Source organism: Ceratotherium simum, chromosome 3 (assembly GCF_057802395.1).
Source record: "Ceratotherium simum simum isolate JZ-2026a chromosome 3, ASM5780239v1, whole genome shotgun sequence".
Taxonomy (NCBI): Eukaryota; Metazoa; Chordata; class Mammalia; order Perissodactyla; family Rhinocerotidae; genus Ceratotherium; species Ceratotherium simum.
Genome location: NC_141902.1, coordinates 62,329,797 through 62,400,663, shown reverse-complemented (window position 1 = coordinate 62,400,663; position 70,867 = coordinate 62,329,797). Strand labels below are relative to the sequence as shown.

General features: G+C 48.1%; 1 protein-coding gene across 4 annotated transcripts; it reads right to left on the bottom strand.

Moving 5' to 3' along the window:
* Positions 1-12,063: 12,063 nt before the first annotated feature.
* Positions 12,064-48,642, bottom strand: NOX5 (NADPH oxidase 5). Of its 4 annotated transcripts, none has more exons than XM_087429133.1 (17): positions 48,593-48,642; positions 42,445-42,568; positions 40,615-40,765; positions 36,582-36,792; positions 34,712-34,958; positions 33,244-33,397; positions 32,842-33,020; positions 31,612-31,794; positions 29,849-29,981; positions 26,613-26,755; positions 24,597-24,791; positions 22,623-22,667; positions 22,099-22,223; positions 21,728-21,812; positions 20,922-21,021; positions 13,263-13,429; positions 12,064-12,195 (listed from the first exon to the last, which is right to left on the bottom strand). In XM_087429133.1, exons 1-17 carry the CDS (start codon positions 48,640-48,642, stop codon positions 12,064-12,066), a joined length of 2,424 nt encoding a protein of 807 aa, XP_087285259.1. The 4 variants fall into 4 exon arrangements, with proteins under 4 accessions (XP_087285259.1, XP_087285260.1, XP_004421805.1 ...); XM_087429134.1 differs by having other exon boundaries at positions 24,597-24,782; XM_004421748.3 differs by lacking the exon at positions 24,597-24,791.
* Between the last annotated feature and the right edge of the window lie 22,225 nt (positions 48,643-70,867).

Here is a 70,867-nt window from a genome sequence, read left to right as displayed (position 1 = left end):
GGCTGGGGGGTTGTCAGGGCCCCTCCTCATACCTGAGGAGCCCAGACTTGAAAGACTGGAGCAGCAGCGCCACCCGAGCTAATTGGCTGGTAATTAGCAAGTTAAGGGCTCACATCAGGGATAGTGCAAAGCTGGAGCCCTGGGGCAGGAAATTCCAAAGTCCCCCCTCTTTGCTTCCCTTCCCTCCAGGTTAGGTGGGGCTTTGACCTCTCCCACCTGGGAAGATGTGGGTCCTGTTTGCCTCCTCAGCTCCAGGAGTCAGGGCCAGCCCAGAAGGTGATGGCTAAACCCAAGAAACATTAACTGCTAAGAAAATGAGCGATTCCGCCCTTCCCTTGAGGAACAGGGAGGGGGCAAGTGGTCCCCACTCTAGGCAGAGAAGGGCTGAGGGTCAGGGGGCCAGGTGACTCATCACAGCATCTCTGTTCAAATTTTAGGGTGGCACCTGAGTTTGTGGGTCCACCCAGTTTACTCCATTTATAAACTTAGCATACATTGTTATCAATTTTTATAGCTACTGGGTAGATCAGTTAGGAATATGCTTAGTTTAAGTAACAACTTCCGACTTACAGTGGCCTAAGCAATAAAGACATTCCCTCAATTCACAAAGAACTATTGAGAGGTAACCACGTGCCAGGCACTGTTCTACGAGCTGGGGATACAGCAGAGAAAAGCAAACTTCCTGTCCTTGTAGAGCCAGAGGCAGCCCAGGTGAGGGCAGGGGCTTGACACTGCTCTGTGCCCGGGGCTCTCTATCTCCCCCCTCCATTCACCCCTTGCATTGTCACTGGGGCATTGGGTTCTTATTGTCCCCCAGGATAGAAATCAAGAGAGACAACAAACAGGAGTAGAAAAGTAAAAGTGTATTAGCTTGCGCACAGGAGAGGCACAAGGGAGCCAGTGCGGAAAGGAAAGGGGCGGGTGACAGGCTTGTTAGGGAGCGGGCTGGTAGGGCTTTTATTAGGCAAAGGCTGGGGAGGAGCGCCTTGTCATGGCGTGTAGAGTTGTGCTTGCGCCTGCACTGTCGTGTAGCCTGCTACTACATGCAACGCATGTATCATTAGTGTGCTAGCTCTCCACTCCTGGGTGTGATTTTTACTATGCTAATGGGGCTAGGGTCACCTTCAGTGGACTCCTGGATGCCGGGGCGCATGCGTAAACCCGGGAAAGTCCTGAAACAGAGGAATGGGGATCTTGGTGGTCTCTCTCTGATTCTCCTAGCTTGCGGATGGTTAGGGGCCTTACCTTGTGAGGCCAGGGGACTTGCAGATGGCCCTGTCTCATTAGGCTGGTTCCTGTCTCAGTATTGGCTTCTGCCTCATGGTGGTAGGATGGCTCAGGAAGTTCAGGAATGTCAGTCAAGACAGGAAGCAGGAGACAGAAGTGGCACCAGCCTCTCTTGTTCCTTTCACCAGGAGAACAAAAGCTTTCCCAGAACTCCCAGCAGATTCTCCCTTACCATCCCTGGGACAACCGGCAGGTGGCTCCTTCAGAATATTCAAGACTCGTTAATCTGGTCGTTATTTATCACCTGGGGTTGCCCAGAACAAAGTCAGGGTTCAGTTTGCAGGGGAGAAGGGGGAAGGATATTGGGGTCCGGTTGTCTTGCTCCCTCACTGTTGACGGAGTGAGGCAGACTCTGACAAAGATAAACCCTCCGTGGGCAAATATGCTGTTGTGAATCTTAAGTAAATAGTGAAAAAATTTAAAAATAACATTAGATACAATCCAAGATCAGGTAAAAATTCTTTATTTATTTACTGCTGTTTGCTAAGCTCTTTTCCAAGTGCTCAGCAGGAAACGTGAGGGGGATGAAAGGATCCAGCCTCAGGGAACTTGCAGACCAGCTGGAGATCTCACACACACACACATACACACACACACACACACACACACACACACACACACACGAAACAACCTGTGGCCGTGAGAGAGTGGACAAGGCTTTGGGAGGAACTGAATGCACAGGCGTTGAATAGAGGCACAGGTCAAGGCAGCCATTGTACGAGGCACTGTCACTGCCTGCCCTGCCCACACCCCCTCTGCAGAATGTCACATGTCACAGCTCCTAAAGGGGCAGTCCTATGACGTCCAGGCCCCTCCCCTCCCCAGCCATGGCTGGTGGGATTAGACATGGACCCCAGGCAAAGGCAGCCGTTCCACTGGCTGGCAGCGCGGAGGTGAGGCGAGCCTCTCTGATGCTCTCTCTTGACAATCTGAAGGAAGAGACGCAGAGACTCCTCCGCCCCCAGCGTGAGAGGTCCTGACACCAGGTCGGCCGTGTCAGGAGGCCACACAGGTCCTCAAGAAGGAAAGGGCAGCCTCACTCCTGACGGGTCCATCCTGTCCTGGGGTTTGGGGTTGCCTGTTAAATCCTGACCATCAACTTTCCTTTTACTAGAGCTGGTTTGAATAGGTTTTGTGACTCAGCTTAAATAGTCTTGGTGTGGGAAAGCCTGGTCCTCACCCCTTACCCCTTCATCCACCTTTTACCCATCCCCAATCTGTCCCTGCCTCAGCCTCAGTCCAGCTCCTCTTCCCCTAGCTGCTCTCCCTGCATTTGCTCCCTGCTCTGTTGCATTTTCCATGTTGTAGACAGTGATCTTTCTTTTTTTTTTTTTTTTGAGGCAGATCAGCCCTGAGCTAACATCCATGCTAATCCTCCTCTTTTTTTGCTGAGGAAGACCGGCTCTGAGCTAACATCTATTGCCAATCCTCCTCCTTTTTCTCCCCAAAGCCCCAGTAGATAGTTGTATGCCATAGCTGCACATCCTTCTAGTTGCTGTATGTGGGACGCGGCCTCAGCATGGCCAGACAAGCGGTGTGTCGGTGCGCGCCCGGGATCCGCACCCGGGCCACCAGCAGCGGAGCGCACGCACTTAACCACTAAGCCACGGGGCCGGCCCGACAGTGATCTTTCTAACATGACCCTGTCATGCCCTTGCTTTAAACCTTTAAGTGGCTCCTCATACCTCGGCCTCCAGGCCCCTCTCCACCCCTGCACTCCTCTCCTCCGGCCACCCCGAGGTACGCAGTCACAGCTCTGTGCCTGTGCACATGCAGGACTCGTGTGCACAAATACACCCCCCACCACCCGTTTCCCAGTCTATTCCTGCTTTTCCTAAAAGAACAAGGTCAGGGGTCTTCTCATACCCCCTGCCCCCTCGACCTTGATCTCTTCCTCCTTTGGCTACCACAGCACTTCACGAGGCCCTGTGCTGGCATCTGCCTCTTTGGATTGGCACCGTTGTCGGCCCGTGTGCTTCTCTCTCACTGTGCAGCAAGGGCTGTGTCTCATCTTGGTGTCCTCGTCGTCTGGCACCGTGCCTGGCACAAGGGAGGCATTCAAAGAACGCTTGTGGGGTGAGTGAATGAATGAATGAGTGAGGGATTCTCTAATGGGAAATAGGCCTCCGCTGATTTGATGGAGTTTTGTTGGGGAGAGTGGGACATGCGGAGGGGCTTTCCTTCCCGGGAGATTAGCCTCCGTCCAGCCTGGGTGGGGGGGGTCAGGTGCTTTTTCAGGCCCTCCTGCCCCTAAAGCCCCCTGCATCTCCCTGCTCTCATGGGGATGCCAGGATGGGCTCATTGAAACTGGCCTTCCCATCCTCACCACCAGAATGGAAATCCCCCAGGAGAATTCCCCTGTTTTCCTCTTCTAGAGAAGAGGAGCGAAGAGCCAGAGAGCAGAGGGCGGGGAAGTGTGGTTCAGATTTGATAAACAGGCAGGAGATTTCAGAAGCAATCAGGAGAGAAAAGAACATACATTATCCTCGGAATTCACAATGCAGCGCTAATGAGCTGGGGAGCTGTGATTTGATCTCCTCCTGCCTCCTGCAGCCCAGGATTAGCCGGTTGGGGAAGGGACTCCGGGAGGGGCTCTGTCTGCTGCAGGGGTGTCCCACAGCCTGGCTGGGGCTTCCCCCAGGGAGGCATGTGAGGGGTCTTTGCTGACTCCTGGGGGCCTGGTGGTCCTCCCTGTGAGGCGAGGGCGTTTATTAGGCCCCCAAATGTGGCTCAGTCATAAAGGACAAGCGGCTGCAGACACCTCCTGGCGGCAGGGGGGCCACCGGGACGAGGGTCCCCACCAGAACCTGACCATGCTACACCCAGATCTCAGACTCCAGCCTCCAGAACTGTGAGAAATACATTCTGTTGTCTATAAGCCACCCAGGCCCAGTCTATGGCACTTAGTTATGGCAGTCCAAATGGACTAAGACAGAAAGAACCAACATTTATTGAAACTTACTGCATGCCAAGCACTGTTTTAGGCACCTCATGCCCATTAACTCATTGAATCCTTGTCATTACTCTATCTAATAGGTACCACTATTACTATTGCACCCATTTTACAGATAAGTAAACTGAAAGCAGGGACCTTGACTCTTCTGTCCACAGTTCAACTCTGGCACTAGAACAGTAGGAATTCAACAAACCCACCTGTTTGGAATTCTACTTAACAGCACCACAAGGTGCTCTGATGTGGAGCCTGGGGGTCAACAATCTCCCAGACGATAGCGTAGTGGGCCCTGGGAGATGGACTGAGGCTCTGATGCCATTCAAGAGGCTTTGCCCCTCCCTCCCTCTTTGCTTCCAAACTTATTTTTTGAGGGCCTCCTATAAACAAGAACTTGTGCACAGAGAAATCAGATTTAGTCCCTGCCCCCAAGTAGATTATAATTATAATTTAACAAGCAGGGATAACCTATGCATAAAAATTACGGTAAAGTATGGGGCCGGGCCAGCCGGGTGGAGTAGTGGTTAAGTTCGCGTGCTCTGCTTTGGTGGCCCGGGGTTTGCAGGTTTGGATCCTGGGTGTGGACCGACGCACCACTTGTCAAGCCATGCTGTGGAGGCATTGCATATAAAGTGGAGGAAGATGGGCACGAATGTTAGCCCAATTTTCCTCAGCAAAATGAGGAGGATTGGCAACAGATGTTAGCTCAGGGCTGATCCTCCTCACACACACACACAAAATTACGGTAAAGCAATAAGCACAAAGAGAAGCAGACAATGTGCTGTAATAATTTTGTCATCCACCCATTCATTCATTCACTCATTCAGGGAGCATCCACTGGACTATGCTGGGGATGCAGGGATGAGCCACCTCGGCGCCCCCTCTGGAGGGATGAGGCAGTGGCTGCCTCCTCAGGGTAGCAAAGGCACGGGGAAAGCAGCCCAGGAGAGCAAGCTCCAGGCTGGAGTGTCTGCCCACTACAGCCCTTTCCTCTCTGCTCTGAGGGGTGCTTTCCCCAGAGCTGGCCCAGCCCAGACTATGGCCTCCAGGGCTCCGGCCTGTCGAGAAAAGCAGGTCAGTGAGCCTTCTCCCAGGCCTTTGGACTGACTATCCCCTTCTGGTATCCCTCTGGCCTCCCTCCCTCTGTGGTGGCTGGCAGAGGGCCCCATGCTCCTCACTGGCTGCTCACGCACAGAGCGTTCAGAGACAGTGCCTGGCCCCTTTCCCCCGCCTGCCCGCGGAGCTCCGTGGGGTGATTGATGGGGCTGCTCTCGCTCTGGGCCCAGAGAGCTCCACTGAATAATAACGTGGCAAAATTACTCTCTTTTTTTGCTCTCCCTAGTTCTGATTCATTTGCTCTTTCTAAGTCATTCATCTCCTTTGAGTTAGAGGAAGAAAGAGGAAGAAGAATGAGAAAGAGGAGGAGGAGGTGTCAGAGGTACAAGGGACCGGGAGCCCCATCTCTTCATTTCACAGAGGGAGCTGGAGACGGAGCGCACCTCTGCCTCTAGGGTTTCTATATTAACCCTGGCCTCTGCTCGGAGAAGAAAAGCAAGTGGGGGAGGTGGGTGGAGGGCACGAATCTTGCTAGGGCCCCGAGGTCGCACCCTGAAGCAGCTGCCTACTCTATCCATGTGGAAGGCTGGCCCAGTCTGCCTGCAGGGATTTGGGGTTTTCTCACCCTTGAAGGGGAGCAGCAGAGAAGGGAGGGAAAGAAGGGCAGAAGGGGGTTCAAGTGAGTCACGTCAGCTCACCGCTCTCATTGATCATCTACTACGTATGTGCCAGGCACTGGGGAGACAAAGACGAAGAGACACCTGTTCCTTTCCTCAGAGAGCTCACAGACACGTAATAGGTAAATACAACACCCGCCATGGATCTTCTAGCAGAAGTAGGGCCGATACACTCATATGGACGGAGGAGGCTGTTTATTCTGCGGCCAGAGGGACCGGCAAGGAAGTCTTCACAGACCGGCTGATGATAAAATGTTTTGAAACTTCCATCTGAAGGTGGGGAAGTGTGCTCCAAATGTCAGGCACTGCAGAGGCAAAGGCTTGAAGGTGTGAAACTGCATGGTGTTTGGGGGGAACTCTAAGTTATATGGCATTTTAGAGCTTGAAGAGTGAGACATGGGAGGCAGGGAAGGACCAGTAATAATACCGGTCATAGGTCTTAATAGAGTGCTTATGATGGGGAGGTCTGTGCGACAGTCTCAGGAGTTTGACGACAGCTGTCTAGCAGGAAGTTGTGATCAGATCCTCAACAGTCTGGAGGATGGGCTGGAGCTGGGAGAGGCTGGAGGAAGGAAGACCAGTCCAGAGGCTACCGAAATCGTCCAGGCAAAAGGCAATTTAAGGACTGAACCAAGGCAGGGCCAACGGGGAAGGGAATGGATTTGAGAAACATGTAGAATGTCATGTTGACAGGGCTTGGTGATTGGCTGAGGGAGGAGGATGGGAGAGACAGAGGAGTCAAGGGTACCTCCTGGTGCCACCAGCTGAAACAGGGATCATAGCAGCAGAAACATTCATGAAACACTGCCAAGTGCCTACTAGGTGGCAGCTCTATTCCAGTCACAGAGATGCAGAACCAAATAATTCATTTCCCTTGGATGTTCTTAGAGTTATTTAAAGACAAGCTTAATCTGTATATATGAACTCACATCCAGCCAAATTTGGGTGAATCTCAGAACTTTTTTCTTTTACAAAAAAAAATGCCCCCTCTTCTGCCCTGCCACATTGGCATGATTCAAGATGGTCCCATTTGTCTGTGGGAAGGATCAGGGCGACCTGTTTGGGGCCATTGCAGCATGCCTAAGGTTGGGAGGCTGGAAGCTTCCTTCAGAGTCAAGTCTCCTTCCAGCCATCTCTGCCATTCGGCTTGAGTATTTTTTCCCCTGGGATGGATTTCTCCATAAAATAAATGTCTTGTCTGAATTAATTTTATTTTTAAAAGGAGAGAGTCATCATATTGTAAAGACAGATCATAAAAAGATGCATCAATCTGTCAGGAAGGCTGGTTAACGTGAGTATTTGTTTAGCAGAGACAGTGTGCCCTGAGGCATCTGGACCGTGAGGCTGGGCTGGTGCCAGGCACAGCCCCATGGACACAATTTCACCTGGATGCCCATGGCCTCTGCAGTCTTTCTGGACCTGCCCGGGCCTGGAAGGGGCGTTTTATTTTAATACTTAGACCATTGAGGGTCGGCAGCTTTGCATATTGAATATTGGCGCTGTGGCAGCCGCACTTTTCAGAAGAGGCCAGAGAGCGCCCCCAGCTCGAGGGGCCAGTCCCACAGTCCTAGCGATGTCTGAAACACTTTCATTTGAGAACTAATCAATATGAGGGTCTTAGACACTTCAGACAATCTCTCCATTTTTTTAATTCTTTTAGAGAAATTATATAGGCCATAACATAAGTACATAGATAAAAAAGTAAAATATCATTGTAATACAAGAAGTACTTGGTGTAAAAATTATACACCGTGAAACATTACATGGGTAATTCATAGACACATGAAATGGAAAAGAGAAAAATGCTAAAGTCCTCCTTTACCTCCTCCATGGTGGACCACTGAGAATTGTTTGGTGTGTCGCTTTCTAACCCTCTTCCAACGCATTTCTATCTATTTATCCCATGCACAATACACATACACTGTTTATTTTCTGTTACATGAATAGGATCATATCACAACTTGATTTGTTTTTTGTTTTTTTACTTATTCTATTTTGGGTTTCTTTTTAATATAAAACTAATAAGCTTTTATCATAAAAACTTAAAACCTCATAGAGGGGTAGAAAACAAAAAGTACCCCAAAAACCAAAATCCTTTCCTTCCTGTCCCTTTATTCCCACTCTTCAGAGAAAACAGATCACATAAATATATTTTTGTGTATCTTTTAAGAAGTGATTATGCATAAACGAGTGTTTAAACATATACCTCCTTCATCCGTCCGTTTTATAGGTGAGGAAGTGAGAGCTCAGAGAGGCCACAGGACATATCTATGGTCACACAGCTGACAGGGGCTGAGGCACATGCAGAGCCCAGTGCCCTGACTTCAGAGGGCAAAGGCCTTTCCACCGCACGTCTCCGAGGTGATTGTCCAGAGCCAGTCTTGGCGGCTTGTGTCTCTAATCCGTCCCTAACCCGGCCCTGTCTGCAAGGCGGTGACACTTCTCAATATGGCCCATGTCACCGTCCCCTCCCAGGAACGCCCGTTGGCTCTCAGTGTATTAATAGACTGCATTTGTGCCGCTCACGGCGGGGGGAGGCGGCTGCCTCATCGTTTGTTCCTCTAATGCCTGCTATCTCTGTCAGAGCTGTCGTCACAGCAGAGCAGCCTGGCAAACTGATTCAGTGGGCTTGTGTGCGTGCTTTTGTTCCCTAGACTACAATGACAGTTATATGCAGAGCACCCTTCCCAAGGATAATTCCATTTAAGTAACTCCTTGCCCTGGTGGGAACTGACACCCAGATTAGGCCTATTGCCCCTCCCTCTGTGCTAGATTCTGGGGCCACCGGCCTGACCTTGGGGAGCTCACAGGTTGACGGAGGAGGACAGCACACACTCATATACTGCACCCTTTTCCTGCAGCTAGCCTGTGTTCTCTCTCTGTTCTCTTTGTGTGTGTTGGCCTCAGCCATCTTCGGCCCAGATGTGTCTACAGCATTGCCAACATCTGGGTGAAAGCAAAGTCAGCCAGCCAGAGGCATTTGTTTCTTGTTGACAGCAGGATGACCCCATCTGGACATCTGGGAAACATCCAGATGAACACAGCAAGTGATCTGTACCCCCACACATTTGATCCTGCTACCCAGGATGATACGAGGTGACAGAGCCTGGACCTACGAACTCTCCCCCAGGCTGGCCTGATCTGATCTTGCAGATGGAAAAGAGGCAAGCCCAGAACCTGGACACTGGGTATGGGGAAGGGAGGGGTGTATGTGTGTAGGGTGGTGATGGGGTTGTGTGTGCATTTGTGTGTTGGAGTTGGGTCCTGGCAGCTAGAGAAACTCGGATCTTGAAAATGAACTCTCTTGAAATCACAGTTCCGCCTAAGACTGGGCCTGGACGTGTTGCCATGAGCCGGGAGCTTTGGAGTGGGGTGCGGTCTTCTCTGGCCTGTCTGATTCACTGCCACTCAAGAACCAGTCTCCTTCTCAGCAACAAACCCACGCGAGATCCCTGATTCTGCAGCGCCCTCCAGTGGGCAATGGGAGTATGTCTGGAGGGAAAGCCTTAGGATCCACGTGGTCACCAGTCAAACAGGTGGGCCCTTAATAGATTTTAGAATCTATGTTGAAGTTCTGCCACCTGCTGCTATCCCCTGCGTAATATAAATTCTAAATGAACAGTGGCTGTTTGTTTATAGGAGTGGGAGACTGGTGGAAATCTGTTATGAGAGAGCAAAGGACTGCAGACTGGGGCTTCAGTGTTTTAGGGCAGAATGGACAGAGACTGGACAAAAGGTAAACTGAGTGTGTGTGTGTGTGTGTGTGTGTGTGTGTGTGTGTGTGTGTGTGTGTGTGAAGTCCTGTGCTAAACAGACTCTACTCTGCCAAGTTCCCAAGTGACTTTGGTACATCTTCTACATACCCCAGGCCTGTCAGGACACCTTCTTAGCTTACTTCTATGCTCCAGATAAACCTTCCCAAGTCTGATGAAGAGGAAAACACAGACTCAACAGCAGGAAATGAGTTCCAACACTGTGTGACCCTCAGGCTGGTAACTTAACGTCTCTAGGTTTGAGTTTCTCCATGTGTGTTGTGTGCCTGCCGCAGGCTTGTTGGAAATTAAACGCGATCACACATGGAAGGCCCCCGGCACAAGGCCTCCCAGATACGCTGTCTCCCAGCCCCAAGAGAGGCTCAGTGAGGCCTAGTTCCCTCCTTTCTCCCACCCCTACAGAATGTGGTTACCTCCTTTGCCGCAGGGCTGACAGCTGGGTCCCCCTTTTCCTCTTGTACTCTCCTCCTGCTCCTCCTGCATCTTGAATAAGATGGCCCGTGTCCCATCTTTTGTCTGTCCCAGGCCCCACGATGTGTTTTGCCTTCTCCCCCAAGGTGCACTTCAACTTCTTCATCCACCACGCCATTTTCTTGCTGCTTCTTTTTGAAGAGAACTTTTCCCACTTTGCTTCATTGTTATCTGCAGGATTTTTCATCGGTCCTCTCCGCTCATCCTCTGCACGTGACCCCTCTCATCTGCTGCATCCCAGCTCCCGTCTTAGCTGCCCAGCCTTTTATAAGGGGTGTCATCATCGTGGTTCTCACCCAGCTTCCTTACCTATTCTCCCCCACAGACTTCCAACCCACGGAAAAGAAACGAACAAACTACAATCCCACTGGGAAGTGTCTGATTCCAACCCCACAGGGGCAGCTTTGGGGAGGAGTGTTTAGACTGTTAGAGAAGAGACAGAACCTAGCAAGACCGGCTGCAAGGTGGAGGATGCCCAGGAACTGTGGGGTTCACAGGGGCTCGCTGCGTGGGGCAGATGGAAAACACCCAGCTCAGAGCCGAGGGGGCGAGGCCAGCTCTCCCACCCCTGCCCTCAGCCCAGCGCCTCTCCTGCCCAAAGTGTCTCCTCGGAGAGCTTGTGCACCTGCTGGCTCTGCCATCCACTCCCACCCAGACAGTGACAGATGCAAACAGAAGCTGGGACACAGAGATAGAGGGAGCCACGATGTAGAGAAGATACAGAGACACGAATGTCTGGAGCGATAAAGAGCCACACAGGGATGAGAGATGAATGCCCTGAGCACTTAAGTGATGTCTCAATGCACTCTCGTAACGACTGTGACCAGGGATGGCACCAGTCCCACTTTTCAGATGAAGAAACAGACTCGGAGACGTTGCCAGCGCCACACTGATGGGCCAGGGCTGAGCTGAACTTCAAGTAACAAACCGCTTGATTTCCAGGTGCATGGGCTTTCTGTGACTTCCACGGAGAGACACACACTGACACTGTCTCCACCCTATTTCTCCAGAGACTCAGTGCACGGACAGAAGGGAGAAACTGACACACAGAACAATGGAGGGACACTGAGGGACACAAAGGGGAGAGGGACAGAGAGAGACACAGAGAGAGAGAGAGAAAGGAGAAGGGACACAGATAAATAGAGAGATAGGAAGACAAAGAGAGAGGTGGGAGAATACGCTGCTCATCTCTCCCTATGGGAATAGGTTTTGGATAAAATATGCATTCCAGGTCTTATCCCCAGATCTTCAGAATCAGAATTTCTGGGAGTGGGACCCAGGAATCTGCATTTAAAGAAGGCTCCTTTGAGTGGCAAAGTGTGCTTTGAAATGCATCAGAAAAATAAGATACATTGATGAATGGATAGAGGAAGGGATAGATGGATAATATGCAATAAAGCACATACAGCAAAATGTTAACTGAGGAGTCTAGAAAGTGGCTAACATTGATCACTGTACAATTCTTTTAACTTTCTGTATGTTTGAAAATTTTCATAATAAAATGTTGGGAGTGGGGGCGAGTTCCCAAATGATTGTGATGAATAGGCAGGTCTGTGACCACCTTTGTAGGGGGAAGGCTCCCTCAGAGGACTTTTGGAGAAGCAGTTGCCCTAGAAATGACCCCAGCCCCACCCCAGCTGCCAGCCTGATCAGTTCCACAGCAATCCCGGAATGCACAGCAGCACTGCGCAAGGCACTGCTCTCTTCCTCGGGTTCTGAAGGAAGTCCATCTGCCCCTGGGGCCTCCTGTTCTGTGCGTGGAGCAGGATTAGCTGGGTCTTCTGAGGCTGGTCCCCATGGGGCACTGGAAGCAATGCCATCAAGCTGGGCAGAGCGTGGAGGGGTGGGGCTAAAAGTTCTCTTGGAAGAATCTGAAGCTGAACTGATCACAATGGCCCTTGAGCACCTTGGCCAGAGCTGGGGAGCCACAGAAGAAGACCTGCACCTTGCCCTTCCTCTCAGCAGCCACTTTCTGGAACACCTGGAGTCCACAGGATTGGGCGAGAGCAGAAGGAGGAGAGGGGGGCTGCTGACCCGCCCAGGGACACACCCCCCCCCTGCGGCTGACAACATAGTGGGTCAGCAGCGATGGCTGTCCCTCCCCGTGAGGAACTCCAAGGCGCAGCTGTTTGGCTTCAGAGCAGAGAGTCCAACATGCAGCCGTTCATTTAGGAGCCAATTGCTCAACACATAAGCTGATCCAGACCCCAAGGAGGGACTGGGCCGGAAAGAAAGAAGACCCAGGCCCTCTGCTCAAGGAGCTGCATCTGTGGGGCAGACACACACTACACCAGCTGCAGTGTTGGAGGCAACGACACCCCAGCGGGCGTGCTGAACCCCCACTGCCCAAACCCCAGGCTAGTCGTCTGGCTGGGCATGTGCCTCCACTGAAATGTCTCTTTCCTGAAGTCAGGCTTTTTCCCCCACTGAGGAGCCTTTTCCACCCCAAATTCTGCTTAAGAACTGCCTTTGCTGAGAGTCCTCCTTGGTGCCCAAGTACCACGGGCATCCTGTTCCCCCTCAGCTCTCACTATCCAGGCATGGATTATCCACAGCAGTTTGAAAAGCAGTACTTCTGGTCACTTCATGCACACTCTCCACCCTGACTGGTAAGTGCTCAGGGAAGATAAAATAATCATAAAACCAATCTGAGAAATAAAATAGAAAGACTGCAAACTATTCTGTGTCTCTGGGCCTCAGTTTCCCCATTTGTACCAGGAAGGGATAAGAGTTGATGTTTCCTCCAACCACTCAGGCCTTCTGACTCTGGTTCATAGGAGTCAGGGCTAGGAGAGGCCTTGGAGGTCATATAGGCTCTCTTCCTCTCTGAACCGATGGGGAAACTGAGGCTAATGAGGGAACAAAGGGAGCTGGTGATGGAGCCAGGTAGTAGGGCCCCTGCCTCCCCTTCCAGCCCTGAGATCCTGGTTGGACCCTGGATGCGGCCTCATGCTTTGCCCCAGCTGCCTGGCCCTGATCTCGCCAGCCACCGCCTCAGGCTCTCAGCCCGCCGGTCCCGCAGGCTGCGGGGGCCCGGCTGGCCTTTACCTTGCTCCAGTCGGGCCGCCCAGGCTGGGTGCGCGTCTGGAGGCCTGTGATGGAGTCCTTCTTCTCCTTTTTGGCCAGGAGGTCGAGGGCCATCTGCAGGCCAATGGCCTTCATGTCATTCTTGCCAAGTGCGGAGGTCATGTACATGTGCAGCTCCAGGAAGCAGCCTATGTGGTGGGAGGAGAGGGTGGCACTGAGGGGCCAGCTCCTGTGGTGGGGACAGGGCAGGATGCCAGCCGCCTCACCGCGGGGCTTGCAGGGAGACCAAGAGGGCTTGGAGCTCACATCCTCAGGCAACCGTGCCCCCCTAGGACCTCCGTGTGACCAGGGCCATAGAGAGGAAAGACAGCCCACCGCTTGTGCTGGGTCTATTCTGTGCACGGCTTACACGAGTTATTTTATATCCAATGTCTAATGTGAGCCTCACAGCCTCCCCAGGAATTATATTTACAGAAGGAGGAATGAATCCCAGGGCAGCATGGCAGTCCTTGGGTTCCAAAGCTCATGCCCTGCCATGCCCCACGGTGTCTGCTCAGTCTGCTTGGGGACACAAGCCACGCACACATGAAAAGGTAACTTAGACCGAAGGGTCAAGGGTTGAGTGAGTGGATCAGATGGCAAATGCTACCGACTTACAGGGAAGGGCTGGAGCAGACGGAGCTGCTTCCTGGGACGGTGGCGATTGGGCTAGGTCTTGGAAGAGGGGCAAGATTCAAGGGGGAGGTGAAAGGACGGCATCCTAAGGAGGGGGAACAGCATGAGCCACGGCGAGAGGCTGGAACAAACAGTGTTTGTGGGGCATGGTGTGACTGCCCAGCTGGAGCAGAGGATCCTTGAATGGGAGCAACAGGAGATGGGACTGGACACACACTGAGGCCAAGATGCAAAGGTCTTGAAAGCTCAGCTATGAAATGGGGGCAGGTAGAGGGTACTGGAGCAGGGCAAGACTGGATGAAAACAGTGTTTCAGGAAGGTGAGTCAGAGGACTGAAGGGACAGGGCAGAGACTGGCATCACGGAGACCCCTTAGGCCCAAGCACCCACAGTTCTGTGCCTCCCATGGGCCAGGTTAGCTAAGATGTTGATCCTTTCAGCTCTCAGTGCAATTGGAGCTCCCAGGTGGGCACCTCCATGCTCAAGCAGCTTCCTCTGTTTTCCCAGATGAGGAACACAAATGTTATCATTTTCCATATGTGCCATGGCGGGGGAAAGACTGTCGAGTGCTGCCCTAGACCTGGGCATCGGTCCAAGCCAGAACTGGCGGGGCCTGATCTAGGATGTTGGATTCATGAGCTGATGATCCCTTCATCCTTCTCCTCTCCCTAAACTAAAGGATTTACGCCATCCCAACTTGCTCTCTATTGTTGCATATGCCACCATGAGCACACTTTTCCTTTGGCTTAAGGTCTCAGCCACTGTTACAATGCAAATGGCCCTAGAAGGGATACCACATTTTATTTCACATGTCACTTAAGTAGTGCTGGGTGATGTGGGAGGGAGGAAGATGTACTATAAGGGGTGCCCACCTGAGAGAGCCCTGACCCTTCTTCCGCCTCCTCAGAGTCACCATACCCCAGACAGGGGTAAGAGAAGAGAGGAGGAGACACCGTGGTGGCAGGCAGGAGCTGAGGAGGATGACCTGGCATGGTTTTCACCCTCTCCAAAACAGTTGTGGTTGAGAGAGTCATCCCATTTCTGGGACATTCTCCTAAGGAAATCATCCAAAGGAAGGAAAAATCTATGTGTACGTACATATTACATGCAGCTTTATTTATGATAGTGGAGAATTAGGAATAAACAAAATGTCCAGTAGGGGGAGCTTGGTTAAATAACGTATGGCAAACCACCAACTGTTTCCTTCATTATGTAGCCATTAAATACCACTTCTGCTGTTAAATATACTGAGCAGTTACTAAGCTCCAGTCCCCGTTCTAAGCGCTGTACAGATGACATCTCATTTAATCCTCATGACAATCCTATGAGGTAGGCAATGGTCATATCCATTTTTTTCAGAAGAGGAAATTGAAGTAAAGTAGTTAAATAACGTGCCCAACTTTCTACAGCCATTATGGGATAGAGTAAAGATTCAAACTCAGACAGAATGACTGAAGCTTAAGCCATAAAAATTAAAAACTATAAACCACAAATTCTTTGACTCAAACCTTGGTATACAATTCAAGTTGAAATCAGAAGCCCCAAGTTTCACTGTGATTAATGAGAGAGCTTGGAAGAAATTTGCGGTAATAAAGTTGTTGACTCAAGTGACTTTGGGAATGCAAAGCATTGGGTTAGCTGTTACCCTTTGTTCACACATATTAGGAAGAAACAAATAGCAAATATTTATATACCAGAAACTAAAAAATTTAAATTAAATCTAAACTTTTCCCCTAGCTTGTCATCATAAAATCAAGTTTCTAATGAATTAATATACGTAAAAGCATTCAGAACAAAGTCGATGCTATATAAATATTTGCTATAATTGTTATTTACAAGAAAGGGCAAGGAGCTTTGCTGCAACATTCTAAGGTTTAATAGTTCTCTTCCAAAGACTGTTGATTTATGCCTTAAGGCTTCGAATGTTTGTTATAGTAAACTACATCTGTTTGAATCCTTCTTGTATAAAACTGTGTTTGATTACTTGAACTCATAAGCTATGTTTATCATAGGAATTTGAATTTACTTATGGAAACTTTGTGATAATTAAACAGCCATATTAGATCTAGTTCCAGTGAACTCAACCTGCATGAAAAAACCATACCAATTCTCTTTAAGTTAGAAACATATCTAAAGATATTTCTCCTTGTATAAGATATTCCATAAGTAAAACATAAAACAATGATTCTAACAGATTAACTTTAAAACACAGTAACAAAACCTCAGTACAGTCATGCGCCGAATAAAGAAGTTTCAGTCAACGATGGACTGCACATACGACAGTGGTCCCATAAAATTAGCACCATATAGCCTAGGTATGTAGCAGGCTACACCATCTAGGTTTGTGTAAGTACACTCTGTGATGTTTGCCCAACGACAGAAGCACCCAACGATGCGTTTCTCAGAAAGTATCCCCATCCTTAAGCGACACATGACTCTTATTCCACAAAGATGTCCCGTGGGGGCCGGCCCCATGGCTTAGCGGTTAAGTGCGCGTGCTCTGCTACTGGTGGCCCGGGTTTGGATCCCGGGTGCGCACTGACACACCGCTTGTCCGGGCATGCTGAGGCCGCGTCCCACACACAGCAACTAGAAGGATGTGCAACTATGACATACAACTATCTACTGGGGCTTTGGGGCGAAAAAGGAGGGAAAAAAAGGAGGAGGATTGGCAATAGATGTTAGCTCAGGGCCGGTCTTCCTCAGCAAAAAGTGGAGGATTGGCATGGATGTTAGCTCAGAGCTGATCTTCTTCACAAAAGAAACAAAACAAACCAAACAAACAAACAAACAAAAAAGATGTCTCATGAAGACTAAGATGTGACCCAGAGAAAGATGTTATCATGCATACTAAGCATTGGTTTAGCGAAAAATGTAGGATGCAACACATGGGAGGTGGGGACAGGGAGACTCAGGGGCTGGAGGAGGACATTCAAAACACTCATTTTTGATGAAAGTATAAAAGAAGGGCCCACACAGTAAAAGAACTCGTCCATGCTAAGGTGTTTGATCTTTACCTTAGACTACGCTCTAAACTTTTCGATTGCTACCTCCTCAGGAAAAATATTGAGCATCTACCCCCAGCAAATATATGTTTATTCACATGTTCGTCTCTACTAACAGATTATGTACATTAAAAATTTATGTTGGGGCCGGCCCTGTGGCTTAGCAGTTAAGTGCGCGCGCTCTGCTGCTGGCGGCCCGGGTTCAGATCCCGGGCGCGCACCAACGCACCGCTTCTCTGGCCATGCTGAGGCTGCGTCCCACATACAGCAACTAGAAGGATGTGCAGCTATGACATACAACTATCTACTGGGGCTTTGGGGGGGGGGAATAAATAAATAAAAATCTTTAAAAAAAAATTTATGTTGGAGTAAGAAGAACCATATTAACTTTCTCACCTTAAACGACTAGAAAAATGGACAAAATATACAAAACAATGGTTTCCAGACATTGGTTAACAGGCAGTGCAGCAATGTCACTGCTGAGAGAGGGAAACAAATGAAGTGAGCCCTACAATTGCCCCAGCTTACCGCCTGGCACTGTTCTCACTGAGTTGAGGGGACGGAAGCTGGAGTTCAGGGAGGCCAAGACAGTAGAACACGCCAGGCACAATGCCGGAAAAGAACTGCAGAGAAAGGAGAGGGAGGGGAGACTAGAAAGAGGAAGGGAGGGAGATAGGGAGGGAGGGAAGATGAAAGGGAGGGAGGGAACATTAGTGGGAGGGAGGAAGCAAGCTCACTGGCTCTGGAAATCTCCATCAAGTTTCCCCAAGCCTTTGGCTGAGTGTTAGTCTGTACAAGTGTGACAGAAATGACCAGAAAACACTAGGCTGAACAGTACCTGGAGCTCAGACCGAGTTGGGAATAGTTTGTGTTTCCACCAGCAAGAGTGGACAGACCTTGTAACACACAGGGCAGCAGGCGAGTCCTCACAGGTGTAGCCCTTCAGTGTGGGGGCTAAATGAGCTCCACAATAAAGGCTGCTCTGGACTCTCCTCAGCAAAAGTTAAAAGCAAGTCTCGGAAGGATCCAAATTATCCTAAATAACATAGCTGTGCACTAGAACAAAATACAGAGCTATTTAAAGACATATCACAAAATCCAGCAGACAACAACATGCAATTCATGATGCCTGGCATCCAATAAAAAATTATCAGCTGTGCAAAGGAGCAGGGGCATATGATTCACAACTAGGAGAAAATTAGTAATTAGAAACAGAACCAATTACGCTAAGCGAATTAAGTCAGAGGGAGAAGGTCAAATACCATATGATCTCACTCATAAGTAGAAGATAAAGACAACAAGAAACAAACAGATAGAGACAGAGATTAGACTGGTGGTTACCAGAGGGGAAGGGGTGGGGAGGAGGGTGAAGGGGTTGATTAGGCACATGTGTGTGGTGATGGATTGTAATTAGTCTTTGGGTGGTGAACATGATGCAACCTATGCAGAAACAGACGTATAATGATGTACACCTGAAATTTACATAATGTTATAAACCAATGTTACCACAATTAAAAAAAAAAAAGAAACGCAAAAATGACAGAGATGATGGACTTAGATAAACATGGTACCACCAATAGTATAAATGTGCTTGAGAATGTAAAAACAAAACAAAGCAGACATGATGAGGAGAGAAATGGAAGACATAAAAGAGACCCAGGTGGAACTTCTGGAGAAGAAAAATCAATCACAGAAATGAAAAATACAATGCATAGGATTAACAGTTATTCTAGGCCCTTTGGGTTTCCACATAAATTTTAGAATCAGCTTCTCAATATCTATTTAAAAAAATCTGCTGGGATTTTGATTAGGATAGGAATAGTAGATAAGGTACTGTAGCAGAAAAGATCAGCAAACTTGAAGACATAGCAACAGAAACTACCCAAAATGAGGCACAGATTGAGGGAGAGGAAAAAAAAAGAACAGAGCCTCAATGACCTGTGAGAAAGCTAACAGCCTAACATCTGTGTAAACAGTCTAACATCTGTGTTATTGAAGTGACAGGAAGGGGAATAGAAGATAGAAAAAAGTATGTAAAGAAAGAATGCCTGAAATTTACCCAAATTTGATGAAAACTCGAAGCCCATATATCCAAGAAGTTCAATGAACTCCAAGTACAAGAAACATAAAGAAAACCAGTTCTCAGAAATGTTTTGTAGTTTTCCGTATACAGATCTTTCCCATATTTTGCTAAATTTATCCCTAAGTATTTCACATTTTGAAAATTTTATTTTAAAATTTTCATTTACTAATTATTTGTTGTTAGTAAATAGAAATATAATTTATTTTTGCATTATTGACCTTATATCCTGGACCTTGTTGAACTCACAAGACTGCTCAAAATGAAGAGCTAAAACTACAAAAATTCTAGAAAACATAGGAGAAAATACTCATGACTTTGGGTAAGGCAAAGATTTTAGATAGGAGATAAAAAGCACGAAGAATAAAAGAAAAAATCTATTAAATTGGACATCATTAAAATTTCAAAGTTTTGTCCTTCAAAAGACAGTTTAAGAAAATGAAAAGACAAACCACAGACTGAGAGAATGCATTTGTAAAGTATACACCTGATAGTGGACCTGTTTCCAGAATATATAAAGAACTCTTACAACTTAATAAAAAAGAAGACAAATATCTGGATTTAAAGAGTGGGCAAAATATGTGAACTGACATTTTACAATGAAGATGTACAAACAGCAAAAAAAGAACATGAAAATATGTTCAACACCATTCATCATTAGGGAAATGCAAATAAAGAGCACATTGAGATACCACTATATATCCACTAGAATGGCTAAAATGAAAAACACTACTAATATCAAATGTTGGCAAGGTTTTGGAGCAACTAGAATGCTCATACATTGCTGATGAAAACACAAATTGGTACAGTCACTTTGGAAAAACAGTTTGGCTGTTTCCTATAAAATGAAACTTAACACATACATACTATACTACCAGCAATCCCATTCCTAAGTATTTACCCAAGAGATGGAAACATACGTCCACATAAAGACTTGTATATGCACATATTCATAGCAGCTTTATTCAAAATAGCCAAAGAGTGGAAATAACCACCACCAAGTGAGTAGAAAAACAGATTGTGGTATACTCATAAAATAGAACACTACTCAGCAATAAAAAGGAATTAACTATTTACTGATACATGCACAGCATGGATAAATCTCAAATATATTAAGTGATATAATATTAAGTGATAATAGAAGTGATAATATGTGATAATATATTAAGTGAAAGAAGTTAGAAAAGACAACATATTATATGATTCCATTTATAAGGCATTCTAGAAAAGGCAAAACTATAGTGATGTAAAGCTGATCAGTGGTTGCTGGGGGCTACAAGTGGGGGGAGGGCATTGACACAAAGGGGGATGAGGGAACTTTTGGGGGAACAGAAATGCTCCATATTTTGATTGTGCTGATGGTTACACAAATATACACATTTGTCATGTCACTGCATTTATTGCACACTTAAATTGGTGAATTTTATTGTTTAAATATGCCTCAAAAAAACTGAAAAAAAAAAAAGTATGAATAAGAATCACCTGAGAAGCACATTAAAATGTACATTCCTGGGCCCTACTCCCAGAGAATCTGACTTGGAAGGTCTGGGATGAGACCGGGAATCTAAATTTTTAATAAGAGCTCATTCTGAATTAAAAGAAATGTCATAAAAAAGAGAAATTAGAAAAAAGAAGGATATACATTTTTATAAAACATGAATAAGAAAAAATACCAGAAGGAAAGAAATCCTTTAAAATGCCTGGAATAGTCTGGATAGCTGGATGGGATTATGAACGATTTTTTTCTCCTCTATTTTTCGTTTTACAAAATGTTACATTTTAGTGGAGGAAAAAAAAAACCAAACCTCCTCTCCCCCACATTTTCGATAGAAACGGAATAATCTAAACACTTCTTCAAAGGACTCTGAGCCTGAAGCCCCTGCCCCACTCCAGCCCTCTTCAGGCCCCGTCCCCCTCCTACCCTCTTGAGTCTCTTCGGCCTGGGCCATCTCTAGTTTGGTCAGCAGGCTCACAAACCACTCGAAAGACCGCTGGTCTCGGTTGATCCAGATGAAGTCCACCTAGTAAGAGGGACACTTCAGTTCAGAGGCAGAGCCTACCTCATTCACAGCAGGCTCACATCTGTGATCCTCAGGGCCCCTGTGACCACCCGGAGTTAGCAGGGCACACACTATTATCATCCCCATTTAACAGAGGGAGAAACTGAGGCTCGCAGAGGTGAGGAGCCTTGCCCAAGTCACAGAGCAGCGTGTGACCAAAACCCAGGTTCCTGACTGCCGGGCCAGGCTTTTCTCTAATAATCATTGTTTACAGCAAGCAGTGTTCTGAAATATGCTTAGGACAGCCAGAAAAACATTATTTAATTGTTTTTTTTCAAAACTCTTTTAAGAGGCTTATACAGAACAATGAATTTTCAAAAGGCAAACGTTTTCATTTTTAAAACCACCACCACGTCATGGCTAGTAAGCGTCATGGCTAGTAAGCGTCATGGCTAGTAAGCGTCATGGCTTTACCTGAATCCCAGCTGCCTGACTTTCAGGTTCCGAGGTCTTTAATGAGACGCCCACCTTTATGGTGAGAACAGAGGGGATGGGGGAGGCCTGGACACTCAGGAGGCACCAGGAGAACACGGGGCACTGGGGGAAGGTAGGGACCAGCAGATCAGAGCAGGTCATCTGCCCCTCCCCTGCCTCTGCACAGGAGGCCCCTCCTGTTCCTGGAAGTGTGTGTGGGGTCCCGGGACTGCCTGCAGGAGGCCGTGCTCACCTTGTGGAGCTTCATGTCCTCGTCCTGGACGCCGTCCACCCAGGAGTGCTGGCAGCTGGGGCAAACGTGCATTCTCTTCTGGTGCCTGAAGGAGCGGGAGGAGGGGTTTTGAATGTGGGGCGAGTATGAGACTTCTCAGGACCCCCGAGAACAGGGCAGGCGACAGGGAGGGAGGGTGGGGTGGCAGGGCCTGCCTTGTGAGGAAGGGGAGGGATGAGATCTGAAAAAGAGAGGGAGGAGCAGGGGAGGAGAGAGAGAAAGGAGGAGAGGGAGACTGGTCCAAGGAGAGAAGGCAGGGAGAGAGGGGAGGGCATCTCTCAGGACTCTGCCCCAGGATGCAGGCAGGGGCTGCAGGCAGCCTGTCCACCCACCTGTGCATGATGCTCTGCAGGATGGAAGCAAAGGGGGTGATGCCGATGCCCGCCCCAATGAGTACGGCGTGCTCCGAGGCAAAGATCCTGCGGGTGGGGGTTCCGTAGGGACCGTCGATGTAGCACTGTGCACGGGAGGGTTAGAGGAAAGAGAGGGCTTAGTGGGGGGAGCTGGGCCCCAAGGCTTCAGGACTCCCCTTTACAGCAGACAGTTATCTCCTGGGCTGGAACCCAAGTCCAAGTGGCTTCCATTCCAGCGCTCTTTCCACACTCTATGCTACGAGCACAAGTTGGGGAGAGCCCTACATGTTAGAATGCAGAGCTGGCGAGAGCGGGGCCCAACCAAGCGTGCCTTGTGTGCACCTGCGAGGGGAGAGGTTTGGTTCCATTATCTGGGACCTGGAAGTCAGGCCGTGGGGACTTGAGGAACCTGGGTACCAAGAGCCCTCCCCACAGGCAGAGGCTTCGTTTCCTCTGGTTAAGGCAAGGGTTCCTGGTCCGGTCCACCCCCTGGAGCCCCTTACCTTGATGTTACAGAACTGGTGGTTCTCAGAGGACATCTCAGAGACCTGCGGGGAGTAGAGCAGAGAGCTATGGGTCCCTGGGAGTGGATGTGGCAGGTATTTCTCAGAGGCTTCCTAGCCTTTGCCAGCCCAAGCAACTTTACAAAAAGGAAATTGCCTTTTCTGCCCAAACCATTCCAGGGATCATGGAGCCCTTTTCATGGAGAACATCAGTGGTGTGCTAGTAAACTGACTCTTCAGAAAAAGAAACAACAACAACAAAATCCTGATTGTTAGTGTCTGTCGATTTCTGTGGTGTAAATGCTGCCATCATGGTTCCAACCAATGACTGTGTTTAATAACTGGCTCTCAAGATTCCTGAAAATTTAACAACCAGCTCTTGTGGTCCAATACGAGTCAGCTGCAGGGTGTGACTGGAGAACACTCACCTCCAGCCGCATCCTCAGCTCCACCTCCAGGCACTCCTGATAACTTTTGTGTCTCTGGACACACCCCTCTGCCTAGAGTACCCTTTCCTCTTCCCCAGCTGGCAAACTCCTGTGCACCCTTTAGTGTCCAGCTCATCTGAAGTGGCTGCTCCTCCTCGAAGCTTTGCCCAGCTGCACCAGGCAGAAAACCCAGCGGCTGGCCTGGCTCACAGCTCTACTCCACCCTGGGGACCCTGGTCTGGGCTTGCTGACGGGGCACTACCTCAGGACAGGGCACTACCACCGTACAGAAAATAGCGCCTTTCCCATCTCTATCCCTTTACCCTGATTTATTTTTCTTCATAGCATTATAACTTGGCACAGTATTACTTTGTTTATCGTCTGTCTCCCCCTCCAGCAGGTAAGCAGCGACTATGTCTATTCTGCGTGTTGACACGTCTCTAGCATCTAGAACAGAACTTGGAAAACAGTAGGTGCTGTGCTCAGTAAATATTTGTTGAATGAATGAATGAACAAGGTGATTACCGTACTTCCTGTGTGTGTGTCCAATCAGCTTTTTAATTAGATAAGTCCCCCAAAATGGAATGGCTGGGCCAGTGGGGATGCGCATGCGCATGGGCCTCAACTGTCTGCTTGGCCTTAGCACACGGCAGACACACCAGATTTGTCAAGGTCAAATTCTGGAAGGTGAAGGAAGCAGACCACCCCCTCCAACCGGCTGCAAGGCCCTGCAATATTTCCCTCTGTGGTGCCAGAAGGTGGTTAGGAGTGACCTTCACGATCATCCAGGCCAATCCCTCATTTCACAGAAGAGGAGCCGGGTCTGAGAGCATGGAAATGACTCGCCCAAGTTCTCAGAGCTCAGGCTAGAGCCTGGGTCTCCTGCTGCCTGTCCAGGGCTGGTCCCATTACACCACGCCACTTCCTTGTCCGGGGGCAACCGCATGCTGTGTCCCCACGGTGTTGGGCTGGAACTACTTGTGGTGATTCTAGGAGGTGCCCTGTGAGCGAGCTACTCCCCTTCAACTTTCTTTAGTCCTTCTGATTGCAAGGAGAAATCTTACATCCTGGTTAATATATCAACATGTCTCTATCTCTTACTATCCCTCCCTTTTTTTTTCTTTTAACAAAGTGAGACAGAAAGAGATCAGGAGCACGACAGAGAAAGAGAGAAGGAGCAGGGAGAACAGTGTCGGGCTCAGAGCCCTAGCTGGTGGAAACATCTGGCAAGAGTTTAATAACATTGGTTTTCATTTTTATCACCATCTTCTGTTTGCGGCACATGAGACTGGGTTTCCATTCAAGACAACAATCTAAAGAGTCTTTTTTTAAATACAGTTAAGTTTCCAGTACAGTTGGGAAGTGAATGTGGCAGAAGTTATGCAGGCGGTATGCAGATGACTGGCATAGAGATGCCACGTAATGTGTGGTGCTCCCTGAATGTGGCCTGTCCTGAGGCCCTCTCTCCCAAGCTCCAAGGACCCACCATCCCTGGGGAGACAACCACCCGCTCTCCAGCCTCCAGCCCCAGCTTCCTCAGCCTCACCAGGCCCTCGTCCTTGGCTGCAGCTCCCCGCTGTGCCTGAGTCCTGTCCTCTGTCCCCATGCACACCAGGCCTTGGTCCCCCTGCCACGGAGTTCCCTTGGGCAGGTAGGATATCAGCTCCACAGCGACATCCTTGTCGGAGGCCACTGCCCCCTGTGCCGAGGCCCTGGAATGGACGGGCTGGGGCTGAAAACCCTGTTTGGTTTCAAAGGAAAACTGCTTTATTATTTAAATCACAAAATTAATACGTGTTAGTTTTTAAGGATTCAGGTACTACAGAACTTTAAGGAATAAAGTGAAAAAATATCCTGAATCAGACAACATAACTTCTCTAGACTTGCACACACACACACTCACAAACACACACACACATGCATTCTTGCACATAAATGGAACATACTGCTTTGTACCCTGGCTTTTCTACTTACTACATCGTGACTAGCTTTCCACGCTTATGCATATACATTTACGTCATCTTTTTTTTTTAGGCGACTTACTGTCTCATTATAAGGGTGATCAGTCACTGATTTAGCCATTTCCCTATTGTTAAGCATTTTGATTACCCTCATTTTCTCATTATTGTTAACAACCACCGTACAGAAAATAGCGCCTTTCCCATCTCTATCCCTTTACCCTGATTTATTTTTCTTCATAGCATTATAACTTGGCACAGTATTACTTTGTTTATCGTCTGTCTCCCCCTCCAGCAGGTAAGCAGCGACTATGTCTATTCTGCGTGTTGACACGTCTCTAGCATCTAGAACAGAACTTGGAAAACAGTAGGTGCTGTGCTCAGTAAATATTTGTTGAATGAATGAATGAACAAGGTGATTACCGTACTTCCTGTGTGTGTGTCCAATCAGCTTTTTAATTAGATAAGTCCCCCAAAATGGAATGGCTGGGCCAGTGGGGATGCGCATGTAAAATGCTGACACATATGGCCAGACTGCCCGCCAGAAAGATCGTGCCAATGTATTCTTTGGCAGCGGTGCCTAAGGTACCAAGGAAACACAGCTTTTAATGTATCTGCCCACCGACACCCAGCGTGCCATGACTCACCTGGTTTTGAAAGTCAGCTTCCTGCTTCAGGAAGTTTCCCCCGATTAACAGGAGAGAAAGCTCTGCATATTTCTACCTACCCCTTCATTTCCCAAAGCTTTGCTCTTGGGACTGTGCTAGAAGGGTCCTCTGGCCTGGCCTGGCAGGATTCCACCTAATTTTCTCTCCAGGACTTTAAATTCCCCAGGGCAAGGCAGGGCTGGGCCAGGCCTGGGGCCGTCTCTTCCTTTGACCTTCCGCAGGGTTTCCACATATTAATCCGTCTCCCAGGCCAGTGGTACAGCCCACTAAGTGTTCGGGCACCCTCAGCCTCCTTCATCTATTCCTACTTCCTCAGGTGCTGCTCTGATCTCTATTCCTCCAAAACCTCCCAGACCCTGTATTCACTCCAGGCACAGGCAACTTGTCAGCTTTGTGGGTTGCATCAGGGCTCAAAAGACAACAGCGCTGATGATGGTGATGCTGATGCTGGCGGTGATGGTGATACTGAACGGTCCACCTGGACCACGCTTCCAGTTCACTCAATACTTTACATGCTTTCATTCCATTGGTCCTTAAAAGAACCATGTGAGAAAGGGAAGCAGAGGACGAGAACCACCTCCATTTCACAGATAAACAAACTGAGGCTGAGTGGTTAAAGGACAAGCCCAAAGACATGGAGTTAGAAAGTGTTGGAGCAGAGACATGAAGGTGGGTTTTTCTGATCTCAATTTCCCCTCTTTCCATTGACCCCTGCCTTCTAATGGAGGACATCGGACTGGGGAGGACCAAGGGTGGTCAGACTTCTAGGAGGCTCTTGGACCACGCAGTCTGCAGTTGCCTCGCCCTCTGTGCTGCTGTGCAGCTGGTGTACACAACAGCTGCTCAATAATTGATGCCCACAGACCGAGAGGAGGGCAACTTGGTCCCTGTGGGTTTGCCTCCACGGTGGACCCTTCGTCCCCCGCAGCCACCTACCTGGGCCCTCCTCTGATTCCTTCTCATCCTCAAAGTCCTCGACAGCCTCTTGGGACCACAGCCTTCTGGGTCTGATGCCTTGAAGGACTCATACAGCCTGTTTGTCCACTGGCCTTGGGACCGGATGTGTAGCCAGATGGTGTCTGAGCAGAGACAGAGCAGGGGGGATGGGTCACTGCTGGCCTCCAGCAGGGAGCAGGCCTGTCTCACTGGAGGGACTGGGGCTGGGCGTCGGCCGCTCAAGTCCCCGGTGGAATGTCCTTCATCAGGCCCAAACGAGCAGCCACAGCCACGGGACGTGGAGATCTGATCTCTCTGGTGCAGACCTTGCGGTCTTTCTCAGTGAAGTCAACCTAAGCCTACACAACAAGGATTCAGTCTCTTCTGCCAAGGCAGGGGTCAGAGTGACCCCAAGAACACTAGGAGCTCCCCAGGGGTGGGGGCCCTGCCTCCTCCATCAGGCCAGGGTCTCACCAAGGTGGGGACCATCTCCCTCCCACATTCAATCAGCTGCCAGTCAACCACTCTGCACACAGTAGGTGCTCAGCTGGTGGTGGGAACAATGGCCTTCACTGTGCCCAGTGCCTGGGATGTAGTGGGTGCTTAAGGTTCCCTGTTGAGTGGATGGTGGAAAGGTGTTGTGGGGTGGCTACCCCTGTGCCAAGGGTACCAGAGGCAACCCACAACACTGAAGCGAGAAGGCCCCTAAGAGATCTCCTGGTCCAGCATTCTTATCCTTTTTCTTTTCTTTTAAACCACAGACTCTTGGCAGTCCTGTGAAGGGAATGGATAGATTCCTTCTCGGAACAAGGTTTTTAAATACATAAAGTAACATATATAGAAATTACAAGTGAGACCAATTATAATGAGACAGTTACCAACATACTAAAAAATACACGAAATAACGAGACCCAGCGGGAGTCGCATGGCCACTGGAGATCTGAGTAGTGATGAGCATAAGTAACATCCTGAGGTATCGGCAACAACTATCACGTGATATAAAAGAATTCATGGTTTTTATTTCAAAAAAGTCACAGGTATTGTAAAGGTGACTGTGGTTTACTGCTTGCATTCATAATTAAAGAAAATGCTAAATTTCAGTTAGAGGTTAGTGATAATAAAGATGTCACTTCTTTTTCCCTCCCAAGTTCATGAATGAGCTGGTTCAACCCTGTATTTACAGAGGCCCAGAGAGGTGTGGCTGCTCTCACAGCTTTGTGAGGAGTGAATTGAAAAGTCAGGACGGTCCCGGATCCCTGCTGCCACACTCCTCTTTGAGGCTTCCTCCTCCTTCAGTGTGCAGGTGCTGGGAGGGTTGGGCTATGCTTTGTCTATACAAGTGCACCCTGAAGGGCCTCACACAGTGACTCAGATGGAGGAGGCCTCCTTAAGTGTTGGTTGAATTCAATCAACCACAGTTGCCAAACTGAGTCCCACTCCTGGTTTCTGCAAACCAGCTGTGCAAACAAAGTTGGAGTATTTAGCAGCCCCCGTATGGACTCACTCGGCTACTACAGAAGACTTGGAGCCCAAGCGACAGTGACTCCAAGCTGAGACCTGAAGAAATCCCTTCAAGAACCGGTCAAATAATGACCCATCCATATAATAAACATAGTCATTATAATCATAGTAGTATCTACACACTGGAATACTATGCAACCAAGAAAAGGAAGAGTTCTTTTTTTTAAAAGAACTGACATGCAAAGATCTTCATGACATACTGTCCACTGAAAAAAAGTGAGTTGCAAAAAACTGTGTGAACAGTGTGATCCCATGTATGCAAAATTATCTCTACATCTGATTATCAATGTAGATAGAGAGAGAGAGATCTGGAAGGCTGTTCACCCAAAGATTGCAATGGTTTTCTTTGGATGAAATTATTTGAGGGATTTTCATTTTCCTCGGTACATATTTCCATATTGTCTGAATTTTCTGAGAGCATATATTCTCTTTACAAAACAGAAAAGGAAAGAAAAATAGGGAGAAAATAACCTGCCCTCTCCAACCCCCACCCCCATTTTTGCTCCAGTGTACATTCAGGCCACCACTCAGGCGACTCCAGGGCAGGTGGTGTGCAGCCTCACGTGGGGAAGCCTGGCCTTGGGTGTGTACCCTGATCTGTGGGGCTTGGCCGGGGGTCCTGCTGGGCTGGGTCTGGGAGGCATTGTGAGTGGAGCTAAAGCTCTTAATGGGGCTGGGTCAGAGAAGCCCAGGCAACCAGGACCCTTGACCCCCATGAGGCCGAGCAAGGGTCTTGCTGTAACAGCTCATGCAAGACCTTCCCTTTCAGAAGTTCCACTTGAGCCGGGAAGGCCAATCTCTGGCCTGGCCAGGAGGGCAGAGGTCCATGTTGTGGCTCCAGCAACAGCTCAGAACCAGAAGGAAGGCACACACATGCATGGGGGTCAGAGGACAGCTGGGCAAAGGAAGGGTCAACGGAGCAGTTCTATGGTTGCTGGGGACCCATCGAGAAATGGGAGTGGTCCAGGGATGGAGGAGAAGGATGCAAGGGATTCTGCTGCCTTGGGGCTCCACAGGGCTCATGCCCACATGAAGCGGAGAAGCCTGGCTTCCTGTCATAGCCCCCTTGAAAATGCACTGGTACCCCCTCCTCTGAGGCGGCTACTCCTCTGCTTAAGACCTCTGCGGGCTCCCAACTGCCTGCACCAACCAGCTTCCAGTTCTGCATTCAGAGTCCTCCTGGGTCCCACCCTGGCTCTAACCAGCTTTGCCAGCTACGTGGTCTTCCTTTCATCCCTTCTCTGACCCTCTCTCCTGTCCCTCTCTCTGCCTCCCTCCCTCCCTTCTGTCCTACTCCTCCCCCCCACCCCGGACCCTTAGCTCTAACTACATCAGACTGTTCTCTGTCTCCAGGTTGTCAGGCTTTTCCTTACGCTTCGCCCTCTGCCTCCTCTCCCATCTCCTTCTTTATCTAGTAAACTCCTACTAACCCTTCCAAGTTCAGCTGAAATGCCGCCCTGCCTGCGAAGCCTCGCCCACCTGTCCCACCACGCCAGGCCCTCCCCTGTGACCCTCACGGCAGCTGGTACAGCCCTGACCACCCCATTCAGTAAGTGTTTGTGTGTCTGCCTCCTTTTTTCCGAGGCAGCTTTTGGAGGTCGACTTTGCGTCTCTGCTCTGTTCACCTCTCTGTTTCTGGTTCCCAGCCTGTGCTTGGCACACAGCAGAACTCAGGAAATGCCTGCTGAGCGACTAGAGGGTGGGCGTTCGTGCACCTTTCTGCTCAGGAGCACTGCTGATGGTGAAGGGGTGCCACTCGTAGCGTGCGATGGTGGGGATGTTCAGATACAAGTAGTCGCCAGGCCTGTAGTGGAAAAGAGGGGGCCTCTTGATGACGAGATGAGTGACCTGGGGAGAGAAGAGAGAGACCAGGGTCATTCCTGCAGGCCCAGAGCTGCCCAGGGCCCCTGGAGCAAGAGGGCAGAGGCTGGGCCATCCTCCACCATAAACCGGGCCAGCCCCAGACACGAGAGCCTCTGTGCCTGTGGGGGGCTCACCCTGCAGCACATCTGCCAACCAGGGTGGGCGACAATCAGAAAAGGGGGGTTCAGGCTGTGTCTGAAGAGGGGATCATGGCTCGATCCCACTTCTTATGGTGTAAACACTGCTTTCCAGTGGACCGCCTCCTCTGTGAAGCCCCCCTGACCGCTCTAGCCCCTTTCTTGGTACTTCTGTAGCACTTGGCTGGTATTCCAACCACTAATGGGCCTCTCCCCTGGGATAACAACAGCCTCCTGGACAACAGTTTCAGTCTATTGAGCACCTACTATGTGCCAGAGCCGTGTGGAGCACTTTAAGTGTCTCTAGTCCTCACAGCAACTCTCTGAGATGATGTCCTACTTTCTCCATTTTACAGGTGAGAAGCTGCGGCTCAGAGAGCTTCCATAGCTTGCTCAAGGCCACCAGCTGGGAAAACATGAGATCTGAATCCACTCATGGCTGTCTGTTACCAGATCCTCATTATTTAGCTTCCATGTCCTCAGACTCACGTTGTCTAGAGCCGAGCCCACTCAGAACCGCCTTCTCTTTCTCCATGACTGACCCCCTCAGACTCCTGGGAGACACCCTAGACTCCTTCCTCTCTCAACCCCAGATGCGGCCCATTCCCTCTTGAGTCTGTCTGTGATGTGGCCCCTCCCTACCCCACAGCCACTGTCCCAGTTCAGGGTCAAGGCCCTCAGGAGCCCCCATCCACACATGTGCAGCAGCCTCCCAAGTGGTCCCGTCCAGCCCACCTTCCAGAGCAACTGAAGAAATCTAGCTGGAGCATGAACCAGCTTAATACCACTGCCCCTCCCCCGCCCCGCTCAGGGGTTCCCGGTTGCCTGCACCGTGAGGCTCCGCTCACATCAGGCCCTGCCCACACCTCCAGCTTCTCCCTGGCAACTTGGCTCCAACTGTGCCAAATTACCTGTCGTCCCCCAAGTACAGTGTACCCTTTCACAACTCTGTGCCTTTGCCCATGCTGTGCCTTCTCCCTGCAATACCTTTCCCTGTCTTGTCTATCCAACAAACTCGGACACATCTCTCAAAACCCTGCTATGGCATCTCCTCCCTCATTCTGAAGCCTTCTCTGACCTCTCAGAGACAGAGTTTAGTACCTCCTGAGACTCTGCTTCTCTCACCAACCCAGCCCTGCACTGCAATGAAAGGGCAGATCCCGCCCCCCACTAGCCTGTGGACCCGTGGAGAGCAGGACAGCGCCTGAGCATTCTTGGTGTCTCTGTCACCTGGCACAGGGCCTGGCACCTTGTATGCATTTAATATATGCTTACTGAAAACGTTCTTGGCAGCCTGGCCTTTAATGGTACCCTGCCTGCCCATCATTCCCCCTCCTAAAGTGTCACTCCTGGAGGGCTAGACTGAGTCTTGCACTTCACTTGTCTCCTCCTCTGTGCTGGGGCTCCCTATTTCCTTGGGTCTCTAGCAAGGTGCCCAGCTGCTGCACCCCACCGCCTGTCACTCCCCTTGGCCCCACCTTGGAAGGGAGGAGATTGACTTCCACGATGCACAGGGCTGCCATGTGGGACACGACCAGCCCGATGGCCTTCTCCAGGAAGAACAAAATGCCAGGGACCAGCAGCCACTTCCAGAAGTTGGGCCCATGCAGGATGAGCAGGAGCCACATGGGGAGGTAGGACAGGTGGGTCCAGTAGAACACCTGTGGGGTGGGAACTGTAAGCTGCCAGAGCTCAAGGCCTGGGGATGGAGCAGAGCCAGGGCTCAGGGCCAGCCTCAAAGCCAGGACGGTGCCTGGAGCCTCTCGCATACACACCCTCTCCTGGGGACGGGGCTGGGGAGGAGGCTGGGGGCCGGAAGCTTCATTGCTTCTTTGTTCTGGGGGCTTGGCCCAGGGAAGATTCCTGGTGCCAGCGGCCAATATCTGAAATATCTGCCTGGGGACGCCTGGGCAGAGTGGAGCCCCCCCAAAGGGCTCACGAGCAGCCCATCACATGACCCTTTCTCCAGGGGAAGAAAGGAAAGACAGCAGTGGTTTCCTGGAGTGGAGAAGAAAGCGCAGAATGCTGTGTTTTAAGCCGGCTCTGCTCCCAGCTGTGGGTGGGGCCTTGCGCTGGTAAAGCACTTTTCTGAGCGTCAGCTTCCTCATCGGTCAAAGGAGGATGCCGAGTCCTACTTCAAAGGACTATTGCTGGCCCAGAGCAGTGCTCTGTCTGTGTCTGTTTCTGATGTGACCAGATCAGTCCAGGGGACAGTCCAGGCCTCCAAACCAAATCCTCTGTGACCTCCCGCATCTTGAGGAGGCTAGAGAGAGGGAAGCAAAGATGGAACTAACATTTTCAGAGCACCTATGTGCCAGGTGTGTAGTTAGTGGCTTCACATATATTATTTCATTTAATTCCGAAAATAATTTCAAAGGTAGAGAATTGTAGCTCCATTTTACAGATGAGGAAGCTGAGTGACCAGGAACTAGTGGCGTGGGGATTTGTTCCTTCCCCTCCCTGTGCCATCTTGAGCCCAGTTTAATCCAGTTAGGGCAAGGGGATAAGCCAGTGAAAAGGCAGAATCTTCCACAGCAAAACACTTTCACTTGGCAGACAGTAACTACAGCCCAATGGCAGAATCCAAATCACATAATATGCAGACCAGCCTGGGACCTTCCTGGGCTCTGGAGTCAGTTAGAGGGGACGCGGCAAGAAATAAAGGTGGGAGCCCAGCCTGGGAGAGGCTATGGGACAAGGACTGGCACCTCGAAGTGGCCACTCCTGCGGACGCAGGAGCTGGAACAGAAGAACATGAGGAGCAGCAGCAGCAGCAGGGCCACGCCGGTCAGGGAGGCCGAGCCGTGGACCCAGCCAATGCCAGGCCTCGTGGTGAGCATCAGTTCCCAGAACCGGAAGGGGCTGGCGTCGGACTGAGCCTGGAGCGCTGGAGACAAGCACAAGACAAGCTTTTCCCACCCTGCCTTCTCCTTGGGGTCCCCACCCCTTGCCATCAGATACCCGCACAGGCAGGGACTTTTGTCCTGAGTGCCGGCTTATCCAGGGCACCCCTTCTCCACCCATTGGGCGGGCAGGACACTCAGGGGCTGGAAAGCTGAGTGGTTTGTGAAAGGCCCAGGTCCCACCAGCCCCAGTCCCAGGCGACTCACCGAAGTTCACAACGTGGGCCACAGTGTGCACAAGGGAGAGCCCGACCACCACGTAGCCCATAAGCTGGTGGAACTGGACGTTCTGGTCCAGCGGCAGGACCTGAGCCAGCCACGTGGCCCGCAGCCACGTGAGGCAGCGCCTGAGCATCAGCACCTGGCCAGGAAAGCGGCAGAGAGCCCCACCTGGTCCTCCCTCTGCCCTGTCCTCCTGTCCCCAGCAGTCATCCCCCTGTCTCCCCCGACAGGGCTGTGCTTCCTGAACAGCCTCCCTTCCAGAACCATCTCCCCTGCCCCTAAGCCTTCGCCACTCCCCTAGGTCCATGGCTGGGGTCTCCAAAGTAGGGTCTCTAGAATTGGGGCGGGAAGAGAAAGTATTCCAGAATGTCTGCTGGTATTACTTTAATCTAAACACATGAGAAACACATGAGCTTTCACTAATATTTAACACCTGCGTTAAAATGGTACTCTCATTTAATCTGTATGTCAGAGGGGCACACGTCATGTGTGGTTCTCGAGGTGTCCTGGGGGAAGATGGGGCTTTCCAAGAGGCTTATGACGAGGGCTCCTTCACTTGCTCATTTGCTTTCAGTGTACTTATGTACACCCAGACAGGCGGACTTCAGATTATACTGTCTGGTTTTAACTTAACTAAGCTAACCACCCCTCACGGAAAGGACAAGTAGCTTAAAACGATTCCCTGCAGAGCAAGTACTGATTAAAAGTAGTGTTAATAATGCAAGAGCAAGTGATCAAGAAAACAAGGAATGTGTCTCCCACTCCAGGTATGAACTCTTTGTAGCCAGTTATGAGGATAAAAATAAAACCCACTCTATTAAGAAGCTGATATTTCAAACCAGAAAAGTAGTTGAACTACAGATGTGCATCCCTGCTCATTCAGGATGAACCTTACCTTATGGTTACTTTGTGCCATAAGTCTATTGGCTAGTGATGATAGGGCATGCACAGTTATCAGTCAATGAGCATATATTGGGTCGGTGGAGGGTTTTCTGTGTTCTGTTTGTTTTGTTTTAATTGTAGGAGCGCGTGATCAAAAACACTTCGAGACCTCACTCTCTGGTCCAGAGGATCCCGTTCTGACTCAGTCTAGCATTCAAGGTCTCTTGAAGCGGTTCTCTCTCTGGCTGGAGAGCTGCACAGAAGCCAGCCCCCCTCCTCCGGGTCCACCACAGGGTTGTTGTGAAGATCAAATGGAAAGTGCTTAGCACCGGAACTGGTGCATAGTAAGTGCACAGAAATACCAGCTATGTTATTTAAGTGCTGTGCGACTATAGACAAGTCACTACCCCTCTCTGGGCCTTAGTGTCTTCCACTGAGTGTTGGCCCAGCTGATTTCTAAGGTGCCATCCTGCTCTGGCGCTCTAAGTGTCCACGTGTGGGTGGTTTTGTCTATGAGGAGCCTATATCAGTCCCCCTGCCCGCTTCCCCCATCGTGCCCGCGGAGCCCTACCGCGATGAAGCTGCAGTCGAAGTTGAGGCATTGGCCGCAGCCTTTGGCCACCATGACGCTGGCGCCGAGGGCCCGGTGCGCATTGGCCGCCAGCGCGAAGAGCAGCACGTGGAGGCCCGCGTAGGCGGCCAGGCAGAGCAGCTGGCTGCGGTGGTTGCGCCAGTAGGCGGAGGTCAGTCGGCGAGGCCGGCGCGGGCGCGGGCGCGGGCGCGGCCGGGCGGTGGGGGCTGTCAGCCAGTGGGCAGCGCTGCGAGAGAGGGGCTCCGTTCAGAGGGATGCGGTGGGGCGGGCTCAGGAGGGGAGGAATCCATGCGGGGTGTGGCTGCACCACGGGAGTCTGAACCTGGAGACCGCACTCCCGCTGTAGCCCACCAGCTCGCTGGAGCCTCGTGGCAAGCATGCGAGCTGCGTTTTACACTAGGAAACAGAGGGGTCAAGCGACCTGCTTACAGTCACACAGCTAGGTGGCGCTGGGATGGAACTCTGGTCTGTCTGATGCCACATCCACGGCTATTTTTATTACCTCTCCTTACTTCCCAGTTAAAAAAAAAGGACAATCGAAAAAGATCGAAGAATCTGAGACGTGTTGTGGTAAATAACCCACAAGAAAGTTAATACACAAGAAGAATGGACTGCAAAACTGGCAGTATTCAGAGCTCGGAGTCAGACAACTTTGGGTCTGTTGTTACACCCTATTTATGTTATTTTCTCCACAGTTCTTATCACATTTGGACTTCTTTAGTTCATGTATTTGTTTATTGGTATAAATTACATGCCTCTCCGTCTGGAATGTAGCCCCAGAAGGGCACTGCCATTATTCAAAACAGCGCCTGGGACGTAGTAGCTTCTCGACCAAGTTGAATAAATTATTGTCTGCTAATTATTTGTATGATCCTGGCATGTTACTTCAGGTGAAGTGACTTTAATTTCCTTTTGTAACTTTAATTCCTTTTACAAATATACTTGTGCTGTAAAATGCAGTTTATTAGGGAATGCCGTCTAGTTCCTGCCATGAAACTACATCCCTATAAAATGCATTCCCTGAAGGTACTCAGTGCATTTTAGAGCACTGGTATGTTTGTAAAAATGCCCCGCACATAGTAGGTGCTTAATACTGTGACTTCATTCTTTTTTTTTAAAGATTTTATTTATTCATTTTTTTTCCCCCCAAAGCCCCAGTAGATAGTTGTATGTCATAGGTTCACAACCTTCTAGTTGCTGTACGTGGGTCTCGGCCTCGCGTTAGACGGAGAAGCGGTGCCTTGGGGCGTGCCGGGATCCGAACCCAGGCCGCCAGCATCAGAGCGCCCGCACTTAACCGCTAAGCCACGGAGCCGGCCCTGTGACTTCATTCTGAAGAGACGCTGTAGAAAATGGAGGCACAGGGTCGGCCCTGTGGCTTGGTGGTTAAGTGCGCGTGCTGCGATGCTGGCGGCCCGGGTTCGGATCCCGGGTGCGCATCGAGGCACCACTTCTCCGTTCATCCTGGGGCCGAGTCCCACATGCAGCAACTAGAAGGATGTGCAGCTACGACACACAACTATCCACTGGGGCTTTGGGGGGAAAAAATAAAATAAATAAAATCTTAAAAAAAAAAAAAAAAAAAAAAAAAAATGGAGGCACGACAGACCTTTGTTCCCTGGAGAAAGCAGGCAAGGATGGACTAAGGTGGCTTGGGGCGGGCTGGGCGGGGTGGAGCGGGGCTGGACTGGGCGGGGCTGATCTGGGGCGCGGAGGGGCGGGGCGGGGCGGGGCGGGGCGGGGCTGGGGCGGGGCGGGACTCAGGGATCCCCAGTGCGATCAGGCTGCTCTTCGCACGTGGAGTCTAACCCCGACCCGGGCAGTTCCCATGCCGGAGACAGGGCCATACCTGATGGTCAGGCTCTCTATGACCCCAGGGAAGCGCTGCAGCTCGTCTCGGAGCTCTTCGAAGGTGATGGCGCCGCTGCAGTCCTTGTCGGCCGACTCGAAGAGCGCCAGCGTCAGCTGGTCCAGCTTCTCCTCGGGCAGCGAGATGGAGCTCTCGCGCAGGCACGACTGCAGCACCGTGCGCAGCTCGTCGGGGTCGATGGAGCCGCTGCCTGTCCCAAGTGGGGATGAAGCCGAGTGGCGGCCTGTCCCCGGACCCCACTCTGTACCTGCAGACTCCCCCTGCCCTGCACAACCATTGCTTCGAATGGTGACCTTTTCCTGTTCGCCCAGCTCTAACTTTCTGCCCACCAACTCCCTTTAGGGGTATAGACCAGGCAATCAAAAGACATATGTCATCCTCAACTCACAAACCATCTATGGCTCCCTGCTGCCGAGCTTAACAGAGATAAATACCTCCCCAAGCATGGAGAATCTCTGGCCTTAGTGTCTGCCTTGCTCCAGAAGTTGCAGCCCCCTCTGTAAGTACCACTCAACTTCCAAGACCGTCTGCCCAGAAGATAACACTTGCTTGTTTTATCTATAAGGAGCTGTGTGCCCAGAGCCTCAATTATCCAGAGGCAAATTGTATATGAGGTGGTGGTGAGGGGGAGTTCCCTGCTGCTCCCCAACTTGTAACAGACTCTGCTCATTCATGTTGTCCTGAGAGACCACAGGTGGGCACTCAGTCCAGCCATGTGGCCTTATGTGAACATGAGTGACTAAAAGTGCTGTGAAAAGGAAGCCAACACTACCAACCAGGAAGAGATTTGGGACACTTTTTTCTGTGTATATTTTCATTCTTCATGAGGAGCAGGACCTGTTAATGACTTCTTGGCCTGCTTTGGATATGGACACACTTGAGGTAGCAGCATGCTTCTGCTCCTTACTGACTGTGTGATGGTGGGCTATACGTCCTTTAGAGTAGTGAGCCTTACTTTGCTCATCTCTAAAATGGGGATAATAATTCCTCCCTTTCAAACTGGTTCAAGGAGAATAGATAATTAATTATGAAGCACTTAACGCAATATCTGAAAGAAGGCAGTTGCATATAAATGCAAAGTCTTATTGGTATTGTGATCATCATTTGGGCCAAAGCCAAAATCTGCAATTGCATTACAATGCAGAGTCTAACACACCGCTCTCCGGCCACACCTCCTGTCCTTCAGCTTTCCTAATCAAGGACCGCAGTACAACAGATTTCTGACCATATGCAGAGCGCCCGTCCCTCCTCTGCGGCCTTCACGCCCTCTCGTCCATCCATCTTGATTCTCTCCTTGGCCAACTTCAAATCCAGGGGCCTCCTCACAATTATTCTCTTGCACACATTCTTCTGCCTTGTCTCTCTGTCCTTCTATTCCACTGACCCTAAAAATATCCCATCCCTGGCTGAATCCAACCACCCGTTTTCTCCCTTCCTGCACCAGGGCAGCTAAGCGAACATCGCTCAAGAAAAGCACTCCCTTCCTGCACCCAAGGGAGCAGGAAGTTTTGATTGCCAGCCACAGCAAGGCCTTCAGCTTGCCTGGCAGTCCTCTCATGCTTCTCCAGTAAGATCACTCGCCTGCTGTCAGCAAGCACCACGTCTCACCTCCATGCCCATCAATCCCTGCCTGGCTGTCTGAGAAAACTGAAGCCACTGGAAGGGAATGCCCTCTAGTTTCTGCCATAAAACTATAAACCTCCTTTTACCTGCCCTGCCCTGTCTTCCTCCCACCTCTGTCCACGAGGAGGAGGTGAGTGTGCTGCTTCCTCCTGCCACAGGCCAACCTCTCCGACTGAGGTCGATGATGAACCCCAGGTGTGAGCAAAGCTTGGTGGTCAGAAAGCAGTCAGTGATGAGGGTCCCCTGGAGACTGGGGCAGGGTTTGAGGAAGATGCTCAGGAAGCAGCATGGTTAACAGCCCATGTAGTGGTGGTGGAGGGGGCATCAACTTGGGAAGTGGGTTCCAGGGATGAGGTCTGGCTAGATGGAGTCAGGTGGGAATGGGAGCTAGAGAAACCCCACAGGCCAGAGGGCCTTGCCCAGGAGCAGGTCTGCAGCTAGGTTGAGCTTTCCAGGATGCAAATCCAGCCCATGACCCCCCTGCTCAACACTCTTCAATGGCTCCCCACTGCTCGTTGCATTGAGACCCCAAAACACGGCCTCTGGGGCCTGCACAGTCTGGCCTAACCCACCATCCCAGTCTCACTGGGTGCCTGTTTCCCACTTCAGCCTCCCTTTTCCTGATGATTCTCGGCCTTCAGAGACCCTTTAAGCCACAAAGTCACCAAAGATATAAAAAGCAAGATGTTCACTGCAGTGTCATTTATAATGCCAAAAAAAAGGGAGGAGGGGAGAATGGAATCCTCCATTTTGGTAATGGGGTTTGAGTAAACAGTAATAAATAATAGCTGACAGCTATAAAGGGTGTATCCTGTGCTAGGCACTGTTCTGAGTTTGTGTAAGTTAACTAATTTAATCCTTGTATCAACCTCACGAGTAGGTACTATTATTGTGATCATTGTCTCATGTGATAGGTGAAGAAATTGAGGCACAGAGAAGTTAAGTAACTTGCCCAAGGTCACGTCATTAATAAGTGGTGGGGCTGAGGTTTGAACCTCAGTAACCTGACCTCAGAGTCGGATTTTAACTACTAGGCTGTGCTTCATGGAACATAGGATCACGTACATACAGTGGAATATGATGCAGCCACTAAAAATGATGCTATAACTACATTGAATTACCACTTCACAGCCAGTAGGATGGCTATTATCAAAAAAACAGAAAATAACAAGTGTTGTCAAGGATGTGGAGAAATTGGAACCCTTGTGCATTGCTCGTGGGAATGTAAAATGGTGCAGCTGCTGTGGAAAAGAGTTTGGCGGTTCCTCAAAAATTTAAAAATAGAATTACCATATGATCCAGCAATTCCACTTCTGGGTATATGCCCAGAAGAATTGAAAGCAGGGTCTTGAAGAGATATTTGCACACCCATGTTCATAGCAGCATTACTCACAATAGTTGCGAGGTGGAAGCATCCTAAGTGTCCGTCAACAGATGAATAGATAAACAAAATGTGGTATATACATACAATGGAATAGTATTCAGTCTTAAAAAAGAATGAAGTCCTGTCATATGTTCCAACATGGATGAACCTTGAGGACATTATGCTAAATGAAATAAGCCAGTCACAAAAGGACAAATGTTATATGATTCCACTTATATGAGATACCTAGAGTTGTCAAATTCTTGGAGACAGAAAGTAGAAAGGTGGTTGCCAGGGGCTGGGAGGAGGGAGTTATTGTTTAATTGGGACAGAGTTTCAGTTTGGAAAATTGAAAAAATTCTGGAGATGGATGGTGCTGATGGTTGCACAACAATGTGAATGTACTTAATGCTGCTGAACTGTACACTCAAGAAATGGTTAAAGTGGTAAATTTAATGTTATGTATATTTTACTGCAATAAAAAGTGATGTTATAAAGCAATATAGTCTTACATGAACAAATGGTTATATTGTTTCATGAAAAAAGGCAATATGTATAGCATAATCAACTGTTTTGTTTAAAACCAATGTTTTAAAAAAATGTGTGTGTGGTGTATGTGTGTGATCAGTTAGAAGACGCTATAGAAAAATGTTATGAGTGATTTTTGCTTTCTTCTTTAAACCGTTCTGTATCGTCTAAACTGTTCACAGTGGGCTTATGTTATTATTATTATGAGGAAAAAGCAACAAAGCAATTTCTTTTTTCAAACAGAGAAAAGAATAAAGGAAAGTTCTGGCTTCTGGTGAGTTGAATCAAGGGCACTTGTCTCCTGAGCCAGAGTTACCCGTCCCCCCCCGCCCAAAGGAAGGCAGGGACCAGACAGGGACACCGGGGTTTGGGGCTGGTGACAAAGGGAGAGAATCGTCAGCCCCACCTGGAGAAAACAGCCTACGCTGGGCATGTCACCGAGATGTGCCGACTCCCTTTGTCCCCTCCCACTGAGTCCCATTCCTCCAACCCCCTTACCATCGACGTCATACACCTGGAAGAGGAATTTGAGTTTGTCCATGGGGTCACCATGGATGAGCAGGGTCAGCGCCTCCTTCAGCTCCTGGAGGGTGATGGTACCGCTTCCATCAGAGTCAAACAGGGTGAAGAATCGCTCAGCAAAGAAGGACTGTGGACAGAGAGGGGCGAGAGGCAGGCAAAAGCGTGGCTGAAGGACCTGGGCTTCAAATCCATTCACTGTGTGTGTGTGTGCGTGTGTGCGTGTGTACGCGCCTGTGCCATGGTTCAGGCAGGACCTGGGTGAACACAGGGTGTGGTCTGCCCACGATGCCACACCAGGGGGCAGTGTCCATGGCCCGTCTGGCCTGCTGAGAGCAAGTCTGGGCTCTGGGGGTAGAATTGTTCAGATCCCTGCAGCAAAGATGGCCTTGTGTCTAGGCCCGGGCCCTGCTCTGGACCCAGGGCCTGGTAATTTGTATAGGCTCTCTGTCCCTACATGCCATCACCTCCATCAGCCTTGCAGTCCAGACCTCCGGTGGCCCCTTACTCAACATGAGAAAAGGGTCAGACAGAGGGTCCCCCTGCAGGCTCCTCCCAGGTCCTGACTCATCCTCCTTGGGGTGACCCTCAGGGATAAGTGAATCCGGGAAGGACTTATAGAGTGGATGCCACTTGAATACCTGTATCTTTTCCTTTACTTGTTGTTCAGGCTGCCTACAGCCTACACTTAGGTCTTGTTCTTAAGTGCTGATTCACTCACGCCATTCATTCATTCACTCATTCATTCATTCATCCATTTATTCAACAATCATGTCCTGCATAGCCCCTGCTTGCCAGGCCTGGTGTTAGGCACTGGAAACACAGAAATTAAGAAGACAGGCTGGGTCAGTGTCCCAGATATGCTATGTCCTGGATGCTTCCCTGGAGGCAGGGGCAGGAGCCTGCAAGGCTCTAGTGTCTGACCTACAGACACCATGAGTTCCTGAGCATGAAGTCCACTGTGGGCAGTCAGCCCTGCCTTGGCTTTACTCTCCTCCTGGATCCCTTGCGTAATGCCTTTATCACTCTCTACCATCCTGGATGGCCTTTATCTTAAGATACTTCACAGCCTCCTGTTATGATAGTATTGTATTGTTGGGCAGATGGTCTTTTTTTCCTTCCCCGTGTTTACTATGAAAGGAGGCAGAGCATTTAGAGTTCTCAGCGGTATCCCTGGTACCAGCAAGTGAGGGTCCCTCCGATCCAACTAGGGGCATTCAAATGGTCATTGGCTCACCCCTATCAAGGACACTGGCCACCGCCAGCTGCCAGTCCAGAGGACAGTTGGGGAGAGGTTGGCATTTTGCAGGCTCTCTCCTCCCATCTCTCTGCTGATGTCTCCACTGATTGTCAGGCATGCAGGCTGTTATGGGGATGGGCAGAGGACTTATGAAGCTCAGAGAGCACTGGCAAGAGTGTGCCAGTGCAAACGGGGCTTTAATGGATACCAACCGTCGAAAGGCTTATATTGTGGCAGGGGGCTTAAGTCATAGCGTCATCACTCCGCCATGAGGCTAGTGGAAATTGTGAGGTCGATAGTGTTTCCTAAGATTTCACAAGCTGCTGATTTCCAACTTCACGTGTTATTTTGAAGACCCCGGGAGGCCATGGCTATCAAGAGAGACAGAAGGGCCCCAGTAGCAGGGACATGAATATCCTCTGGCCCTGCTTAGAGGTGGGTCCTCGAGTCTGGAGGAACCCTAGGAAGCAAGCTTTCCGTCCCTATGAGGTACTGTGTCCTGAGAACCAGACTGCTCTTCCTCCATAAAATGTAAATGCAGGGTCCCCACGTCTGGAGAGGACACTTGCCTCTTTCACATTCAGGGCTGTTTTGAAACGCTGCAGGTCGATCTCCCGGTCTTCTCCTGCAATGGTCTCAAACTGGTGCGTCACCCACTGAAGCCACTTGACATCCTCCTCGGTACTCATGGTGCTGGGAGACAAAGGAGACAGGTTTATGGGTTTGGGGTGGCCAAGGGCCCATGAGGCCTCGTGGTGGTCCCAGGACCTCTGCTTTCCTCTAACTAGGGCCTCAGGCCGCCCATGGGGTTGAATCGTCTTCAGCCATGGGAGTGGAGCCTCCCCACAGCTGCTTCTTTATGTCTCTAAGTCCCTGTCTCTTCCCTCCATCTGGCATCAGCTGGCCCAGGCTTCTGTCTCTTTAGGTTCTGGAATGACAGGGCCCCAGTGAGATGGACCCCAGACTGTGGGCATAAGGTCAGAGAAGGGCACGCTCCAGGAGTGCTCGTAACATGACAATGATTTCCCCACCTCACATCTACACAGCTCTTTACCGTTTTCCAAATACTTCCCACCCACTACTTTGTTTCTATGACAATCCAGTGGGCTCTGACATTTTATAGGGAGGAGATAGGCTCAGAGCAGTTGAGTAACTTAGTGAAATTTATTCAGCAGGTTAGAGACTGAGAGAAAGACAGAGCTCAAATCCAAGTCCAGTGTTTTCTCCATTATGCCCCAGAGCCTCCACCCTCTGCTTGAACACTTCTAGTACCAGTCACGCCAGGACTCAGACCTCGGGTCTGGACTCTCCAGGTCCAGTGGGTATTCTGCGATGTTCCAAGGGTATCAGCCGTCTAAATCCCTCACAGAGGAGCTAGCTCTACAGTGATGTGAACAGAGGTTAGTGCTGAAATGAGAACACCACTTTCTGTGGCTTCAGGTCCCAGCAAACCAAAATTGAGACAGTGAGTGAGGATTTACAGCTTCCTGTTGCTATCAATTTTCCTCTGAGAGAACGGCTTTGTCTACATCCCATGACTTTAGTATAACCTTAAATGATTTCACTACAGTCAATCCTCATTATTTGCAGGTTCCATATTTGTCAATTCGCCTACTTGCTAAAATTTATTTGTAACCCCAAAATCAATACTCAAAGCGTTTGCCTGGTCATCGTGGACATGAGCAAAGAAGCAATAAATTTGAGTCGCTAGATGCGCACCTTCCCAGCTGAGGTTGAACCTTGTTTCAGCTTTCATGCTGTGAGTGAATGTCCTTTTTGTGAGCTATTTAGTGCTGTGTGTTTTGCACTTTTGTGCTTTTTGTTGGTTATTTTGCTTTTTAAAATGCCCACCAAGAGTAGTGCTGAAGTGCTGTCTAGTGTTTCTAAGCACAGAAAGGCTGTTATGTGCCTTGCGGAGAAAATATGTGTGTTAGATAAGCTTTGTTCAGACACGAATTATAGTGCTGCTGATGGTGAGTTCTCTGTTAACGAATCAACAATATAATGAATTAACATTAGATTTTTAAAGGAGTCTTTTAAACAGAAACACACATAAAACATGGTTATGTATTGATCATTTGATGAAAAATTTGTGCCCAGAGGTTGGCAGGAACCAAACCTTGTATTTTCCGTAGGAATCATGGTGCCGAATTCACTAATTCAGTGTTTGTAGCAACTTTCTAGAACATAACTACCATGAATAATGAGAATCGACTGTATTTATAAATCAAGATTAAAAATAAATGAACTCAATTCCACTTAACAAAATAGAAAAAGAATAAAATACACACACAAAAAGAAGGATAGGCTATTAAATATAAAATCTGAAATTAAGGAACTAGAACACCAAGAAACGCCAAAATTATGAATTTATTTTGATTATGGTAGTGGGTTTACAGATGTATGAATACGTTGAAACTCATCAAATTATTCGTTTTACATGTGCGGCTTATTGTACATCAATTATGCCTGAATATAGTGAAAAAACAAGTTGATTCTTTGAAAAGACTGAGTAGAAAAGCATGATTAAAGAAAAAAAGTGAAAATATAAAAACAACATCAATACTGGGAAAGGCAATAGAACTCCGGAAAAGGGACGGGTTACGGAAACATAACAATATCATGTGCAAATGTCTGGTGAACTTAGAGAAATGAATTTCAGGAAGAAGTAACAATCTGAACGGACCAACAATCATTTAAGAAATTAGAAAGGCAGTTAAATGTCAACCATTTAAAATATCAGGCCCAGGGGCTTGCCTGATGGTGTAGCGGTTAAGTTTGTGCACTCCACTGCAGCGGCCTGGGGTTTGTGGGTTTGGATCCCAGGTGCAGACCTACACGTCGCTTGTCAAGCCATGTGGCGTCTCACATACAAAAAATGGAGGAAGATTTGTATGGATGTTAGCTCAGGGACAATCCTACTCAAGCAAAAAGAGGAAGATTGGCAACAGATATAAGCTCAGGGCCAATCTTCCTCATGAAAAAAAAATTAAAATAAATAAAATAAAATGTCAGGCTCAGCTTGTTTTTATAGCTGAGTTCTATCTAATCTTCAAAGAATGATAAGTCCAACATCAAACTATCTCAGATTGTAGAAAATAATGGTAAGATTTGCAATTTATTTTGCAAAGCTAGCATTACCTACTCCCAATGAAGATAGCATACAAAAAAAGAAAATGCTAGACAAGTTTATCATAGAGAGATGCAAAACCCCAACTAAAATATAACCAAGTTAAATCCAGAAGTTTATTTTAAAAAATATGAATCCACCTTTATCAGAAAGGACTTATTCCAGTAACATAAGCACAGTTTACTATTAAGAAATCTAGGATATCAACAAATTAAACGAGAAATAGTTTTATTATGTCAAAAAAGGTTGAATGAAGCATCTGCTAAAGTTGAACATTCATTTCTAATTAAAACTATAAGAAAAATTGAAGGAAATTACCTAAACATGACATAGATGTTTACAAATTAATAATTTTCTCTCTCTTGTTCACTTGTAATGCTTGTTTAGTTTCCTTGGTTTATTGCATTAACTCCAATCTCCAAATATTAGCTGATAGTGATGATCAACTTCTGGATTCAAGATAAATAGACCAAAACCAATGATCCAAATCTATATCCATCCATATTTATGTAGATATAAAAATTGCCCTGGTAGTTCCAGGGTCCAGACCTGGCCCTCCAGCCTCCCCACCGAGCTGTGAGACTGACCCTGGGATCCCAGAGTCTTCACTCCGTTCTTGGCCCTCTCTGCCCCTACCTGCTGCTTGCTCCTCCTTCTCCAACACTCCAGCATGGATAATGGGGAGTTGGAGCTTTCCTGGGATGCTGAGCACACAGGAAATGCCTGAGCACTCCATGCCTGCGTTCCATGGACCACTCACAATTGAATTGCTTCAGGGTGGGGGATGCAGATCTTTAGAATCTGCGGCTCTGAGGTCTGGGGCCTGGAAGTGTGGATTTTTAACAAGCACACTCAGAGTCACTGGTTTAACCTAAGGAAAAAGAAGCCCTCAGACTGCATCTCTATTTTTTTCTAAAGTACCTCTTGCTTGCTGTGTAATGCTGTGCAAATAACCTGTCTTCTCTCTCTGTTGCTCTATGTTTAACCTCTTCATGGATATGTGTTTTATGCCATATGTGTGTAGTATGTGTGTATATGTGTGTGTGTGCTTGTATGAATATATGTGTGTGTGTGTATATACTGTGGAAATTAATAAAAGAAACCTTAACTAAATTGGAGTTGGAAAGGTTTGTAGAGGCAGCACTCATGTCCTATCACATCCTCAATTACGCCAAACGGCAAGAGACGAAGGCTTGCATCTTGCACAGGAAATAAAACTACTTTACTACTGAGGGAAGACTTCTCTCCCCACCTGGCAGCAGCCCAGCCAATGAGAAGCCATTGCTGCCCGGGACTGTTCCCTTCCCTCAATGGACTTTCCTTTAGAACAGCCCCTCCCTACTCCCCCTTTTTCTCTGTAAAGGCAGCTCTCCTTGTTTGTTGAGTTTGCCTGTGGTTTAGCATACACATCCTGAATTTCAATTCTTTTGGCTATTCCCGAATAAACTCTTTTTGCAGCTTTTCAAATCAACAATACATATGTATTATATATGCTTTAGAGTATGTGTATGTGTGTATATATACATGTATGTATTATATATGCTTTACTGTGTGTGTATATATACGTAATGTATATATTATCTATGCTTTAGTGTATGTGTGTGTGTATATATAACGTATGTATTACATATGCTTTCTTGCATGTGTGTACTTATGCTTCAGTTTCCTTGTCTATTAAAGGGTTAACAAGAGCTCCCCTGCAGTGTTGTTGTGCCAGAGCTTAAACATCTGTCTAGCACGCTCTAAGTTAGGTGCTCAGTACATCTTTCTGCTCTTTTTCTTTATTATTAACTCACTTCAACTTCAAAGTCAGCAAGTCTGGTTTCGGTCCCCATTTCCCAGAGGGAACACAGAGAGAAGAGATGTCTTTTCAGGGACCCCAAAGGGACTTGGGCAGAGCCAGGCCTAAATCCTGGCTCTGGACTCCTCCGGTTCTCTGTGCAGAGACCCCCACCCCAGGCCCTTGCCCCCTTCTTCTCCTGGTGAACCACTGGAGTTTCTGGTGGTGGGGCACGCTCCAGGCAGCCCCCATCAGAGGCCAGCCCAAAGCCCCCAGGGCCCACCTTTCTCTGAAGGAGGGAGCAGAGCTGGGGAGTTCAGAAGGCTCCAGCTGGAAATGGCAGGGGCTGTGGCAATTTCTAAGTCCAGACCCCACTAATACAGGTCCCCCTCTATACCCTCTAAGGCAGGGGGTCAAGCCTTCTACTGTGCTAGGCACTTTCTTCTTCAGTGTATTGGCCCCTAGTAATTGAGCCCCTGATCCTTGGGGCAGCTTTCGGGGTAGGTATTATTATTATTATTGTTATTATTATCCCTGCTGTGCCACTACAGAAAGAGGCCACAGCTTGTAAAGGTGGGAGGGAGCTGCCAATCCAGATTCTCATCCCCGGTGGGTCTCAACTTCAGCCAGGGGTGTTGCCCAGAGCTTCCTAGGTGATTCCACACCAGCCCCAGAGAACCACTGCTCCAGGCCCAGTCCCTCCCCCACCCTCCAACAAGTCATTCTGAACCTTCATTGACGGGGAGCTCACTACCTCTGCAGCAGCCAAGCCTGGAGCAGGCTTCCCACCACTGCCACCTGAGACCCTCCCCTCTCCCTCTGACTTCCAGCCACCCTTCAACGGTTTCGATGCAGCCCTCCACGGCCCAATAATGCAGACTTCTCAAGAGTAGTGGTTCCCAAACTGTGATGTGTGTCTGTCAGAGCAGGGGCAGCTTGCTAAAATGCAGATTCTGACTCATCGATTTTGGGGTGAGGCTCAGAAATCTGCACTTTTAACCAGCACCCTGGCCGTTTGTGACCCATACTGGGTGGTCTAAGCTCACATCTAGAGAAACGCTGCCCTGAGGGTTCAACAGCCCCCCTATACTTCACCCCTGGGGACCCCACAGGAAGGCATTCCACACAACGGAGAGAACTCTGGAAGACAGGCTGCACACAAGTGCTAACTCAGGGAGGCTGGGGATGGGGCATCTCATGGTCACCTCCCACTTCTCAAAAATGAGATTGTTGTGCCAGGCCTGTGGAAATTAGAGAGTGAGGGCATGGAGGGGGAGAAGGTAGCACCAACGTCTTTGACAAGGAGCTGGGAGTCTTCAGATTCCAGAGCTTGAGGGGAACAATGTGCTCACCAGAGACCAGAATTGTCCCCAGGAGACCAGGATTTTAGGTCCAGCCAGGCTTTGTACCAACTAAATAACTGGCCCCACTGGACCATTGTTTCCTCATCTGTAAGATGTGATAAGCCTCCCGCCAACAAAAGCATCCCTCCACCTGCTCTGCTCTGAGGGCCAAAAGAGATGCTACTGGGAAAGTACAACTGGAAAGCACTGCACAAGTGCCAGTTGTTGCTGTTAGACCAACTTGGCCAATTCCTTATTTTACAGATGGGAAAATAGGCCCAGAAAGGGCTGGTGACTTGCCCAAGATTGCACAGCTTGCTATTAACCAGGCAAGAGCAGAGCTCAGTTCTCCTCTGACTTCTCCCCAGGCAGACACGGTCACACTTTGTAGATCCCCCAAAGGCAAAGAACCCTCGCCTTTCCCTTGTCCCTGGCACGGAAAGTTGGACAAATGAGCCACTCACCCTCTGCAGCTTTCAGGCTCTGGCTGGGCCGGATCTCCTGGAACACTCATCCTTTCTCCTGTCTTCTAGACCACAGGTCCCAAAAAGGCTGCCGTCTGTACAACAGCCTGCATTTGAAGCCCACAGTTCACCTCTCCCCAACTCCTCCTCTTCCTGACTTTCCTAAAGAGCTACTCACACCCACAGCCCCGCCGTGCTCCATGTGCTGGCTGGTGGCCGGCTTGGTCCAGAGAGACTCCAACAAGGAGGGCAAGGGCTGGGGCAGGACAAGGCTTGCCCTGGCAAAAATGTTGGCTGTCTTCCATCTGGCCCAGGATCTTCCGCTTTCCCTCCCTTGAGGAGAGGGGGCAGGTGTGAGATCTAGAAATGCACCATGCAAAAAATTACCAACAACTTGAGGCAGGCCCTGCCCCGTCACATGCCTGATGAGTCACGAGACTTCATCAACCACAATACTATCAATTACCAACAAAAATGCTGAAGCCCTTACTCTGAGCCATGCACTATGCTAAGGACTTGACACATAACACAGCCCTGCCTAATGGGTGTTACCGTCATCATCCTCATCCAGATGAGGAAAGTGAAGCTCAGAGAGGTGAAGTCACATGTCCAGGTGGCTCGGCAGGAATTCAACCAGTGTTGGGCCGAAGGGAACCTGAATATGTCACCCAAAAATATGCCATTTTGGCATGTGGATTATTTTGAGCTGAAGGCAATCAAAACCCAGCAGACTCTTTTACCTCTGCCTGAACTTTTACTAGAAAACTACCTTAACTACCTAACTACCTAAACTACCTAACTACCTAAAACAATTCAGATTAGGAGGCACATACCAGAGAAAGAGCTATTGCCAGAGAGAACTTTTTATCTGAAAGACTTATCTACATGGCAGGGCAAACTTCTAATTACCAATCACCTGCTCTTGTTGTGAATTCCCTTCCTCCCCTTGGAGGCCCCAGGCCCCTAGCCCATTCCTTAGCTCAGGATGGCACAGAAGCCTCAACTGCCCAACTTGCCCTCGAGTCTCATATTTTTATGGGGCTCCCATACATATGGAATTAAATTTGTTCTTCTCCTGTTAATCTGTCTTATGTCAACCTAATTATTAGACCAGCCAAAGATCCTAGAAGGAAAGAAGGGAAAATTTTTCCACCCCTATAGGGCTGACTCAGGATACTGTGCATTTACTATGCACGGAGCTAAATTCAGCCCCAATGTGCTGTGTAAAAATATATTGGAATTGTCAAGGGTGGAGGTGCTCTGTCCAAGGGTCCTGGGGAAGACTGGAGGTCTGCAAGCCCTATTTGTTAACAATCTAAGAGAAACTATACAATTGCTCAGATAAGACCACCCTGCAACTAAAATTTGAAGTGCTTTTTACTTTTTGTCTTGTCTGGCAAGAGATCAGCTCGGTCTGATAACCCTGGACATCTGTTGCACATTAGGACCTCCTACCGGTGATTTTAGATGTCTCTGGTTAATTTCCAAACTGAGGGAAATAATTATTGTTTTGTTGTGTTTTAAAGCAGGTAGGCAGAAGAAATGTCTCCAATTCCATGGCCCATGGTGGGGTACCTTAAAGGGCTCCTCGGGTGGTAGTTGTATCAGGACTCCTGAGCCAGCAGGGGCTCACGCAGAGCCCCTTTGCTGTCACCCACATATTCCTCTGCCCACAGCCTCAGCGGTTCTCATTTGGGTCAGTCTCAAGGCAAGATAAGGTCTGCAGAACTGGGATGATCTCCAGCAAAGCTCCCATTCTGACTCAGCAAGAAATCAAACCCAATGGGTCCCCATGGTTTAGGACAGAGTATCAGCGGGGATGAAGAGCATCTGCTTTTCTTGCAAGGGGACTGAACCAGGGTTTGTGCTGTGATGACAGAATTTTCGAAGTTCAGTCTCATGATCTTGGTTTAGGCGTGACGTGTTTTCCTTAGATTTAGGATTGGAAAGACCTACAAGGTCATAGAGTTCAACAAATCTTTTTGTAGCTTCAGTCCCTCTCCCACCCTTCCTCAACCACCTGGTGGTCACTGGCCCTGACTTGCACACCTCCAGTCATGGGGTGCTCACTTGCTTAAGAAGCAGCCATTTGAGGGGCTACTTTGACTGTTCAAATAGTCTTCCTCTTACTAGAGTGAAGAGAAAAATAGAGAAGAATTCTGTTAAACGATGCCAGAAACTAAATGTAGGAAATGCGAAATTCTTTTGAGGAAATAAGCAAAGAGTAAATATGAATTATGCTTTCAAGTTATGGCCAATTAGGGAGAAAAGGAAGGTTGAGCAAAGGTGAGACGGAGCTGCCCGTGTCCCATTGTCACTGTAGCTATCTGTGTTAGTGCCTCTGTCTACCCCACTGGACTGTGAGTCCCAGAGGCAATGTCTGTGTCTCACTGTTTTTGAATCCCAGGAAACTGGTACAGTGCTCAATACGTAGTGGGCACTCCATGTAACTTTGTGGAATGAACTACCCCGCCTAATTCAACAAATAGCCAGCCCTGGGGGTCTAGTGGTTAAGATTCGGCGCTCTCACAGCAGCAGCCCAGGTTCATTTCCTGATCAGGGAACCACACCCACTGTCTGACAGTCGTCATACTGTGGCAGCTGCATGTTGCTGTGATGCTGAAAGCTATGCCACCGGTATTTCAAATACCAGCAGGGTCACCCATGGTGCACAGGTTTCAGCAGAGCTTCCAGACTAAGACAGACTAGGAAGAAGGACCTGGCCACCCACTGCTGAAATATTGGCCATGAAAACCCTATGAACAGCAGCAGAGCATTGTCTGATACAGAACAGGAAGGTGAGAGGATGGTGCAAAAAGATCAGGCAGGGTTCTGCTCTGCTGTACACAAGGTCACTAGGAGTCGGAATCAACTAGACAGCACTAAAAGCAACAATTCAACAAATATTTATGAAACATTTACCAGTGCCACTGTCTGGGTGTACAGAGATAAGTAAAACAATCCAGCAGTATAAAGGCAGATACAGAAGTGCATACAGGTTAGAGAGAGAGTGCCAAAAACAGAGCGTCGGGAGGACTTTCTGGTGGATGTGACTGACCTGAGATGGGTTTTAGAGTATGAATAGGAGTTTGCCAGATGGAAAGGGGAAGGACATTTTGGGCAGCTGGAAGATCAAATAGAAAGGCGTGAGGTCGGGAATGCATTCTGTGTACAGGGAACTATAAGCTGTTCAGGTACAACTAAACAATTACGTGGGGAGGGGCAAGCTTGACAGCAGAACTGGAGTGGGGAGCAGGAGTCAGATCATGAAGAGTATGGTAGGAGGCAAGCTAAAGAGCTAGGACTCTGCCCTGGAAGCTGGAAACCCAGTGAAAAATGTTAAGCCATAGAGCAACATGATCAGATGCTTGCCAAAGTTCTGACAGATAAAAATCTAGCTCGTATCTTAGCATCTGGACAAAATGCAAATTTTTGCATTTTAAGTGAAAAATTATTTTTGAGGATTTCATCATTCTAACAAACATTTTGGAAAGACAGACTTTGTTCTCAACAACATTTTTGTATGATTATAAAAATTATAAACACTAATTATACAAAATTAGAAAAAGACCTAAAAGCACAAAAAATTTTTTTAAATCACTGTAATGCACCCACCCAGATGAAATCACTGCTAAAATTGAGTGTTTCTTTCTAGTCCCACGCAGAAGGTAGCCCAGCACGGGGTTCAGAGTGGGGTTTTGTCTAATGAGCTGGTTTCCCTGTGGGAAGGGGCCGCTGAGGAGAACATTGTAAGAGGCAAGCTTGAGGTGACACCTGGGAAGAAAGAGAAGGAAGCCTGGGTCTGTTCTTCAGCTCTGCCCTTAACTCTGGTCTGAGCTCTCTGAAGAGTGAGGGGTGCTCTCCTCACATTTGCAGGGCGTTCAGGGGGCTCTGGTACTGTTTGGACTCCGGGATCTTGAATATCTGGAGGCCCAGGAGATCCCCCTGCACTGGGAGGTGCTTTCCAAAAGGACATCAGCCACGGGCAGTGGGAGGCGATGTCCTCAAATGGCTGCCAGGTGGTAGACAGCCCCAGGAGCACCAGAGCGGCCGGATGGGAGCAGCCGGGCTCGTGGGCTCGTGAGCACGTGTGAGACACCCAAGTGCCCCCCACCCCCACCCCAAGAAACGCCTGGGGCAAACTGCGTGTAGAGTAAGCTGTGCCGTCAGCAAATGTGGGCACAAATGCTCATGACACCTCCTTCACACCCACCAGCCGGAGTTAGAAAAGTAAGAAGCTGCGATGTGGGGCTTCTGGTTAAGATGCCTTACGTCCACTCTTTGCAGCCTCCTCATCTGTACCACACACAAAGCAATGATAGGTACAATATTGTTAAAAATTTAAAAGACCAGCTTCTCTCAAAAATAAGATGCACATCTGTGTCGACCAGAGATGAAGCAGAAACACACAATGGCAAGTGAAAAAGCAGCTCTGGCTCTGCCCAGCCCTGAGTCCAGAGGCCGGCAGAGGCTCCTGGGGATTCTGCTGCTGAGAGGGTTGTGAACCCCTCGGCTGGGGGGGGCCTGCTTATGGGAGAGGGCTGGAAAAGCTCTGGCTGGCCATTGCCCGGGACTGTGATTTCTATTTGGACACAGGAGAAAAGGAGAAGTTGACATCCCTCCTAGTCAGGGGCTGGACCGGGCCAACTGCTGCTTGGTGAATGGACCCACAGTGTCCTCAGAGCTCCATGCATGGGAGCCCCAAGCCACCAAGGTAAGCCCAATACTGAACGGGGGGTCCGGGACGCTGGGTGCAAGCAACTGTAAAGCTTCTAGAGAAGGGCTGAACGTGCACACACACACGCGCACACACACACCACTCAAGATGAGCCGGCAAGCTGGTATTCCAAAAGACCCCAAAAGAACCAGTGCTAAGAAAGACAGCCAATCAAACCAATAATAGGGAGAATTCATTCTGTAAGAAGTGAAAATAATAGACTTTAAGCATATTTAGAATCCTCAAAGAGAGAAAGGCAAGAAAAACATATGTTGAAAAAGAAGAACTTAATAAATAAAAATGGACAGAAGTGAAACCTACCCCAGTTGGTGTGAAGAAAACCGAGTTAGAAATATGGAGAAAAATATCATTATTAAAATTCTAAAATAATTCAATAAATAGGATAATTTTTAGACTAGACATAGTCGAAGAGTGAATGTACAATCCCTAAGATAGTATTGAATAATTTGCTTGGAGTAATTTTGTAACTTTTTTCACTTACCAACATATTTTTTTAAATTTTATTGACGTCATAATAGTATATAACATTGTGAAATTTCAATTGTACATTATTATTTGTCAGTCACCATATAAATATGCCCCTTTACCCCTTATGCCCACCCCCCCAACCCCCTTCCCCTCTGGTGACCACTAATCTGTTCTCTTTGTCCGTGTGTTAGTTTATCTTCCACATATGAGTGAAATCATGTGGTGTTTGTCTTTCTCTGTCTGGCTTATTTTGCTTAACATAATACCCTCAAGGTCCATCCATGTTGTCGCAAATGGGATGATTTTGTCTTTTATATGGCTGAGTAGTATTCCACTGTATATACCACATCTTCTTTATCCAATCATCAGTTGATGGGCACTTGAATAATGCTGCAATGAACATAGGGGTGCATAAGTCTCTTTGAATTGTTGATTTCAAGTTCTTTGGATAAATACTCAGTAGTGGGATAGCTGGGTTGCATGGTCTTTCTATTTTTAATTTTTTGAGAAATATCCAGACTGTTTTCCATAGTGGCTGCACCAGTTTGCATTCCCACCAGCAGTGAATGAGGGTTCCCTTTTCTCCACATCCTCTCCAACATTTGTCATTTTTTGTCTTGATGATTACAGCCATTCTAATGGGTGTAAGGTGACATCTTAGTGTAGTTTTGATTTGCATTTCCCTGATGATTAGTGATGTTGAACATCTTTTCATGTGCCTATTGGCCATCTGTATATCTTCTTTGGAAAAATGTCTGTTAATATCCTCTGCCCATTTTTTGATCTGGTTCTTTGTTTTTTTGTTGTTTGAGTTGTGTGAGTTCTTTACATATTTTGGAGATTAACCCCTTGTTGGATATATGATTTGCAAATATTTTCTCCCAGTTTTACCAACATATTTTAAGCATTTCTCCTTATTAAGCATGAACGTGTCAAAATGCTGTAAACTACTCTTCTATATTTGGATACTGAATTCTCTTATATTCATTCCTTTACCATAAACAAGTTTGTGAGAAATCTTGTGATTAAATCTTTGTCCAAGTTTCCAATGGTTTCTCTCAACTGGATTCCCAAAGGAGAAATTACTGAGCCCCAAAAAAGATGAACTTTCATAAGTCTTTTGATATAGCCAAATAGCTTCCCCAAAATCTTGAACCAATCTTTACTTCCACCCGTGTTTTAAGAGAATGCCTGTTTCACCAAACACTTGTGAATACTAAGGATTATCCTTTAAAAGCTATGTCCATTAGGTAAAAAAATGATATCTTGCAGTTTTTATTTGGCTTTGTCTGACTCATAATGAAGTGAAACATCATCATGGAAGGAAAAATCATGAAATCCTCTTCTCATTTCTTGGGTGAAGTGGGGCATATTTTACTGTAGAGAGGGCACAGAGCTTCTTTTATATAGCCATGCTCCCAACTGGTTGTTCTTGGAATTAAGTGCTTTTTTCTGCATTTCTTTCAAAGGCATGACATGTTTTCACTCTAGGCCTACAGCATATTATTTATTGATTTGGGGGCCTGATTTTAAGTCCTGAGTCTGTACCCCATGGACAGTCCCTGTTGCTGTAGGGTGGAGACACTGCTGTGGCCACTTTCCCCTGATAGGACGAGTCAGGAAAGGCAACCGAGATGTGGACAAATGGCCGGGAAGACGATGGGTCACTTGCATGTGCTTCTCCCCGCGGCCGGCCCCGCCACTTGTGCCCGGAGTCTGCATCTCATCACCGACTCAAGGATCGTGACCTGCAAATATCTCCTTGTCTCTGCGTCGTTTTCCCCTTCTCCGCTGGATCATTCTTTCTCCGGCTATTGCCCAATTTCTCCTTAATAGCAAAACTTCTTGAAAGAGTTGCTCATATTTAGTCTCCACTTCCTCATTTCTTATTTATTTTTTTTGAAACCCACTCCAATCAGACTTCTATCCCCCAAAGAAACCTTTTTTAATAAGATTGCCCATGACCTCCTCATGGCCGAGCCCAGTGGTCGTTCTCCGTCCTCAGTAGCATTCAGCGAAGGTGAGGACTATTTCCTTCCTGAACCACTGTCTGCAGTTGACTTCCAGGATCCCACGCTCTCCTGGTTTCCCTTCTAACTCACTGTCTCCTTCCCGCTGCCCTGGCTTATCGATATATCATCCCGCACTTTTAACTGAGCTTTAGAAGTTGCACGCCATCTTCAGGCCTCTTTTCTTTTCTATCTAAACTAACTTCCTCATTAAGCTTATCTAGCTCCAGGGTTTTCAAGTGCATGTCTCCAACCCCCCACCTTGGCCCTGAAGAGATCTAACTGCCTACTTCACATCTCCACTTGGATGTCAATATGCATCTCAAACTTAACTTGTCCCAAAGTGGACTCTGGTGTCCCTAACTTTGAGCCAGCCGGTGTTCCCATCTCGGTAAATGACCCCTTCCGCATTCACCTAGTTGTTCAGACTAAGAACTATGGAGTACTCATCTATTCTTTTCTTTCCCACATACCTGACATCAAACTCACAAGCAAATCCTGCTGCTTCTACATTAGAAACAGATTCAGAATCTGACTGCCTCTCTGCAGCTACCACGCTAGCCAAAGCTGCCATCACCACTCACCGGGACTAACTCACCTCCCCGTTCTCCCCTCATCCCCTTGTCTATTCTCCGCTCAGCTGCCCTGGAGATCCTATTCAAATATAAGTTAGATGAGGTCACTCCCTTGCTTAAAACTTTCAGATGGTTTCTCATCCCACTTAGAGTAACCACCAAAGCCCCCCGTTGTCCCTCCATGAAATGGCCCCATGACCTGTCTGTCCTCATCTCCTGCTCTCCCCTCCCTCACTTGGCCCTAGCCCCACTGGCATCCTCAGTATTTCCTCAACATACCAGGCACACTTCTGCCCCAGGGCCTTTGCACTGTCTATTCCCTCTGCCTGGAACACTCTTCTCCAAGAGATCTACCTGGCTACCTCCCTCACCTTCTTTAAGCTTTTCCTCATCCTGCACCTTCTTAATGAAGCCCATCCTGAGCACCCTGTTTTAAAATTGGGTCTCACCCCACCCCAAGCTACTGATCCCCATTACCCTGCTCTACTCTCTTCTTTCCACAGCATGTATCATCTTCTAACATGCTATATAATGTACTTCCCTGTTACATTTATTGTTTTTTGTCTGCCTCCCCCCACTAGAATGTAAGCTCCATGAGGATGGGGACTTCTGTCTGTTTTTTTCACAGATGAATCTCGAGACTAGACCAATGCCTGGACTATTACAGTCACTCAATCAATATTTAGTGAATGACTGAAGTGGGCTAGCTACATCAGCATCCCACAGAGGAATCTGCACTCCGGGGAACCATGCACAATGCCCCACTCCGGTTCTAAGGAGGGTCAGCAGGAACGAAGGGCCGACCAGCTCCAGGCATTAATCAGGAGAGGCGGCTTCTATGCCCAGCCTAGCTCACTGCATGGCCTGGGAAAGTGATCTCCTCTTTCCAGGACTCAGTCCCTCATCTGCTCAGTGGAGATTTTTTTCCTTGCTCCTTGCCTCAGGACACAGTGTTGGGGCAGATACAGGGATATCGACTCCTTTTTTTGGATTTTAAAGCCAAAAAAGTTGACTTCATCCACATTATGCAACACATGTCTGGGAGAGAGGCTCACAGGAGCTGTTTACAGGCCACTTGCTGAGGATAATTCTCCCCCTGGAGGCCTGTCCACCAGTTTGGCACCCCGGGGTCCAGAAAAATAAGCAGAAGCTCTGTTTTCTGCTGATGTAACTAGGGTTCATTCTAACGAGATGAAATAAGGTCTATCTTCCCAGCCCCACCCCTCTGGGTTTGAAACAACATCCTCATGGAAAACGGGGAGTTAAGTTCACTCTATACCATTCCAGCAAGTTCTATTATCATTTTGAACTGATACATAAAACTTCAGAGGATAATAAGTTTTGACCAGATTTTTCTTAGTTCCTCTTTAAGCCCTGGCAGGCTGGGACGCATCCTCCTACTCTCATACCCCCTGCGGGGCTCGGCCACACTAGTGGCTCCACCTGTGGTTGTGGCTTTGGTCCTTGTCCATCTCCTGGGCCCTGAGTCGCTGTCCCTCAGCTTGAGGAAACCTGGAGAGAGCAAACACCATGCCTGCCTCAAGTGACAGGTTTTGCAGGAAGCCCTGGGATCACGGTGAGCATTAGCATTTGCAGAACATCTCTCAGGTTGCAAAATGCTTGTGCAAACGTATCCCAGGAAATCTCAACAAGACCCTAGTGGGTAGATGTTCTGAGCCTCTGTTTATCAGACAGACAAACTGAGGCACAGAGCCTGGACCAGAATGCTCCAAGCCCCACTAGTCCTGGGATATAGATGCATCCTCTGCTCAAGAGCTTGAGCGGGCCTTGCTCGCTTCCACACAGAGCCTTTGCAGGAACTGCCTCTTCTTCTGCGGGGCAAGCCTCTGGGAGCTCTCTGCCCCACAGACCGGGCTTATCCCTCAAGGCCCAGCCCAAAGTCCACGTCCTCCCGGAGGCCCTTCCTGCTGTCCCCAGCCCAGAGGTACACATGTTCCTGCAGCCCTTACTGTCTGCACCACAAATTTGGCCTGAACGTGCTGTCTTGCAACATTTCATACCACTGCTTTGTAGGGTGACTTGGTCCTTGGGTCATTGTTTAGTTTTTGTACATGCACCTCTTCTCTCCCCAGCTAGCCCGTCCATCAGCTCTAGGTAGGCAGGACCCATCTCCACTCATTCGCTATTTCACTCACGCATTCCTTCAAGAAATATTCTATGCCATTCAAGAGAAAAATCAATGATGAAGGAGACATGTTCCTGCCCTCACGGAACTTATATTCCTTATTTATTCTTTATATCCATAGAACCTGCCTGTAAGCAGCAGGCAAGAGTTAACAGTGACAGCCTCTGGCCAGCAAGTTCCAGCAGCATGTGCCCTCTGATCTGGTCAAAGCCAAGCAGGGACTATTTTTAAGTAGAAAAGCGGGAAGGACCACAGAGACAAGTTCTGTGTGGGGCAGCTTCTGGATGGCAAGCCCAGAAAGGAATTCCTTCTGGGCTCTGTTCTGGAGATAGATGGAGAGCCACACTCATAAAAGGGTCAGAGTCCTTAGGCCCTGAAGAGGCCTTAAGGCCCACCAGGAGAACCCTCCATGGCCTAGATGCGGAAACTGAGGCATGCAGAGGGCTTGTGGTTGCTCCAGTAGTGGACTCCTAGCACAGTGCTCTTTTCCTAGGACCCCACTGAAGTATAATTCCCTGCTAAAGGGAAAAACTTGTGTTCTCACTTAGCTGTGGGGAGCAATTCTGGCACTCAGGAGCATACAGGTAAAAAGAGAGAGAGAGAAAGAGTCTTCCTAACAGTGGCTTCAAATATTTCACAATAGGCTGGAAAACACTCATGCTCTGATTCTGAGCATCTCTTCTGTATCCAGCACTGGATCAGGGACAAGAGGGAGAGGGTGACCAACACAAGGTCTTACGCACAAGGAACTCATGCAGGACAATTAGCAAGTGTGGCCAGCGGGCCGCACGATGAGAGCGAGACCTATGAGTGAGTGAGTGAGAAGGGCTGGTCTCGAATGGATCTCTGCCCTCCCTGGCAGCCCACTGACCGGCTCCAAGCCTGAGCTCTCTACAGGATGGGACACGTCTGCTCTGCCTACCAGTTGTAAGGAGGGAGAGGTTGTGAGGATTAAATGAAATACTGTACGAGGAAGCACCTCGCCCAGAAAGACATTCAGTTCGTTTTCACACATTCCAAAGGTTGTTTTGATTATTCTCAACCACCTCCTTTGTTTCCCACAACCCAGAAAAAGAATCCTAATTAGTCTTCTTGAAGCAGAAATAGCTGAGTACATGTGACCCCAACTGCCGGCCCAGGGGTCATGGTCCTGATGCTCCAGCTCACCCCACCACCCACAGAATGGGCAGTTTGGGTCCACCACTTGATGCCTGAGGCCAACATGCTCCCTTTCCCTGTTCCTCATTTTTCTTATCTGTAAAAGATACACGCTAGCTCCTGCCCGCTTCCCTCCTCCTTCCTTCCTGGAGGGTCTGTTCTCTAGAGAGAGTGGGGCAGAGCTCCGAGGCTGGGCAAGAACCTCTCCTCTGTGGCCGCCCCACTCCCCTCCCCCCTCCTTCTGCATCCTTAGCACAGGAGTCCCACTTACTGCTGCAGCCCTCAGAAACACACGCAGCAACAGCCAGCTGCCCCTGCCACCACCACTCAGCTCAGGAGACAGGTGACGTGTGTGAAATACACTCCTTTTTATAAGAGAGGGCAATGAGCGTGGAGGGTTTGCTGTGGGGATCCTGCTGCAGAAAGAAGTCCACCTCCCTCCTCCCTGCTCTACTGCCACTTTTGAGCTTGGAGAAGTCTAGAGACTTACAGAAATTAGGTCTGAGTGCAGCCTTGAAGATTATTCATTCCAGTGGCTTCCAAACACTTAAAATTAATTGTTAATTATGTGGGGAAAATTCTAACTGATGCCCCCTCCTCCAAAATGTGTAGACAGATTTTTTCCTACGAAAGATCTAATGCAATCTTTCCTTTCTAGATGGGGAAACTGAGGTCCACGGAGTGGATGAGGCTTCCTGGAGGTAACTCAGGAGGTGGTGGAGCTGGGACTAGAGCCTGGTCCCCTAATACAGAGTCTTCCCACCAGCTCCACACTGAGGGGGTGACTGCAACACGTGAGGCTCGGCCCTGCCTCCGAGATGCAAGGAGGAAGGAGGGAGGAGTATTTGAGGCTTATGTGGGAAAAGAATCTTGGGCTGATCCAGGAACTCTCTAACTTAACATCTTAATCCAGTTTCTCAAGAATGGTTCTTGGAATAAGGCTAATAGCTATGAACTCAGACTATTCACTGGAAGACTTAAAATAACATTCTTGCCCTTTGTTGTTAAGAGGTGCCAAGAGCTGTCAGGCTTGGGAGTCTCAGAGGCAGGAAATGCAAGCTGCGAACGTCGGACCCTGGAGAATGTCTGTCTCTGGTTCCCTCTGTGAGTGGTGGCCTGAGCTCTTCACCAAAGCAGACTTGCCTCATCATTCCTCTTTCTCTACCTTGCCTTGTCCTTCCCTTCTTCCCTTCCCTTCCCTTCCCTCAACCCCGTATAGTTTGCACCTGCAGGAATCACAGCATGAATGACAAGGCTTTCCCTTAGAGCAGCAGCCCCAGCCTGTTCCCGGAACACTGGTTCACAAGAGAAGCAGTGGAGCATCTGGCAATTCAGTGCACACTGGCACATTATAGGCTCCGTCTTGACCAAACATATCCTAGCCAGCGGACGAGAGGGCATCGAGTCTCTCCAGGCTCTGAGTTCACCCGAACCTGCTCCTTAGATGCATAGGGGCTGGGGCCGCGGCAGCATGGTATGGTTCGGGAAACCTCTGGAAAGAGTCAGGCCCTTGGTTTTAGCATCAAGCGTATGATAGTTGTCTTCCTCATTTCTTCACCTCAGGAATTCCTACTCCACCTTCAAGGGCCACTACAAAAGTTCCCTTCCCCAGCCCACTCCTCCTCAAAAGAGCTAATCTGGTTCTCTCTCTGGTTCTCCCTGCACTTCTACTCTTTCAGGGCATGCTTGAACTGAAGGAGAAGAACTTAGTGAGAATTTAATGTATCACAATAATTTACTGAGAAATTAATTTATGTCATTTATTGCTCTTGTTGACTCACTGGGAAAACACAAAAGCTATGAAGAGCCCCACCCCTTGGAGGGCAGCCTGATTTTCTTCCCACAGTCAACAGGGGTTCTCAAGACCTTCAAAGAGCAATAAACAACTCTTCCTGTTTCCGAGAGAGGAAGCTGAGTGGGCTGGAGGGGGCCCTGGCGGGACAATGGGTGCCCCAAAGAAAACCTCTGAACAGGACTTGGTGTTTAGAAAGCAATGGAGGCAGTTAAACCAGATTATGCCAGAGGGGAGGAGAGTGGGGACTTAGTGCTCCAAGGTAGAGGGTAAAGATGTGTTTAGGTGAAGAACATTTGTATTTAGAGGGTGTTGACCATGCAGCACAGAGCACTGAATACAGCATCTTCCTGAAATGACACTGCTGACTCACTCACCAGCCCCATTAGAGACAGCTTTTAAACATTCGGGACCCAGGTTGGTGTGGGGATGCTGTTGTCCCAGGGTGGGGGTCCAAACCTCTTCCCCCCACAGGGCTGGGAAGGCCAGTCCTAGTCCTGTGTCACCAGGAGCGATGGCTGGCATGGCAACTAGAGGCTGCACAACCCCCTCTTCATACTGCTGACTCCCGAGGGGGCCCTCTGCAAACCCAGGGGAGAGGAGAAAGCAAGCATGTGACCAAACAGAATTTCTCTTCAACCTTGATTACGGAGAGTCCAAACAGGATTTAATTTCCTTTTAATAAAAGCAAGTCGTGCATGTAGTGAAAACTGAAGCAGCACAAGAGAGTAGACAAGGAAGAGAAAGTCTCCCTCCCTCCTCAGTCCCTGGTCTCACTTTCCAGGGGTGATACCATAGAGGTGTTTGTGTACTGACTCATTACACATGATTACAGAGCCGCCTAAACACGCACGCGCAGGAATTACCCTCTTCTGTCCTTTGCCTCCCACCATCTGCTTTGATCATTCCATGTCAGCTCACTCAGCACCACCTCATTCTTCTTAATGGCTGAAAACATCCCATTTCTGGTCCCCTTTCGATGGCTTTAATTTGATTTAGACACCTTCAGGAATGTTACATTAACTGCACCCCAAGTGTCGTGGGTTAATTCCATTCCTATATTTATATGGGCATTTATATTTATATATATTTATGTCTAATAGTCCATATATTACCAAGATTTGTATCTGCATCTCCCTCTCTCCCAGGATATGAGCCCCCCGAAAGCAAGGTCTGAGATGGAAAGCTATTTAGCAGCGGCCAAGGGTTAGGAATGGGGGGTAAGGGACAACTATAAAGGGGACTCATAGGGAGCTCCTTTGTGGTGATGGAACAGCTCTGTATCTCGATGGTGGTGAAGGGCACACAAATCTATAAATGTGATAATAGTGCATAGAACCACACATACACATGTACACACACATACACACCCAAATGAGTAGTATGTGTAAACACTGGTGAAGTCTGAACAAGGTCTATGGGGTTGGACCAATGTCAATTTCCTGGTTTTAATATGACACTGTAGTTTTCTTTCAGATGTCACCATTGGGGGAAAGTGGGTGAAACTGGGACTTTTCTGTGCCATATTGGAAACTTCCTGTGAATCTATAATTATTTCAAGTTGAAAAGTTAAAACAACAGCAAGGTTGGAGTCTCCTGCATCCCAGTATTCTATTCCCAGGCTCTAGGGCAAACCCTGGCACAGAGAGGTGCTCGGTAAATGTTAGCTAAAGAAGCAAGTATCGACTGGAGGAGAGGAGTCAAGATGGCGGCGTAAGCAGACTCTGAACTCACCTCCTCCCGCGGACACAGCCAATTTACAACTACTCGTGGAAAAATTACCCCTGAGACAGAACTGAAAACTGGATAAGAGGAACTCCTGCAACAACGGACAATCCTAACTGAGGTGGAAGAGGCAGAGGCTCCCTTCCGGAGAGGAAAAACGCCGCCTTCACAAGCCGCCAGCTCCACGGGCGGCGGGAGCAGCTCACAGGTACGCAGCCTCCCTGGAGGCGCGGGGTCCTGAGCAGGGGAGCGCCCCCGCTGTGGGCATTTTGTGGACCCAGCACAATCGAGACCAGTGGCATAATATCTGACTTTGCCTGCTACTAAAACATTGGGGAGTACCCCCAGAAAACCCGGTTCACAAAGAAACTAAAACCGGCTCTTAAAGGGCCCGCGCGCGCAAACTCACCCGTTTCAGAAAGCATCCTAAAATCACCAGAAAGAAAGGTGCACAGTGCTGGGGTGAAAAGAGACTCACCTAATAGGCCCTGAGTGCATCTCGGTGAGAGGTGAGACCTCTCCAGGGACTGGGACATTGGCGGCGGCCATTGTTGTGGCCTGGTGTGGGCGTGCTGACACAGATGCCATTGGAGTTCTCCCTGAGGCCTGCTAGCCCAGGGTCTGCCCCACCCGCTAGAGCACCAATTTAATCCAGCTCAGCCAGGGCAGGCAGCCCACCCTAGAGACCGGCCCCACCCAACAACAAGCCCTCAGGCAACTTGTGGGCCTGCATAGATTGGTGACTGGATTCTCTGCAGCCTGGCAACTGAGCCCACTTTAGCGGGGCAGGGTGTGCACAAGGAGCCAGTGGAGAGTGTGGGGTGGTGGCGGAGAGTGTGGGGTGGTGGCGGAGTGTGTGGGGCTCCCGCCGTGGAGAGACGGGGTCCGCTTTGGGAGGTCGGGGCGCGCACACGGGGCAGGACTGTGTTGACTGTGTGTGTGGACCTGTGGGTGGCAGGGCTTGTCAGCTGCAGAAGACTTGTGCTTCTCAAAGACCCACATAGGGGGTTTGCCCCACCTTCCAAAGCCTGAAACAATTGGGTGCTCCTGTGCCTGAGGCCAGCCCCACCCAGCTGCAATCCTCAGAGAGCTGACAAGAGACCTAATAGGCTAGAGGCTTACAGCAATTGTAAGGCCCTGAGCCTAACAACCTGCCATGCTGGGGGCCTACTCACTTAAAAGAAATACTGCAACACAAATGTGGTATTAGAACTTGCAGCCAACAGTGCTGGGGCTCCCCACACCTGATAAAGAGACTGAAGGGCCCACAACAACTACAAGCAGCTGAGCATTACAACAGCTGGCCAGGAGCATAACTCGGCCTCCCTGGGTGCCTACAGGGAGAGCAAACAGGCCACAACAGAAGGACACACGTAGCCCACATAGGGGTCACCTCTGGAGCATTGAGAACTGAGGGAAGCACACTGGAAGCCTCCTAAGGCATCACTTACATAAGGTCACCTATCCAAGAGCAGGAGACGTAGCTGACCTACCTAATACGTAGACACAAGCACACGGAAAGAGGCAAAATGAGGAGGTAAAGGAATACATTCCAAGTAAGGGAACAGGACAAAACCCCAGAAAAGGAACTAAGTGAAACAGAAATGAGCAACCTACCCGACAGAGAGTTCAAACTAAGAGTGTTAAGGATGCTCACTGATCTGGGGAGAAGAATAGATGAACTCAGTGAGAATGTCAACAAAGAAATGGAAGATATAAAAAAGAACCAATCAGAAATGAAGAATACAATACTGGAAATGAAAAATTCATTAGAGGGACTCAAAAGCAGAGTAGAGGATACAGAAGAACGGATCTGTGAGCTGGATGAAAGACTAGAAGAAATTACCCAAGGTGAACAGGTAAACGAGAAAAGAATTAAAAAGAGTGAGGACAGTCTAAGGGACCTCTGGGACAACATCAAGCACACTAACATCCGTGTTATAGGTGTCCCGGAAGGAGTAGAGCGAGACAAGGGGTCAGAGAATCTATTTCAAGAAATAATAGATGAAAACTTCCCTAACCTAAGGAAGGAAACAGACATCCAGGTACAGGAAGCACAGAGAGCCCCAAACAAGATAAACCCAAAAGAGGCCCACACCAAGACACATCATAATCAAAATGTCCAGAATTAAAGATAAAGAGAGAATCCTAAAAGCCGCAAGAGAATGTCAAGTTACATACAAAGGAAACCCCATAAGGCTATCAGCTGACTTCTCAGCAGAAAGCTTACAGGCTAGAAGAGAATGGCACGATATATTTAAAGTGCTAAAAGGAAAAAACTTACAGCCAAGAATACTCTACCCAGCAAGGTTATCATTCAAAATGGAAGGAGAGATCAAAATTTTCCCAGACAAGCAAAAATTAAAGGAGTCTGTCACCAAGAAACCAGTGCTACAAGAAATGTTAAAGGGACTGATTTTAGGGGAAAAGAGAAGACCACAAATAGGAAAAATTATCTATTTCCATGATAAGAATGTAATGGATACAAATGCACAAAAAGAGGTTAGATATGATATCAAAAACATAAAAGGAGGGAGGAGGGGAGTTAAAGAGTAAAGCTTTCAGACAGAGGTCAAACTAAAGTGACCATCAATTCTGTATAGAAGAAGAAAGGAACAGAGAAGGACTACTAAAACACTGAGAAAAAAAAAAAAAAGTTAAAAAATGGCAGTAAGTACATACTTATCAATAGCTACTTTAAACGTCAATGGACTAAATGCTCCAATTAAAAGGCATAGGGTGGCTGACTGGATAAAAAAACAGGACCCATATATATGCTGCATACAAGAGACACATTTCAGACCTAAAGACACTCACAAACTGAAAGTGAAGGGATGGAAAAAGATACTCCACGCAAATGGCAATGAAAAGAAAGCTGGGGTAGCAGTACTCATATCAGACAAAATAGACTTTAAAACAAAAACTGTAAAAAGAGACAAAGAAGGGCATTACATAATGATCAAGGGAACAATCCAACAAGAGGATATAACACTTGTAAATATCTACGCACCCAATGTAGGTGCACCTAAATATATAAAGCAATTATTAACAGGCATAAAAACAGAAATAGACAGTAACACAATAATAGTAGGGGACTTTAACACTCCACTTACACCAACGGATAGATCATCCAAACAGAAGATCAATAAGGAAACATTGGCCTTAAACGACACACTAGAACAGATGGACCTAGTAGATATATACAGAGCATTCCATCCAAAAACCGAAGAATACACGTTCTTTTCAAATGCACATGGAACATTCTCCAGGATTGATCACATATTAGGCCACAAAACAAGTCTCCATAAATTTAAGAAGATTGAAATAATACCAAGCATCTTTTCTGACCACAACGGTATGAAACCAGAAATCAACTATAGGAAGAAAATCAGAAAAGCCACAAATACATGGAGATTAAACAAAATGCTACTGAACAACGACTGGGTTAACGAAGAAATCAAAGAAGAAATCAAAAAATACCTGGAGACAAATGAAAATACGACATGCCAGAATTTATGGGATACAGCAAAAGCGGTTCTAAGAGGGAAGTTTATAGCGATACAGGCCTATCTCAACAAACAAGAAAAATCTCAAATAAACAATCTAACAATGCACCTAAAGGAACTGGAAAAAGAAGAACAAACAAAGCCAAAAATCAGTAGAAGAAGGGAAATAATAAAAATCAGAGCAGAAATTAATGAAATAGAGACCAAAAAAAAATAGAAAAAATTAATAAAACCAAGAGCTGGTTCTTTGAAAAGATCAACAACATTGACAAACCTTTAGCTAGACTCACCAAGAAAAAAAGAGAGAAGGCACAAATAAGTAAAATCAGAAGTGAAAGAGGAGAGGTTACAACAGACACCTCAGAAATACAAAAGATTATAGAAAATACTATGAAAAGCTATATGCCAACCAATTCGACAATCTGGAAGAAATGGATAAATTCTTAGAATCATACAACCTTCCAAAACTGGATCAAGAAGAAGTAGAGAATTTGAATAGACCAATCACCAGTAAGGAGATCGAAACAGTAATCACAAACCTCCCCAAAAATAAAAGTCCAGGACCAGACGGCTTCCCTGGTGAATTCTACCAAACATTCAAAGAAGACTTAATACCTATCCTTCTCAAACTCTTCCAAAACATTGAGGAGGGGGGGAAGCTCCCTAACTCATTCTATGAAGCTGACATTACCCTGATACCAAAACCAGACAAGGACAACACAAAAAAAGAAAATTACAGGCCAATATCACTGATGAACATCGATGCAAAAATCCTCAACAAAATACTAGCAAATCGCATACAACAATACGTTAAAAAGATCATACACCATGATCGAGTGGGATTTATTCCAGGGATGCAGGGATGGTTTAACATTCGCAAATCAATCAACGTAATACACCACATTAATAAAATGAAGAATAAAAATCACATGATCATCTCAATAGATGCAGAGAAAGCATTTGATAAGATACAGCATCCATTTATGATAAAAACTCTGAATAAAATGGGTATAGAAGGAAAGTACCTCAACATAATAAAGACCATATATGACAAACCCACAGCTAATATCATCCTCAATGGTGAAAAACTGAAAGCTATCCCTCTAAGAACAGGAACCAGACAAGGATGCCCACTGTCACCACTCCTATTTAACATAGTACTGGAAGTCCTAGCCAGAGCAATCAGGCAAGAGAAAGAAATAAAAGGGATCCAAATTGGAAAGGAAGAAGTGAAACTGTCACTATTTGCAGATGACATGATTTTATGTATAGAAAACCCTAAAGAATCCACCAGAAAACTTTTAGAAGTAATAAACGAATATGGTAAAGTTGCAGGATACAAAATCAACATACAAAAATCAGTTGCATTTCTGTACACTAACAACGAAGTAGCAGAAAGAGAAATTAAGAATACCATCCCATTTACAATTGCAACAAAAAGAATAAAATACCTAGGAATAAACTTAACCAAAGAGGTGAAAGAGCTGTACACTGAAAACTATAAAACATTTCTGAAAGAAATTGAAGAAGACACAAAGAAATGGAAAGATATTCCGTGCTCTTGGATTGGAAGAATTAACATAGTTAAGATGTCTATACTTCCTAAAGCCATCTATAGATTCAATGCAATCCCTATCAAAGTTCCAACAACATTTTTCACAGAAATAGAACAAAGAATCCTAAAATTTATATGGAACAACAAAAGACCCCAAATAGCTAAAGGAATCCTGAGAAAAAAGAACAAAGCTGGAGGTATCACACTCCCTGATTTCAAAATATACTACAAAGCTATAGTCACCAAAACAGCATGGTACTGGCACAAAAACAGACACACAGATCAATGGAATAGAATCGAAAGCCCAGAAATAAACCCACACATCTATGGACAGCTAATCTTTGACAAAGGAGCCAAGAACATACAATGGGGAAAAGAAAGTCTCTTCAACAAATGGTGTTGGGAAAACTGGATAGCCACATGCAAAAAAATGAAAGTAGACCCTTACCTTACACCATACACAAAAATTAACTCCAAATGGATTAAAGACTTAAATGTAAGACCTGAAACTGTGAAACTTCTAGAAGAAAACATAGGCAGTACGCTCTTCCACATCAGTCTTAGCAACATCTTTTCAAACACCATGTCTGACCGGGCAAGAGAAACAATAGAAAATATAAAATAAACAAATGGGACTACATCAAACTAAAAAGCTTCTGCACAGCAAAGGAAACCATCAACAAAGCGAAAAGACAACCTAACAATTGGGAGAAGATATTTGCAAACCATACATCTGATAAGGGCTTAATCTCCAAAGTATATAAAGAACTCATGCATCTCAACAACAAAAAAACTACCAACCCAATTAAAAAATGGGCAAAAGACCTGAACAGACCTTTCTCCAAAGAAGATATACAGATGGCCAAGAGGCATATGAAAAGATGTTCAAAATCACTATCAGGGAAATGCAAATCAAAACTACAATGAGATATCACCTCACGCCCGTCAGAATGGCTATAATTAACAAGACAAGAGACAACATGTGTTGGAGAGGATGTGCAGAGAAGGGAACTCTCATACACTGCTGGTGGGAATGCAAACTGGTGCAGCCACTATGGGAAACAGTATGGATAATCAAGGATAGAACTACCATATGATCCAGCTATTCCACTGTTGGGTATTTATCCAAAGAACTTGAAAACACCAATTTGTAAAGGTACATGCACCCCTGTGTTCATTGCAGCGTTATTCACAATAGCCAAGACTTGGAAGCAACCTAAGTGCCCATCAAGGGATGAATGGATAAAGAAGATGTGGTATATATACACAATGGAATACTACTCAGCCATAAGAAACGATGAAATCCAGCCATTTGTGACAACGTGGATGGACATTGAGGGTATAATGCAAAGTGAAATAAGTCAGAAGGAGAAGGTCAAATACCGTATGATTTCCTTCATTAAGTAGTAGATAATAACAACAATAAACAAACACATAGAGACAGAGATTGGATTGGTGGTTACCAGAAGGGAAGGGGGGAGGGAGGAGGGTGAAAGGGATAATTCGGTACATGTGTGTGGTGATGGGTTGTAAGTAGTATTTTGGTGGTGAACATGATGTAATCTATGCAGAAATAGAAGTATAATGATGTACACCTGAAATTTATACAATGTTATAAACCAATGTTATTGCAATAAACAAAAAATTAGAAAAAAAGAAGCAAGTATCGCTCCTTTCTGGGCCTCACTTTCCCCATCTGTACAACGAGGCCACTTGACAGAATGATCTCCAGCAGCCACACATCCCATACATTTCCAGCACTCACTGCTCTGTTTGGGGCGCGCACACTCCTGCCTGTGAAACCAGTCAGCGGACTCTCTTTCTAAGCATTGATCTCTCCACACTCCCTCTCACCCCCAGGTCCCTCAGCCTGATACCCTCTAAGTTTCCAGCAGAATGTAATAGTAGTGGGACAAAATTAGTAGCCAAATTAAAATGGAAGATGTAGCACTTTTTGAAAAATGAGATCTCCAAATGCCTCTGATGTGACGGGCAAAGGAACTTGTCAGACGTGTGTCGGCGAGGCCTGGTTTACTCTATGGGCTGGGAGCACACAGCCAAGAGAAAGGATCCGGTAGTAATTAAGTCTGGGGTCTCTGAGCCCCCATCTTCCCTCCAAATGAAGCTGCCTTTCCACCGTTTCTCTCGACCAAGCCCTGGACTTGCTGGGATTTAAGGAGATACTGGCTGGGAGCGGACAGCGGTGATGCTCTGTCCAGACCCTCTTTCATCCTTTCTGTGCCCCTGTCCACCTCCCACAGCCGGCACCCTCCCCTCTTCTGGGGAAACTGCCCTAGGCTGCTGGAGCGGCCTCACCCTAGAGCGAAGAATGCTGGGGCGCCTGGGCGTTGACATCCTCCCCGTCTCTCAGCTGGTGGTGGGCAGGGCAGGGGGAAAGCCCAGCTCAGCTTGGGACATCTGAGGGGGTGTTCACACTCCAGACTCCCCCTGTGGGACTGGGCAGAAGCCACCCTCATAGGCCTTTTGTCTGAGGCTCCCCTGGCTTGGCTCCCCCCCTTCCCTGTTCTGCTTCCTCATCCCCTTACCTGTGTCCCCCGGCAGCTTAATAAACGACTTACCCATAAATTCATGTCTCAGCCTCT

Excerpts from the sequence above, each read along its gene's own strand:
- NOX5 (XM_087429133.1), bottom strand. The coding sequence starts at position 48,642 with ATGAGTGTTCCAGGAGATCCGGCCCAGCCAGAGCCTGAAAGCTGCAGA. Across the intron at positions 26,756-29,848 it reads CAGTGCTCCTGAGCAGAAAG|ACACCATCTGGCTACACATC; the intron begins GTGCACGAACGC and ends GTCTCTGCTCAG. Across the intron at positions 22,224-22,622 it reads ACCAGTTCTGTAACATCAAG|TGCTACATCGACGGTCCCTA; the intron begins GTAAGGGGCTCC and ends TCCCGTGCACAG.